This window comes from Salmo salar, chromosome ssa05 (assembly GCF_905237065.1).
Source record: "Salmo salar chromosome ssa05, Ssal_v3.1, whole genome shotgun sequence".
Lineage (NCBI taxonomy): Eukaryota > Metazoa > Chordata > Actinopteri > Salmoniformes > Salmonidae > Salmo > Salmo salar.
The window spans coordinates 85,503,963-85,557,795 of NC_059446.1; the positions used below are offsets into that span (position 1 = coordinate 85,503,963).

At 42.6% G+C, this 53,833-nt stretch overlaps 1 pseudogene; it reads left to right on the forward strand.

Moving 5' to 3' along the window:
• Positions 1–14,744: 14,744 nt before the first annotated feature.
• On the forward strand, positions 14,745–27,165 carry LOC123743060 (RNA-binding protein 12B-like; annotated as a pseudogene).
• Positions 27,166–53,833: the final 26,668 nt, after the last annotated feature.

The window sequence follows — 53,833 nt, forward strand, 5'->3', positions numbered from 1 at the left end:
GAACCTATTTTTTTAAACTAGTGTGGTATTACATTTCCTGTGTAAAACTGACCATCTTTGCCCGCCCTTGTACTTCCGCAGTTGTTGATGTGTTGCAAAACAACGGAGTACTGGCCTTGTCAATGCGCAAGGTCCTTGGACATGGGGGGATCCAGCGAGTTCCCTTGACGCTAGACGGTGTGCAAATATCCACATCGAGCTCTTGACCCAAAAACATAGAGCTCGTTTGATTTTTCGCTGAAGTGATACATTTTCCATATCAGATTCAGAAGATCTTACAAACAGACATATTTGGCTCTTTCTTCTGAATGGTCGGTATTGCCAGCTCTAGCCTGTGAAAGTTCAGAACAGAATCTTCCAAACAATTCACCCCCCATCTCTTGTGCCAACAGAAAACAATAATTCTGTGGTATTTACCATCCAGCACTTAAGCGCACACACAGACACACACAGTATTGTTTAACATTCTCTGCTAGCAAATAAAACTAAATCAGATCATTTATTAGTTACAAATCTATGTGGCATACAGTGGATTGGGATTATATGCCCCCTGCCTCTCTGCAAGTGGTCCATCACACCCCTGGTGGCACCATCTGCCCTGGAAGGAGATGCAGCCTCTTCATCCATGACCCTCCAAACTCCTCTGGGCAAACAGCACAAAATGCGGCCTTGGTGGCATCCAAAAAACACCTCAATGGACAACACAAAAAAAACAATTACACAAAAGTATTTCTTAGAATTTAGTTTGTATCTCCATTATGAATAATGATTCATCTTTTACACAAAAATAAAGCCTATAAAGAGAAACAATTTACCAATGGCATGGGAGTGTTCCGAGGTCGGTTGTCCGACCAAATTTGACTAAAGGTTCTTTAGAAATTTAGTATGGTATGTTTATTTTCAGCTGTCTCTCTTCTCCTCCTCAGACAGCAGCACTTGCTTTATGGTGTCTCTGTCTTAACAGGTACAGATCTCTGCACTGGTTATTCCGCCGCGAGATGTTATGTTTCGCTGCGCTATATCTCTTTTCAGATGCGCGTTTCCTGACACGATGGACGAGTTGCCCGCCTGTTTCTGCCTTCTACAATATTTGCAGAACATGACATTGTTTTAACTCTAGCCATGGAAACATTTTTGAGCCAATTCGCATTGAATCTATATGTTCTTCCTCCGCCGGCTACGTGGACGTTGAAGTGACAGCGGGGGTCGAGGTGGCTTCGCTAACGTAATCCCTCGCCTGATTACTCTTTCTCCTCGTCTCTTTTTCGCTTAAAATAAAATTGAATGGGCTTCATTTTTAGCGATGTCTGCATGTTAACTTACAGCCTATACCGATACTTTTTCCAGTGTTGTTCACCTTTCTCTCACTCTGACTGGACTGCGTCATCACCGAAAACCCTACTGTGGTTGGCGCATGCCGCTTGTGGGGAAAAAATAGATTACGGTAGGTTGTAATCTTTACTCGCACACACTGTGCTCGTAAATATTTCTTCGGTTCGCACAAATCTATTTTTTGGGGGCAAATGCGAGTGAAATACTCGCACTGTCGAGATTCTATATCTTTTGTACAGAATGTTCTGAGTTGTTATGATACGCTATTTAAACCCACTAGGTTACAATGAACATTGGGGCGAGGGAGAGTAATAGTTTACTCCAGCAAACGATGGAGGTGAGGAGAATAGATTACTATGGTGGAATCGGGGTGCTACTTCACAACCTGAGTGAGGGCACAGGATCTGGTGGGTAAACATGGACCTATCCCAAATGACACCCAGTTCTCTATGAAGTGCCCTACCTTTGACTAGTGTTCATAGAGATATAGGGCTCTACTCAAAGAAGTGCACTTCATAGGGAAACATTTGAGATGCAGACATGGCTCAAGCATAATTTGGAAGGAATTTATTTATAAAGCACTTCTTACATCAGCTGATATCTCAAAGTGCTGTACAGAAACCCAGCCTAAAACCCCAAACAGCAAGCAATGCAGGTGTGAGAAGCACGGTGGCTAGGAAAAACTCCGTAGAAAGCGCCAGAACCTAGGAAGAAGCAGGTCCCAGCAGGTCTGGGACAGGTAGCACGTCTGGTGAACAGGTCAGGGTTCCATAGCCGCAGGCAGAACAGTTGAAACTGGAGCAGCAGCACGGCCAGTTGGACTGGGGACAGCAAGGAGTCATCAGGCCAGGTAGTCCTGAGGCATGGTCCTAGGGCTCATGTCCTCCTAGAGAGAGCGAGAGAAAGAGAGAGCATTCTTAAATTCACACAGTACACCGGATAAGACATGAGAAATACTCCAGATATAACAGACTGAGCCTAGCCCCGAAATATAAAACTACTGCAGCATAAATACTGGAGGCTGAGATGGGAGGGGTCGGGAGACACTGTGGCCCCATCCGACGACACCCCCGGACAGGGCCAAACGGGCAGGATATAACCCCACCCACTTTGCCAAAGCACAGCCCCTCTTGGGACTTAGAACAATCATCTCTGTTTTGTCCAAGTTTAAAAGTAGAACATTTGCAGCCATCCACTTCTTTATGTCTGAAACACTGGCTTCCAGTGAGGGGCAATTTGGGGCTTCACCACGTTTCACCGAAATGTACAGCTGTGTGTCATCCGATAGCAGTGAAAGTTAACATTACGTTTCTGAATGACATCACCAAGAGGTAAAACATATAGTGAAAACAATAGTGGTCCCAAAACGGAACCTTGAGGAACACTGACATTTACAGTAGATTTGTCAGAGGACAAACCATCCACAGAGACAAACTGATATCTTTCCGACAGATAAAATCTAAAACCAGAGCCAGAACTTGTCCGGTAGACCAATTAGGGGTTTCCAATCTCTCCAAAAGAATGTGGTGGTCGATGGTATCAGAAGCAGCACTAGGGTCTAGGAGCACGAGGACAGATGCAGAGCCTCGGTCTGACGTCATTAAAAGGTAATTTACCACCTTCACAAGTGCAGTCTCAGTGCTTGATGGGGTCTAAAACCAGACTGAAGCATTTCGGTATACATTGTTTGTCTTCAGGAAGGTAGTGAGTTGCTGCCAAACAGCTTTTTCTAACATTTTTCAGAGGAATGGGAGATTCAATATAGGCTGATAGTTTTTAAATATTTTCTGGTTCAAGGTTTGGCTTTTTCAAGAGAGGCTTTATTACTGCCACTTTTAGTGAGTTTGGTACACATCCGTGGATAGAGTGCCGTTATTATGTTTAACATAGGAGGGCCAAGCACAGGAAGCAGCTCTTTCAGTAGTTTAGTTGGAATAGGGTTCAGTATGCAGCTTGAAGTTTTAGCGGCTATGATTATTTTCATCATTGTGTCGAGATATAGTACTAAAACACTTTAGTGTCTCCCTTGATCCTAGGTCAGCCGGCAGAGTTGTGCAGTCTCAGGACAACTGAGCATTGGAGGAATACGAGATTTAAAAAGGAGTCTGTAATTTGCTTTCTAATGATCATGATCTTTCCTCAAAGAAGTTAACGAATTTATCACTGCTGAAGCGAAAGCCATCCTCTCTCGAGGGGAATGCTGGTTTTTAGTTAGCTTTCGCGACAGTATCAAAAAAGAAATGAGGATTGTTCTTATTTTCCTCCAATTGTTGGAAAAATAGGATGATCGAGCAACAGTGAGGGCTCTTCGATACTGCACGGTACTGTCTTTCCAAGCTAGTCGGAAGACTTCCAGTTTGGTGTGGCGCCATTTCCGTTCCAATTTTCTAGATGCTGGCTTCAGAGCTCAGGGTATTTTCTGTATACCAGCCCGAGAGCTAGTTTCTATGACAAATGTTTTTGTTTTTAGGGGTTTTAAACATCTGGTTGTTGAAGGTTAAATTGAGTTCCTCAGTTAGGTGGTTAACTGATTTTTGTACTCTGACGTCCTTGGGTAGGCGGACGGAGTCTGGAAGGCATCTAGGAATCTTTGGGTTGTCTGAGAATTTATAGCACAACTTTTGATGATCCTTGGTTGGGGTCTGAGCAGATTATTTGTTGCAATTGCAAACGTAATAAAATGGTGGTCCGATAGTCCGGGATTATGAGGAAAAACATTAAGATCCACAACATTTATTCCATGGGACAAAACTAGGTCCAGAGAATGACTGTGGCAGTGAGTAGGTCCGGAGACATGTTGGACAAAACCCACTGAGTCAATGATGGCTCCGAAAGCCTTTTTGGAGTGGGTCTGTGGACTTTTCCATGTGAATATTAAAGTCACCAAAAATTTGAATATTATCTGCTATGACTGCAAGATCCGATAGGAATTCAGGGAACTCAGTGAGGGAACGCTGTATATGGCGAGGAGGCCTGTAAGCAGTAGCTATAAAAAGTGATTGAGTAGGCTGCATAGATTTCATGACTAGAAGTTCAAAAGATTTAAACGTCAGGGTTTTTTTTGTAAATTGAAATTTGCTATCATAAATGTTAGCAACACAAGAGGTCAGTGAACAGTAATAAGGGCCAGTTTCGCAGACACAGATTAAGCCTAGTCCTGGACTAAACAACACCGTCCAATGGAGAATCTCTATTGAAATAGCTTTGTATTCCAGGACTAAACGTATTGTCTGGGAAACTGGCCCCTGATGGTGTGTAGTCGCGATCTTCAGAGAAATGTCCTTTATGCTGATAGGAAATGTCTAGTCATCTAGGCAGCAAACATAATTGACAATGATGAGTTTGCTGAATGTTTGTGCGTGACATTGTTCCAGGGCTCAGTTTCAAGCTGTGTGAGGAGATCCGTGACACGTTTCCCGCCGGTCACATTTGACTGTATCAGTGGCGCCGCACCAAAGTGAAGAGAGTCCCGGTTCAACACTACAACACACTGCTGAGTTTAGCCCTCACTGCAAAGGTCTTCTTTTGAGTCAAAAGTAGCCTTCATTGCCCAATAATACTAAACACAAAATCAATACCAAATGTCTAGTTTTGAGTCAGCCCTGGGCCTGTATTCATAAAGCTTTAGTAGGACTGCTGATCTAGGATTAGGTCCTCCCTGTCCATAATAATCTGATTCAACATCAAATTATATTTTTATTGGTCGCATACACATATTTAGTAGAGGTTATTGCGGGTGTAGGTAAATGCTTGTGTCCTAGCTCCAAAAGTTCAGTAATATCTAGCTATTCACATCAATACACACAAATCTAAAATAATGGTATTAAGAAATGTATAAATATTAGGACGAGCAACGAGTCCGGAGTATAAATGTATGATGGCATTTAAAGACATTATGGAGCAGTATGTGGATAGAATATTTAGTATATCGAGAACATGTAGGATAGAATAGTGACTGATCTAAAAGGCAAAACTGATCCTTGATCAGCACTTTGAGAAGTTTTATGAATACGGGCCCTGGTCCTCTCCTGCCTGCAGGTCTGCTGACAGTGTGCTCCTGTTTCATAATGACCCGGTCCTGACCCCGAGCCCAGGCCCTACAGAGGGCGCTCATGACCACATCATCCTCTCTCTCTCTCTCTGTTGTTCCACCAGCAGCAGAATCCCTCTCTGTGATGAATACACACATCGCCTCATGCATGGCTAGACTGCTGCTGCCTGTCCACAGCCTCACCACAGTCAGGTAGGTACCCATAGTCAGACACTAGGTTTTGTATCCCAAATGGCACCCTATTCCCTATATTATGCACTACTTTTGACCACAGCCCTTGACAAAAGTAGTGCACTATGTAGGGAATAGGGTTCCATTTGGGATGCACCCAAGGACAATGACTACATTATGATAGAAGGGCAATATGTTCTACTCTGCTGACCATAGCATTTTGTTGCTACTGCCTTGTATTAAATACATGTCAATTTTAATTGTCCTCATGTAAATTGCTGATGTTGGTGGTTTCTCCAGTGGCCTGAGTTTAGGAGTGGAGCCCTGGGAACTGATTAGGTCTGTGTGCCCTTTACCTGCAGCCAAACTCCTATACCTCAGGCTTGTTCCAGATGTGCCATTACAAACGCTTGTATGATGCTTCGATCTGATAGACTTATTGTAAAATCTCATGTCTTTATTACATTGTAATTGCATGTGTAAGTACAGTGTTTGGATGGATCAGTTGAATTGTTTAATACATAGGGAATTGCTGTCCTCTCAGCGAAAGTGTTTGTTTATGTCCGAATGGCACCCTTCTATTTATAGGTGGACTACTTTTGACTAGTGCCCCCACAGGTCTTTGGTCAAAAGTAGTGCACTACTGTCAGAATTTTCTATCCTAATGATAATAATTAACAATCAATAAGCTTTGACTAATCCCCAAGGTTTGTAAGACAATGGGTTAATATTAGGCAAGGACTCAGCTTTCTGCAAAAGGTTTGTACGGTTTATTCAGAGAACGTTCTGCCCAACATTAACAAAGAAGTTCATTTTATCCTCTCTCTCCGCTTTACGCACACACCTCCACACCAAAAGTAGATAACCTCCGCACACACAAACAGTAGGTGAACAGTATCCCTCCCCGGACTTCCCACCACTGTTAATCACTACCCAGCGCTGCCTGTTCCTTTCCCCCGAGATTAGGAGAACCTTGAAGGCTACTCCCGGTATCTCACACACACATGTCTACAGCTCCCTTAGGCCCACTGAACACACACGCACACACACATTTCTCTCCTTTCCGGGTCTCTACTAGACCTTTTGGAACTAACATTCAGTACTTTAATTATTCATTATCCATGCTACATAACTACTAATTAATAATGGATTATTGATTAATTTACCTTTATTAGATAATTCTCTTATCAACTACACAGGGAGTAGGGTGCCATTTGGGACTTAACCCTGTATGAATTGTGATGCCTCCCCCACTTCAGTGAGAAGACTCGCTGGGAATCCTTGGCCAGCTGCACCTCCAGGCCTGTTCTCAGCTTTCCCCCACAGGAAATCTGGATCCCTTTGTCAAGACTATTGTCCAGATTCAACTCCAATTGCCGTTTTAAGATCAATGGTGATTTTTTTTATGGCAAATTTGCCCTGAAATCACTAGGCCTGTGTTTGGAAATCTCTCACACCGAAGTCATAGACTGTTCTCTCTGCTACCTCATGGCAAAGTGGTACCAATGCACCAAGTCTGGAACCAACAGCACCCTGAACAGCTTCTACCCCCAAGCCATAAGACTGCTAAATAGCTAATCAAATGGCTCCCTGCAGCGACCCTATTTTGCACTGACTCTATGCACACATACTGGACTCTACCCACACACTCACATATCTTACACTGACACCCTAATGACACACACACACACACACATGCGCTGTTGCTACTGTCTTATCTATCCTGTTGCCTAGTAACGGTGACCCCAACCTATATGTACAGTACATAGTAGAGTTCGACCGATTAATCGGAATGGCCGATTAATTCGGCCGATTTCACGTTTTTTCATAACAATCGGAAATCGGGTATTTTTGGACACCCCGATTTGGCCGATTTATTTATTTTTATTTTTACACCTTTATTTAACTAGGCAAGTCAGTTAAAAACTCATTCTTATTTTCTACGACGGCCTAGGAACGGTGGGTTAACTGCCTTGTTCAGGGCAGAACAAAAGATTTTTACCTTGTCAGCTTAGGATTCAATCTTGCAACCTTACGGTTAACTAGTCCAACGCTCTAACCACCTGCTTTACATTGCACTCCACGAGAGCCTGCCTGTTACGCGAATGCAGTAAGAAGCCAAGGTAAGTTGCTAGCTAGCATTAAACTTATCTTATAAAAAACAATCAATCAATCATATAACTAGTTAACTACACATGGTTGATGATATTACTAGTTTATCTAGCCTGTCCTGCGTTGCATATAATCGCTTAGGTACACGTTGCTCCAACGTGTATCTAACCATAAACATCAATGCCTTTCTTAAAATCAATACTCAACTATATATTTTTGAAACCTGCATATTTAGTTAATATTGCCTGCTAACATGAATTTCTTTTAACTAGGGAAAATGTGTCACTTCTCTTGTAACAGAGTCAGGGTATATGCAGCAGTTTGGGCTGCCTGGCTCGTTGTGAACTGTGTGAAGACTATTTCTTCCTAACAAAGACAGCAGACTTTGCCAAACGGGGGATGATTTAACAAAAGCGCAGTTGCGAAAAAAGCACAATCGTGAACCGAATGTACCTAACCATAAACACCAATGCCCTTTCTTAAAATCAATACACAGAAGTATATATTTTTAAACCTGCATATTTAGCTAAAATAAATCCAGGTTAGCAGGCAATATTAACACTTGGGTGAAATTGTAATGTCACTTCTCTTGCGTTCATTGCACGTAGAGTCAGGGTATATGCAACAGTTTGGGCCACCTGGCTGTTCGAACTAATTTGCCAGAATTGTACGTATTATGACATAAACATTGAAGGTTGTGCAATGTAACAGGAATATTTGAACTTATGGATGCCACCCGTTAGATAAAATACCGAACGGTTCCAGTATTTCACTGAAAAGAATAAAGCGTGATAGTTTCCGGATTCGACCATATTAATGACCTAAGGCTCGTATTTCTGTGTGTTTATTATATTATAATTAAGTCTATGATTTGATACAGCAGTCTGACTCGAGCGATGGTAGGCACCAGCAGGCTCGTAAGCATTCATTCAAACAGCACTTTCGTGCGTTTTGCCAGCAGCTCTCGCCATGCTTCAAGCATTGCGCTGTTTATGACTTCGCCTATCAACTGCCTAGATCAGGCTGGTGTAAAACCGATGTGAAATGCTAGCTAAAGTTAGCGGGGTGCGTGCTAATAGCGTTTCAAACGTCACTTCGCTCTGAGACTTAGAGTAGTTGTTCCCCTTGCTCTGCCTGGGTAATGCTGCTTCCGAGGGTGGCTGTTGTCGATGTGTTTCTGTTTCGAGCCCAGGTAGGAGTGAGGAGAGACTGAAGCTATACTGTTACACTGGCAATACTAAAGTGCCTATAAAGACTTCCAAGTCAAATGTATATGAAATACAAATCGTATAGAGAAAAATAGGTCCTATAATTCCCTATAATAACTACAACCTAAAACTTCTTACCTGGGAATATTGAGCGACTCATGTTAAAAAGGAACCACCAGCTTTCCTATATGTTCTCGTGTTCTGAGCAAGGAACTTAAACGTTAGCTTTCTTACATGGCATATATTCACTTTTACTTTCTTCTCCAACACTTTGTTTTTGCATTATTTAAACCAAATTGAACATGTTTCATTATTTATTTGAGGCCAAATTGATTTTATTGATTTATTAGTTAGAATATGTTATTTCTACATCCTGTAAATAGCCATGTTATTTTCACTCCCTGTAAATAGCCATGTTATTTTCTACTCCCTGTATAATAGCCATGTTATTTTCTACTCTCTGTAAAGACGGTGTTATTTTCTACTCCCTGTAAATAGCCGTGTTATTATCTATCTCTGTAAATAGCCATGTTATTTTCTACTCCCTGTAAATAGCCATGTTATTATCTACTCTCTGTAAATAGGCATGTTATTTTCTACTCTCTGTTTATAGCCATGTTATTTTCTACTCTCTGTATATAGATAACATGGCTACCTTCACTGTGTATTTATTTAATCCTTGTGTCACTATTTTCTATTTATTTTTATTTGTTTTTATCTTTTAACTCTGCATTGTTGGAATGCAAGGACAATTAAGCATTTCACTGTTGTTTACAGAGCATGTAAAAATAATAAATGGATTAGATATCTTATCCCATCTTTATTTCCCTTAACTGTGCTCTCAGTATAGAAGCCTGGCAGTGTTGGCTGTGGCCAGAGGCAACAAGGATGGCTCTTTCCTCATGTCCAATGCACTTCAGAAGTTGAAAAAAGGGAAGCGATGTGTCTCTTGGAACCCTTTTCCCCTTTGACCACTGGACTGGTGAGCAATATGCCTGTCATGATACAAATGAGATATATGATTGGAAGATGCTATGTAAAACAAAAGAAGTACCATAGATTTGAGATGACACACGAGACCACGATAACATCAGAGTCCTGTTTTATGAAGTGGGATGTTTATTTAAGGCACCCGCTCTCAGTTGAATGCATTCAGTTGTACAACTGACTTGGTATCCCTTGGGGATATTAGATCAGAATAGAAAGTTCTGGATAATATGGGCCTTTGATTGAATTAACTGAGAGAAGAAATGTATTTGATTAAATAAAAATGTATATCCTAAAAGTAGTTGTCTAATTTAACCCTTATCAGTGGTAGTGGAGGTTTTTTTTTTTTCGTGTTTGATTCCAGACCCTTTGAACAAGGTGGGAGACAGCCCCTTCCTCTCGCCTCCTCAGTATTCTGCTCCAATCACAGCAGTGTTTCCTGCCTGCTCGGCCACGTTGTGCAGCTTGCTGTGGAGATGCTGAGAGCAAGGGCCTAACTCACTGGTACCAGCACTTAGTGGTGTGGAGGAGCAGGGACTTTCAGCAGGCTTTGGACCGCATGCTCAGCTGTCACAGGAATATAACACTCAGTGCATCCTGTTAGGGCTGCTAATAAAAAGTCAAGCAGCTGTCTGTCATATATGTCTGAAGAATGATGGCAGTGTTGGAATGTGGAAACCAGTCATAAGGTCAACTTTAACACTTTGTGTGAAGTGAACATGATGAAGCACTATGGACTTCAATTCCAAGAGCCATAAAGTAGGTTATGGCTTTGCTTCAATGGTCATTGTACGTCAAATATTCCCATTGTTGTTTTTTTAATAGTTTTTAAATCCTTTTCCTGTCTCAGGTGTTGGATGATAAAATATTTAATTTGTAATAAAATGTGTATTTCAGATGTCTCACAAATGAATAGCCCATGAAAGTAAACCATCTCCCCCAAGGACATGGGAAGGAACAATCTCCATATTTTGTTCTTCAGTCACTCTGAGAATGGCTGCTATGGCGGGCAGGCCGCAAGCAATGTTGGCAGTTGAGGAATGTTGGGACAGGGATACAGAAAGGTGGATTTCTGAGGAGGAATTTGAGGGAGATGGGCGATAAAAATGGAGATTGGGTGTTGAAGAAGGTTGGTGTCAAGTGTGAACAGAGTGAGCTGCGTTCTGGAGTGTAAGTTATTTCATAGTTGTGTGGCTTCCCTATTATTCTACAATGTAGAAAATAGTAAAAATAAAGAAAACCCCTTGAACGAGCAGGTGTGTCCAAATTTGGACTGGTACGTGTGTGTGTGTGTGTGTGTGTGTGTGTGTATATATATATAAAACACACTACCTAGCAAGTAGGTGGCGGCATGCACAAACAAAATGTGTGAACGCCATGATGCCGAAGAAGAAGAAGAAGAAGAAGAAGAAGAAGAAGAAGAAATGACATACGAGATCTGCTTACTTCACCCTCTAGGCTTCCGTATTTCTAAACGTGTTTGAAACTCGAAGGCCAAAATATATTCTTTCCTGCCATCCTTTAGTTTTTTTGTCAAATTTTATAAGAAATAACTTTTCTCTCGCTGCCTGTGTAAGTTCTCTCTTAGGTATGACTCTTGGGATGGAATTATCAGTGCTAGCGTAGCGTTATTTTACGAGTAGCCAGGCTGAAAGGGACCTGCTAGCTTGCGTTGTTAGCTACGCTAGCGCTGCCATGTAGCTAGCTAACGTTAAATTGCGACGTTTTTATAATAATTCAGTTTTTAGTGTTGTGATGGTGTATTTTGCTTGTGCATTTTCTTAGGTAAATAAAACGCTGACAATGTGGGTGTTAAGCTGTGAACTAACCGGCTAGCATACACAGTGGCTAGCTAGCTAACGTTAGGAACCCTGCTATGGTGGGCTGTGTGCTAGTTTCCTCAAGTAATGGCATAACTTTTTTGGTTTTTTTCTAGCTAGTTTCGCGTATCCTGATTGTTCTAGCCAGATGTGTGTCTTGCACTGGTTGCTTTGTGACGGTTCTCTTCTCTCCATTTAACTTGGCTTAAATGAAATGTCGCCGTCCAATTATGTTAATGGTCGATGATTATGAAACCCTGAATCACAGTGTGCGACTGGGAATGGACATTTTTATATCGCGCGCCGTAAAAGTCCTCTATCTAGTTTACGCAAATTATATTTTTTAAATGTGTCCAGTATATGTTTGCGTTAAATCGACCAATGGCCTGTGTGTGCTCGACATTAAATGTATTTTGTGGCATGACGTTGTTTTGACTAGTATCAGTCACAGTAGGGTACCAAGTTTAGCTCTGCTGGGTGCGGGCTGTTTCTTTTTGATTTGTGCAGCAGAACGACCAATCATGCTCAAGTATGCCAGCTATTACTCTTATGCCCCTATGGTGCATTTCCAATAGACTTTACCCCGGTGTTTGGACTGAAGTCATAAGACTTGTTTTTTCCACCTCTGAGGCCTGGCCCCAAAATCTAAAGGTCTTGGGCCGTGAACCTACTCAGACTTGGGACCAGACCTGGGAAAGTTTGACTTGTTTTTTCCGAACATGGTTAACACACCTCACGAAGTAACTGTTCCAAGTCCTTAGCCGTAGTGATGGAAACACGTTCCTTATTAGTAATACACCAGGGTGTATGGACTGGAGTAACAACACTGCCGTATGGAAAAGCCCATATCTGACTCTCTGTGGACTGATGCATATCCAAGAAAAAGGATTAAAGGCACGGACAGAAAAAGCTACCGGGTGGCACAATTCTATCCAGGCGGAGCGGTCGGGTGATTCTCGTGCACATGGAAGCCGCTCAGCCAGAGGAAAATAGGATTCTGCTCTTATTTTTTCAAGGGGTGCCGTTGTTCACCAATCACAGTAGAACATGTAGCCTGCGTGGTGATACATCAACACTTCGTCCAACAGCGGGATCAGCTAACTTGCCTGCTGGCAAACACTTGTCAGTTTAGAGTCACGTTTAATACCATTTCCCCCCTAATCCATTTTTTGGATTTATCGTTTTCTGTTGCGTGTAAATACTTTTTTATGAATGCTTATGGCGTTATAGCGTTTCTTCATTTCGTACGTCGATAATGTTTATTTCGTTGCAGTATGGTCACAGTCTTTGGAACAGCTGCCGGAGACACTAGCCGATTTGATTTCAGGGACAAGTGGTGTACTCAGAGGGGTACTAGGCCATATTCCGCTGTCCGAAAAGTGCTTAACTATGTCCATGGCTAATGTCATGCCCATCTTTATCAATGATGGTGTATGGTATGTCGAGATGTAGGCCTAATGATTGATGGGTTATTGCTAGATATTAAGTATCTACAGAAATTGGTTAATGCTGTGCCTTTCGGTTTTTTGTGGTTTGGGTATTCTGATGGTCTGAATACATGCCTGTTTCTGATATAGATTGGAGAGTTTCTGGCAAATACACGATTTCATTCCAGGGACGCAGAGAAGAAATACACTATATATACAAAAGTATGTGGATGCACCTTCAAATTAGTGGATAAAATCGAGCACATGGCCGAGCAGCCGCACAGAACCTAAGATCACCATGCGCAATGCCAAGTGTCGGCTGAGTGGCGTAAAGCTCGCGGCTATTGGACTCTGGAGCAGTGGAAATGCTTCTCTGGCGCGATGAATCACGCTTCACCATCTGGCAGTCCGGATGGACAAATCTGGGTTTGGCGGATGCCAGGAGAACCCTACCTGCCTCATTGCATAGTGCCAACTATAAAGTTTTGGGGGAGGAGGAATAATGGTCTGGGGCTGTTTTTCATGGTTCGGGCTAGGTCTCTTAGTTCCAGGGAAGGGAAATCTTAACACTATAGCATATAATTTCATTCTAGATTATTCTGTGTTTCCAACTTTGTGGAAACAATTTGGGAAGGCCCTTTCCTGTTTCAGCATGACAATGGGACCCCGTGCACAAAGTGAGGTCCATACAGAAATGGTTTGTCGTGGTGGAAGAACTTGACTGGTCTGCACAGAGCCCTGACCTCAACACCGTTGAACACCTTTGGGATGAATTGGAAGGCAGACTCTCGGCAATCCTAATTGCCCGACCTCACCAATGCTCTTGTGGCTGAATGCAAGCAATTCCCCGCAGAAATGTTCCAACATCTAGTGGAAATCCTTCCCAGAAGAGTGGAGGCTGTTATATCAGCAAAGGGGGGACCAACTCCATATTAATGCCTGTGGTTTTTGGAATGACATGTTCGATTGAGCAGAGCTCCAAGCATACCTTTGGTCATGTAGTGTATATGTGACTTAACGAAGGAGAATATTGCATGAAACTTGTGAACCTTTTAACACTTGATCCAATTGAATAGTTGTAAAGTGAAGCCTGGAATCGTAGATTGGAAGCCTGCCATTATACTATGGTGAAGGCTCATACCTGAATGCATTTAATGTATGCACAGCTGATTTGAGATGGAACAATCCGTGAAAGGGACATCCAGTTTAATGGTGGGAACTTTGTCACTCCTGGAGACGAGCATACTAATCTTTCAGATGTTAGAATCTCCGACCTACCGTTGTTGCCTGTAGGCCTGTACATTTTTTATGGTGTTTCCATTTTGTAGTGGCTAAGTGCTTTATTGGGACCTTCAGATTTGTGCACAGCGTAATCCTTTCAGAACGTTTTCAGTTGCTGTTTTTCATTCTCAAGGTGTCACCTGTTTTGGTGATGTTATAGTGGAATGGTCTGGAGAGCATTGGTGAGCTGGACACAGGACTGTTCTGCAATAATGCTATTATGTACCCCTCTGTCTACAGGTGCTGTTGTTTGTGCTGTTGTCGGAATGGCGGTGGTCATCCGTTTACAGGGGCTCAGAATCTACTGCAGGTTCTGAGGACGTTCGCAATTTCTTCACTGGCCTCAAAATCCCAGATGGTGGGGGTGCACATTGTTGGTGGGGTGCGTGAGGAGGCTTTCCCCCTAATCTTTGCTTCCGATGAAGACGCGAGGCGGGCGATGACCCGTTCGGAGGGATCCATCAAAGGTTCTCGGTTCGCTACGGCTGAGCAGCAAGTCAGAAATGCAGGCTGTTCTCAAGCAAAGTATAAAACCTGAGGTGACCAAAAAGAGGCCGTATAAGGAAGGTTTCAGAAGACCGGGGAAAGAAGGCAGGAATGAGGAACCTGGAAGAAAGAGCGCGTGGAGATGGGCAGTAGATCAGTGTCTTACAGTAACGTCCGTAGTCACGCCCGAAAGCCTTCCTCACAGCGCCAAGCTGTCAAGATGACTTGTATTTGCTTATGCAAGGCATGCCTTTTGCTACGACCGAAGAGAATGTGAGAAATTTCTTTGACGGATTAGTGTTGGAGGACATTATTATGATGAGAGAAATGACCGCGCCAACCAAATGGGAAAGGAATTGTCAAGTTCGAGTCCAGACTGGATGCTAGGGAGAGGGTCTGAAAAAGAGATCGGCATTACATTGGAGCGAGGTTTGTGGAACTCTATGCAAGCTCAGAAGAGCAGTGGTTTAAGGCAGGTGGTGGTGTGGAACCTGCTAAAGACAGCAGTGATAAGTTTAGAAGAGGGCCTTCGTCAGCTCACACTGAGAGGTATCCTCCAGACCGTGCTAGGTCTCGCTCACCAGTGGCCTACAGGTCTAAAGTCCATTCTCCTCCCAATGAGGAGTTCTGTCTTGGTGGAAAACCTTCCCTACTTAGGGTGGAGAAGAGGGACATAGAAGGAGATCTTCCATCATGCAGACCTCAAGTACGATCAGATCCTTCACCTTCTTGACAGGTATGGATCAGAGACAAGCTCTGTATTTGTGCTGTTCAGAAGCCTGAGGGACTACTGTGCTGCCTTGACTCTTCACAAGCAGAAATTTCTCAAACGAATTGTGTACATCTCTCCTATCTCGAAGAGAAAAATGGTCGCCATGATAGAATCTGGGGAAAATCCAATGGATGGTGCACCACCCTCTGAAAGGTCTTACAGCAGATCTCAGGAAAGGCTTCCAAGAGAGACCGAGAAGGATGCGTGTGAATCTGAGAAGATTTGCCTGTATGTGCGAAACCTGCCTTTCGACGTGCGCAAAGTTGAGATTGTGGACTTCTTCCTAGGCTTCAGGATCTCAGAGGAGGCTGTTGTTTTGCTGCTTGACCATGAGAGGAGGGCAATGGGCTTGAGAGGCTTTGGTGATCTTTCAGACTGAGGTGGAGGCTAAGTGAGGGCACAGTCTCTGAATGGGCAAGAGTTTCTTGGAACAAATGTCATCCTGAAATGCATTTCTCTGGCTCAGATGCGTGAATTTGGTGTTGGTGAACCTGCAGTGACAGAGCAACAGAGATGGAGAGAAGCTCAGAGAGGTACTTGGCCAGGAACAGTGAGGCGATGTCCCATCTGGTACACTGATTACAGGGTCAACCCTGATATAGGCCATCTTCCTATGAACGACCTGCAGGTTCATATTCATGGAGGCAGCAGTCTGGGTCTGAATTCTCACATGATGGAAAACCCTGTTCTGCTTGACAACACGGGCAATGGCTCTGCTCATAGACATGGAGGCTATGGACCTTCTGCACCGCAGCAGTTTGATGGTCCAACATGCCAGAAACTGGTTAATCTGCCTTGGACTATCAGAATTGAAGAAATCTATGATTTTTGCTTTGGATATCGGGTAATTCCTGGATCGGTCTCATTGCAGTATGACAACAAAGGGATTCCCAAAGGCTCAGCAACGGTTGTTTTTGAATCTCTATTGGAGGCGTTAATGGCAGTTGAGGAATTGAGTGGAAGACCAATAGGCAAGAAAAGTAAAACTAGTTTTGTGTGAAATTTGTCCTCCGTATAGAACATGAAAGAACCTTTTGGGCTTTAAATTGTGACGTTTTAGGAAGAACAACTCGGACTGTATTTGGTTAGTTTGGTGGTTCCAACAGATGGCGACTGAACAATTTTTGATTTTAAAAATACTGTGTGTGTGTGTGTGTATAGCCTTCTACTCCATGTGTAACGGACAAACCTTTTGTCTGTTTTTTCCCCCCTTAAAGAATAACAATTGTTTTTTGTATTTTGCCCTTCGCTTGCTTGCTATGTAGCCTGTTTCTGAAGCTTTTTCTTTTAGTGAAATTTGCCTGAAATTGTATTTTCTTTAACAGCTGGGTGAAGGTAGAACTTAATTTTGCAACTATTATTTGTTGAAATGTTTATTGCATTATATAGTGTAAAAGTTGTCCATTAAACTTAGTGGAAATTCTTTGATTAAAATGCATCATGTTATCGTCTTTGAAGATTGTCTAAGATGTTTTGTTGTATGATAAATACTGCATTGCCCACTGGTCCTATATATATATTTTCCTGTGGTCAATCTGGTGGTCTTTGGGCTCAGAATGGCCTTGAATGCCATGTTATTTTGCTTTAGCTGGACACACACACACTCAAATGGTTAAGTGTATCTATATATGTTAGGGTATTCCCCAACTCATACGTCAAGTTATGCAGGATTTAACACAAGCAAAGGGTGCAACTCTGTCTGCATTAACTCCCTTTTATTTTATTCTGATGCAGATGTATACATTTTGGTTGTCAGGAGCAGTGAGAATAAAATGTTTAGAATGCAGGGACTTTCATAACTGAGAATCGTAGTTACCTACATTATTCCAGCTACCCAATTTCCAGAAGTAACCAAGAGTTGGACTACGGTGCACCATGTTAACTATTCTCACAGAAATGGTTTTCCACTTTAAACCTTGAAGTAATAACTGGGTGGCCGGTAGCCTAGCGGTTTAAGAGCATTGGGCCAATGTTAATCAAAAAGGTCACTGGTTCGAATACCTTGGAGAAAGGGCCCTAGATTGTCAGAACTTCGGATTCATTCTGCTACCGCATGGCAAAGCTTAGCACTCCCAGTGGCGCAGCTGTCCTGGGAACTACATTTCAGTGCTTGGGGGCATCACTACAGACACCAAGGTTTTGAATCCAGGCTGTATCACACCCAGCCGTGATTGGAAGTCCCATGGGGCGGTAATTGGACCAGCATCGTCCGGGTTTGGCCGGTGTGGGGCCGTCATTGTAATCAAATATTTGTTCTTATGACTTGCCTGGTTAAAGGGTTAAATATATATATTTTTAAAAGCTGTACCCGGAGGGCGCCAAGAAGGGCACCAAAAGGCTCCTGAACAGCTTCTACCCCTAAGCCATAAGACTGCTGAGAAGCTACAAATGCGGACACTTTCTCACATAGCACATGCTGCTGTAACTTTATATCCTGATCGCCTAGTCTCTTTTACCCCTACCTACATGTACATATGACCTCAACTACACTAAGTACCCCTGCACAATGACTGAGGTTAACGATACTCGTTGTATATAATATATATATATAGCCTCATTATTTTATTGCATTACTATTTACTTTTTGTGCTAATCCCCTTATCTCTGCATTGTTGGGAAAAGGGATACGTAGTAAGCATTTCTACGATAAAGTCTACACCTGTTGTATTCGGCGCATGTGACAAATACAATTTAGATTTTGCAAACAAGATTGACGGTGTGCCCCTTGAGCAAGGCACTATACCTTAATTTGCTCCAGGGGCGCCGTATTACTGTAGGCTGACCCTCTAATACAACACATTTCACTGCAGCTATCCGGTATATGCGACCATTTGTTTTATTTTTTAAATCAAATGACTTGATATAAAATCACCAAAAACACTCACAAACTTTTACAGATGCACAATCGAGAGCATCCACCAGCCGGGCTGTATCACCGCCTAAGTAGGGCGCTGCTCAGCCCATAACCGGAAAGGCTCTCCAGAGGGTAGTGAGGTCTGCTGGCTGGCATCACCAGGTGCAAACTACTGCCCAGGCCACCTACAGCACCCGATGTCACAGGAAGGCCAAAAGATCCATCAAGGACATCAACCACCCAGGCCACTGCCTGTTCACCCCGCTATCATCCAGAAAGGCGAGGTCAGTACAGGTGCATCAAAGCTGGAACCGAGAGACTGAAAAACAGCTTCTATCTCAAGGCCATGGACTGTTAAACAGCCATCACTAGCATTGAGTGGTGCTGCCAACATACTGACTCAACTCCACCCACTTTATAATGGAAAAATTGATGTAATCAATTTTATCACTATCCATGATATCATATAATGTTCTCCCTACCCTACATTTGCTCATCTCTATGTATATACTGTACTCCTAAACCATCTACTGCATCTTTTCGGCATCACAGATGTAATGTATCACTAGCCACTTTATATCATATAATGTTTACTTACCCCTACATTACTCATCTCCTATGTATATACTGTACTCTAAACCATCTACTGCATCTTGCCATCCTGATGTAATGTATCACTAGCCACTTTATATCATATAATGTTTACTTACCCTACACATTACTCATCTCATATGTATATACCTTGTACTCTATACCATCTACTGCATCTTGCCATCCTGATGTAATGTATCACTAGCCACTTTATATCATATAATGTTTACTTACCCTACTTGCTCATCTCATATGTATATACTGTACTCTAAACCATCTACTGCATCTTTTGCCTATAGCGTTCGGCCATCTTGCTCATTTATTTATTTTGTATGTACATATTAGACGTATTCACATTCCTTTACACTTGTGTGTATAGGGTAGTTGTTGTGAAGTGTTAGGTTTGTATTACTTGTTAGATATTGCTGCATGGTCGGAACTTCAAGAAGCACAAGCATTTTACGCTAACTTGCATTAACACCTGCTAACCATGTGTATGTGACAAATAAAATTGATTTGAATATGATAGGGAATACATTTTAGGTGAATGGGAAAAGGGCATGCTGACAATGCATTGAATTCAGTGGTCATTTGTTAGGTAGTTAGTCATGTATTTAGTTACCATATTGTGGCTGATTTGTATTTAGGATCATTTTGGCAGTTTTTGTGTGTTTTATATTACAGTAAATGTAGGGTTACATTTAAGATATTAAACAAAAGTATAAATGAAATAAGGGCCCTTGTCATTAATATCAGGCATGATATGCCAATGCAAAACAATAAGGAAGAGTGTTTTTGTTTGGTAGAGAAGGATTCTACACTGGATTAAACTGTTTCATATGTCAACATAACACACAATAAAGGGGGGAGAAAACTATTTGTTAGCATTATGTCTTGACATTTCTCTGAAGTTGTTTCTCAGTGGAACTCTGTAAAAGTGATTGATTATCCAAAATAATTGATTCTCTTTTCTGTCTGAGTCCGACAATAGAATTAGCCAACACTTACAAGAAGCCATAGGCCTACTTCCTGTTCTCTGATGTCTGTTTTACCTCGAAATATTTGCTCTTGGGGATTCCTTAGTTGCGGAATGTATTCTATGTTCCAGTAGGGCCTACATTTCTATTATGGAATGGAAATGGATTCCTGCAGTTCCATTGGATCTTAGTAGATTCTGTGACATGTGGCAGCAGAGCTGTTTTGAGCAGTGGGCCGCCAGACAGCAGGCTGGGAGAGTGGTCGGCCCTGCAGCAATGGGCTGCTCCACACGCTGCTGGCCTTTGCAGCAGTTGGCTAATCGAAAAGATTGACAGTCTGCAGTCTTCTTTGGACAGAAGCTCTTTTCTCTAGCTCTCTGATGCTGCTGTACCTTAGTGAAGTCAGGGCTACTAGGACCTAATACAGTAGGGTGATAGTTAAACAGTAGACTCATTTTGGTGTTGGTGTTGAGGTAGAGACTTTGTGTGTGCCATATGGAGCCCTGATCCAGGCCGAGTAGGGTGCCATTTTGAATTTGGACACAGCCTGTCTCTTCCTAAATCCTTCCGTCACTATTGAAGTGTTGACTTCCTCGAAATATGTGTGAAGTTAAAACACTATTAAGATAGGTAGCATCTATCCTTTAGCTAATGCCCATTAAGCTTACTGTTATCAGATCATGATAGAATTCGTGAAAGTAGCGCTCCAGTTCAACAGAAATTCCTTGATCAGTTATGGCGACGCTCCGGCAAGGATTTTTATTATTTTACCTTTATTTAACCAGGCAAGTCAGTTGAACAAACTCTTTTTTACAATGACAGCCTAGGAACCGGTGCGTTTAACTTCCTTGTTCGGGGCAGAGCGACAGATATTTAGCTTGTCGGCTTGGGGATTCGATCTAGCAACCTTTCAGGTGACTAGGTCCAGCGCTCCTAACCACTGGGCATACCTGCAGCCCCAACCACTACCCACTAGGCTACCTGCTCCCAACCACTACCCACTAGGCTACCTGCCTGACACTTTAATGCTGTCGGTGTGAAGCAAGCCTGTATGAATGTTCTGTGTGAAGCCGCTCTGGCTCGGGACAAGAATTTAACACTGTCAGTGTGTGAAGCAAGCCTGTATGAATGTTCTGCTGTATGGGCCGGCTCTGGCTAGGACAAGGCTGTAATTCTGTCAGTGTGAAGCAAGCCTGTGTATGAATGTTCTGTTTGGGCGCTCTGGCTCAGGACAAGGCTATAATTCTGTCCTAGTGTGGAAAAGCAAGCCTGTGGAATGTTGCTGTATGGGCCGCTCTGGCTCGGAAAAGAGGATTTAATACTGTCAGTGTGAAGCAAGCCTGTTGATGATCTTTATTCCACGGTTAAACAGCAACAATGACAATGTTGTCTCCTATAGTTTACCATTATAAGTGACTTTAGGTTGTGTCCTAAAGTGGGGCCCTGTTCCTATAGTTCTTTGCTGTTTGCACTATAGAGAATAGTGTGCTTTAAATAGCACTATATAGAGGATAAGGGTGCTAAAGCACTATATATAGAATAGGGTGCTAAAGCACTATATATAGAAATAGGGTGCTAAAGCACACATGTAAGAGAAATAGTGTGCTAAATAGCACTATATAGAGAATAGTTAGTGCTAAATAGCACTATATAGAGGATAAATTGCTAAAGCACTATGTAGAGTAATTAATCGGAATGGACGTTTGATTGGGGGCCCATTCAAGTTTTCATAACAGTGGTAATCAGTATTTTCCGCCACCCGATTTGCGAATAAAAAAAAATACAAAATTTACACCTTTATAACTAGGCAAGTCATATTAAGAACATATTCTTATTTACAATGACGGCCTAGAAAGCCGGGTTAACTGCTGTTCAGGATTCGTTTTTGCAACCTTCGGTTGCAGTCCAACGCTCTAACCACCTGCCTTACGGCACTCCACAGAAGATTAACGGCATTAAACGTAGATTGCTAGCTACCATTAGACTTTATAATAAACTATCAATCTTAACATAATCACTAGTTAACTACACATGGTTGGTGATATTACTAGATTTATCTAACGCGTGTCCTGCGTTGCATATGATCGATCGCGGTGCCTGTTAATTTTTCATTAATCACAGTCTGCCCGACAAGCGGGTGTTGATTTAACAAGCGCATTTGCGAAAAAAAAGTACTGTCGTTGCACCAATGTACCTAACCATAAACATCAATGCCTAACAGGAATATTTAGACTTAGTCACCCTTTAGATAAAATACGGAGCAGTTTCCAGTGTTATGTCACTGAAAAAGAAAAAAAACTTTTGTTTTCGAGATGATAGTTTCCAGATTCAACCATATTAATGACCTGAAGGCAACTATTTCTGTGTGTTTTGTTATGTTATAATTAGGTCTATGATTTGATAAGAGCAGTCTGACTTTAGCGGTGGTAGGCGGCAGCAGGCTCGTAATGCATTCATTCAAGCAGCCCTTTGCTGTGCTTCGGCACGTGCGCTGTTTATGACTTCAACCTGGGTGAAGGTATAATTTGTGGGACGTTCCAGACGAATCTGTTCCAAAAACTTTGTAAATAACAAGTTTCCAAAAAAAAACGCATACAAAGTTGTATAGCGGCGGCGCGTAAGATACCGGTTGGGGAGTGGTCTATTTCATTCGTTTTCACTCATCATGTTTTATTCTCGAAAAATGTCTGTCCCTCACATGTCTGTTTGCCTGCTGGTTCAAACATTAAGAATAAGCTACGTGGTGAGTTTGATGCCTGTTGACGAGCTAGTTAGCTAAGGTTTGTATGTGTTTGCTGCTTTGTATGCGTTGTTGGTTGGCAACTTTTTACTTTTACGTTTTGGAGACAGATTCCCTGTTGTAGTTCCACCCCTTCAAGCCTATCAACTCCCCTAGGTTAGGCTGGTGCTTCGATGTGAAATGGCTAGCTAGTTAGCGGGGTGGCGTATAGCGTTTCAAACGTCACTCACTCTGGGGCTTGGAGTAGTTGTTCCCCTTGCTCTGCATGGGTAATGCTGCTTCGAGTGTGGCTGTTGTCGTGTGTTCTTGGTTGACCCATGGTAGGGGCGAGAGAGGGAAGGAGCTTAATGCTGTTACACTGGCAATACTAAAAGTGCCTATAAGAACATCCAATAGTCAAATGTATATGAAGTACAAATGACGTATAGAGAGAAATAGTCCTATAATTCCTATAATAATATAATAACTACAACCTAAAACTTCTTACCTGGAATATTGAAGACTCATGTTAAAAGAAAGGAACCACTAGCTTTCACTTATGTTTCCCATGTTCTGAAACAGAGCACATAACCCTTAGCTTTCTTACATAGCACCTATTGCACTTTTTACTTTCTTCTCCAACACTTTGTTTTGCATTATTTAAACCAAATTGAACATGTTTCATTGTTTGAGGCTAAAGTGATTTTGATGTATTATATTAAGTTAAAATAAGTGTTCTTTCGGTGTTGTTGATATTGTCATTATAAAAAATAATAAATAAATCGGCGATTAATCGGCACCGGCCTTTTGGTCCTCAGCCAATAATCGCTATCGGGCGTTGAAAAATCATAATCGATTAGGCCTCTAATATAGAATGGCTTATCCATTACTGTAATATAAACACACAAAAAGCTTGCCACAAATGATCCTAAGTAATATCAGCCAGGATTTTGGTAACAAATACGCGACTAACTATTGTGGCTCAACAAATGACCACTAAATTCAATGCATTGTCAGCATGCCCCTTTCATCCACCTTAAATTGATTCTCTATCCCATTCAAATCAAATCAAATGTATTTATCACACCTTACGTGGTTAGGAGGTGTTAATGCAAGTGTACAAAGTACCTGTGCTTCTAGTTCCGACCATGCAGTAATATCTAACAAGTAATATAACCTAACAATTTCACAACAACTACCTTATACACACAAGTGTAAAGAATGAATACAATTAATAGCATACACAATATATAAATGAGTGATGGCCGAGCTAGCATAGGCAAGATCTACAGTAGATGGTTTTAAAGTACAGTATATACATATAGGATGAGCAAAAAAATGGAAGGGTATGAGAACGTTATATAAAAGTGGCGTTGTTTAAATGGCTAGTGATACATTACATCAAGATGGCAAGATGCAATAGATGGTATAGCGTACCCAGTATATACATAAAAGATGGGTAATGTAGGGTAAGTAAACATTTATATGATATAAAGTGGCTAAGTAATAAATTGATTACTATAATTTTTCCATTATTAAAGTGGGTGGAGTTGAGTCAGTATGTTGGCGGCAGCCAATCCAATGTTAGTGATGGCTGTTGTAGCAGTCTGATGGCCTTGAGATAGAAGCTGTTTTTCAGTCTCTGGTTCCAGCTTTGATGCACCTGTACTGACCTCGCCTTCTGGATGGTAGCGGGGTGAACAGGCGGTGGCTCAGGTGGTTGATGTCCTTGATGAGTCTTTTTGGCCTTCCTGGGATCGTAGTGCTGCTAAGGTGGCCTGGGCAGGTGGTTTGCACCTGGTGATGCGTTGTTGAGTGACTTCCCTCTGGAGAGCCTTCTCGGTTATTGGCGGAGCCGGCACCGCCGTACCAAGCGGTGATACAGCCCGACAGGATGCTCTCGATTGTGCATCTGTAAAAGGTTGTGAGTGTTTTTTGGTGACTTTATATCAAGTCATTTGATTTAAAAAATAAAATAAGTGGTCACATATACCGGATAGCTGCAGTGGAAATGTGTTGTATTAGAGGGTCAGCCATAGTAGTCCGGCGCCCTATGGAGCAAATTAAGGTGTAGTGCCTTGCTCAAGGGCACGCCGACACCTTGTCAAAAATCTAAGTTGTATTTATCACATGCGCCGAATACAATAGGTGTAGACTTTGTCGTGAAATGCTTAACTTACGATCCCTTTCCCAACAATGCAGAGTTTAAAAAATAAGGGGATTAGCACAAAAAAGTAAATAGTAATGCAATAAAATAATGAGGCTATATATATATATATTATACTATAAAAGTATCGTTACCGAGTCAATGTGCAGGGGTGCGAGGTGGTTGAGAGTAATATGTACATGTAGGTAGGGGTAAAAAGAGACGTGTTCAGGATATAATTTACAGCAGCATGTGCTATGTGAGAGAAAGTGTTGGTCACAGTTTCTCAGCAGTCTTATGGCTTGGGGGTAGAAGCTGTTCAGGAGCCTTTTGGTGCCCTTCTTGGCGCTCGGTACAGCTTTTAAAAATATATATATTTAACCTTTAACTTCAAAGGCAAGTCGGTTAAGAACAAATATTTATTTACAATAGCTGCCTACACCCGGCCAACCGGACGATGCTGGTCCAATTATACACGCCTCATGGGACTTCCAATCACGGCTGGGTGTGATGCAGCCTGGGTTCAAACCTTGAGTGTCTGTAGTGATGCCTCAAGCACTGGAAAATGTAGTTCCTTAAACAGCTGCGCCACTCAGGGAGGCCCGGCTTGCCACATGCGGTAGCGGTGAACGAAGTTCTTGACAGGATTGCTAGGGCCCTTCTCCAAGGTGTTCGGGACCAGTGACCTTTTGATTACTGACCCAATGCTCTAACACGCTAGGCTACGGCCACCCAGTTATTACTTCAAGGTTTAGAGTGGAAAACCATTTCTGAGATAGTTAACATTGGTACCGTGGTCCAACTCTTGGTTACTTGTTGGGAATTGGGTAGCTGGAAGTAATGTAGGTGCAATTCCACAGATTCTCAGTTAAGTGTGAAAGTCTCACTGCATTCTAAACATTTTATTCTCACTGCTCCTGACAACCAAAATGTAATACACATCTGCATCAGAATAAAATAAAGAGGGAGTTAATGCAGACAGAGTTGCACCAACTTTGCTTGTGTTAAATCTGCATAACTTGGCGTGTGAGTTGGGGAATACCTAACATATATAGATACTTAACCATTTGAGGTGTGTGTGTCCAGCTAAAGCAAGAAATAACATGGCATTCAAGGCCATTCTCAGACCCAAAGACCACCAAATTGACCACAGGAAAATATATATATAGGCATAAGCAAACGTACGGTATTTATCATACAACAAAACATCTTAGACAATCTTCAAAGACGATAACATGATGCATTTTAATCAAAATTTCCACCTAAGTTTAATGAACCCAACTTTTTTACACTATATAATACAGTAAACATTTCAACAAATAATAGTTGCAAAATTAAGTTCTACCTTCACCCAGCTGTTAAAGAAAATACAATTTTCAGGCAAATTTCACCTAAAAAAAAAGTTCAGAAACAGGCTACATAGCAAGCAAAGCGTTGGGCAAAATACAAAAACAATTGTTATTCTTTAAGGGAAAAAACAGACAAAAGTTTATCCGTTACACACATGGAAGTAAGAAGGCTATACACACACACACACACACAGTATTTTTAAAATCAAAAATTGTTTCAGTCGCCATCTGTTGGAACCACCAAACTAACCAAATACAGTCGAGAGTTGTTCTTCCTAAGGTCACCAATTTAAAAGCCCAAAAGGTTCTTTCATGTTCTGCTCACGGAGGACAAAATTTCACACAAAAAACTAGTTTTGCACTTCTGTTGCCTATTGGTCTTCCACTCAATTCCTCAACTACCATTAACGCCTCCAAGCGAGATTCAGAAACAACCGTTGCTGAGCCTTTTAGGAATCCCTTTGTTGTCATACCGAATGGGACCGATCCAGAAATTACGATATCCAAAGCAAAAATCATAGATTTCTTCAATTCTGATAGTCCAAGGTAGATTAACCAGTTTCGGGCATGTTGGACCATCAAGCTGCTGCTGTGCAGAAGGTCCATAGCCTCCATGTCTATGAGGAGAGCCATTGCCCCTGTTGTCAGGAGAACAGGGTTTTCCATCATGTTCGAGAATTCAGACCCAGACTGCTGCACTCCATGAATATGAACCCTTGAGTCGTTTCATAGGAAGATGGCACCATATCGGGGGTTGACCCTGTAATCAGTGTACAGATGGGACGTCGCCTCACTGTTCCTGGTTAAGTACCTCTCACAGAGCTTCTCTCCATCTGTTGCTCTGTCACTGCAGGTTCACCAACTCCTAATTCACGCATCTGAGCCAGAGAAATGCATTTCAGGATGACATTTGTTCCAAGAACTCTTGCCCATTTCAGAGACTGTGCCCTCACTAGCCTCCACCTCAGTCTGAAAAGATCAGCAAAGCCTCTCCAAGCCCATTGGCCTCTTGGTCAAGCAGCAAAACAACAGCCTCCTCTGAGATCCTGAAGCCTAGGAAGAAGTCCACAATCTCAACTTTGCGCACGTCGAAAGGCAGGTTTCGCACATACAGGCAAATCTTCTCCAGATTCACACAGCATCCTTCTCGGTCTCTCTTGAAGCCTTTCCTGAGATCTGCTGTGAACCTTTCAAGAGGGTGGTGCACCCATCCATTGGATTTTCCCCAGATTCTAGCATGGCGACCATTTTTCTGCGAGATAGGAGAGATGTACACAATTCGTTTTGAGAAATTTCTGCTTGTGAGGGGAGTCAAGGCAGCACAGTAGTCCCTCAGGCTTCTGGACAGCACAAATACAGAGCTTGTCTCTGATCCATACCTGTCCAAGAAGGTGAAGGATCTGATCGTACTTGGGGTCTGCATGATGGAAGATCTCCTTTCTGTCCACTCTTCTCCACTAAGTAGGAAGGTTTTCCACCAAGACACAGAGACTCCTCATTGGGAGGAGGAATTGGACTTTGTAGACCTGCTAGGGCACTGGTGGCCGAGACCTAGCACGGTCTGGGAGGATGCACCTCTCAGTGTTGAGCTGGCGAAGGCCCTCTTCTTAAACTTATCACTGCTGTCTTTAGCTGGTTCCACACCACCACCTGCTGCTTCAAACCCTTGCTCTTCTGAAGCTTGCATAGGACTCCCAAGCCTCGCTCCAATGCAATGCCGATCTCCTTTTCAGACCCTCTCTAGCATCCAGTCTGGATTCGAACATTGGCAATTCCTTTCCCCCCATTTGGTTGTGCGGTCATTTCTCATCATAATAATGTCCTCCAACACTAATCCGTCAAAGAAATTTCTCACATTCTCTTGAGGTGGTAGCAAAGAAGCATGCCTTGCAATAAGCAAATGCAAAGTCATCTTGACAGCTTGGCTGTGAGGAAGGCTTTCGGGCGTATTCAAATGCGTTACTGTAAACACTGATCTACTGCCCATCTCCCGCAGCTCTTTTCTTCCAAGGTTCCTCATTCCTGCCTTCTTTTTCGGTCTTCTGAAACCTTCCTTGCCCCGGCCTCTTTTGGTCACCTCAGGTTTTATACTTTGCTTGAGAACAGCCTGCATTTCTGGCTTGCTGCTCAGCCGTGAGCAACCGGGAGGGAACCACAGTGTGGTGGATCCCTCGAGCGGGTCATCGCCCGCCTCGCGTCTTCGTCGAATAAAAGGTGGAGCTCTCACGCTTTCCCCACCAATAATGTGCACCCCACCATCCCGGGATTTTGAGGCCCGATGAAGAAAGTGGAGCGTCCGCCAGAACCTGCAGTGATTCTGAGCCCCTGTAAGCGGATGACCACCGCCATTCCGACAACAGCACAAACAACAGCACCTGTAGACAGAGGTACTGTAATAGCGTTGTTGCAAGAACAGTCCACACTTGTCCAGCTCACCAATGCTCTCCAGACCATTCCACTATAACATCACCAAAACAGGTGACACCTTGAGAATGAAAACAGCAACTGAAAGCGTTCTGAAAGGATTCGCTGTGCACAAATCTAGAAGGTCCCAATACAAAACACTTAGGCCACTACAAAGTAGAAACACCATAAAAAAAATGTGGCAAGCCTACAGGCAACAACTGGTGGAGTCGGGAGATTCTAACATCTGAAAGGTCAGATGTGCAAGTCTCCAGGAGTGACAAAGTTTCACCATTAAACTGGATTGTTCCTTTCACGGATTGTTTCACATCTCCAAATCAAAGCTGTGCATACATTAAATGCATCGAGTGAGCCTTCACCATAGTATATATGGAGGCTTCCAGTCTACGATTCCAGGCTTCACTTTACAACTATTCAATTGGATCAAGTGTTAAAAAGGTTTCTGAAGTTTCTTGGAATCTTCTCCTTCGTTAAGTCACCTTAACTACATGACCAAAGGTATGTGGAGTCTGCTGCGTCGGGCATGTCATTCCAAAACCACAGGCATTAATGTAGAGTTGGTCCCCCCTTTGCTGATATAACAGCCTCCGCATCTTCTGGGAAGAGATTTCCACTAGATGTTGGAACATTTCTGCGGGGAGGTGCTTGCATTCAGCCACAAGAGCATTGGTGAGGTCGGGCAATTAGGATTGCTTCGCGGTCTGCTAACTTCAATTCATCCCAAAGGTGTTCCAGCGGTGTTGAGGTCAGGGCTCTGTGCAGACCAGTCAAGTTCTTCCACCTGCGACAAACCATTTCTTATGGACCTCACTTTGTGCCGGGGTCACATTGTCATGCTGAAACAGGAAAGAGCCTTCCCAAATTGTTTCCACAAAGTTGGAAACTCAGACCAATCTAGAATGAGAATTATATGCTATAGTGTTAAGATTTCCCTTCCCCGGAACTAAGAGACCCTAGCCGAACCGCGAAAAGCAGCCCCAGACCATTATTCCTCCTCCCCAAAACTTTATAGTTGGCACTATGCAATGAGGCGGGTAGGGTTCTCCTGGCATAGCCAAACCCAGATTTGTCATCGGACTGCCAGATGGTGAAGCGTGATTCTCGCGCCAGGAAAGCATTTCCACTGCTCCAAGAGTCCAGCTAGCCCGCGAGCTTTCACGCCACTCCAGCCGACACACTTGGCATTGCGCATGAAGTGATGCTTGGGTTGTGTGGCTGCTCAAGGCCATGTGCTCGATTTTATCCCCTAATTTGAGGTGCATCCCGCATACTTTTGTATATATCGTGTATTTCTTCTCGTGCCCCTGAATGAAATCGTGTATTTGCCAGAAACTCTCCAATCTATATATCAGAAACAGGCATGTATTCAGACCATCAGAATACCCAAACCATAAAAAACCGAAAGGCACAGCATTAACCAATTTCTGTAGATACTTAATATCTAGCAATAACCCATCCAATCATTAGGCCTACATCTCGACATACCATACACCATCATTGATAAAGATGGGCATGACATTAGCCATGGACATGGTTAAGCACTTTTCGGACAGCGGAATGGCGCGTACCCCTCTGGAGTACACCACTTGTCCCTGAAATCAAAGCGGATAGTGTCTCCGGCAGCTGTTCCAAAGACTGTGACCATAACTAGCAGAAATAAACATTATCGAGTCGAATGCAGTGAAAACGCTATAGCAGCCATAAGCATTCATAAAAAAGTATTTACGCAACAGAAACGATAAATCCAAAAATGGATTAGGGGGGAATGGTATTGTTAAACGTGATTTCCTAAGCTGACAAGTGTTTGCCCAGCAGGCAAAGTTAGCTGATCCACGCTGTTGGGGCGTGGTGTTGATGTATCACCACGCAGGCTACATGTTCTACTGTGATTGGTGAACAACGGCACCCCTTGAAAAATAGAGAGCAGAATCCTATTTTCTCTGGCTGAGCGGCTTCCATGTTGCTACGAAACCACCGACCGCTCCGCCTGGATAGGGTGTGCCACCCGTGCTTTCTGTCCGTGCCTTTAATCCTTTTCTTTGATATGCATCGGTCCCCAGAAGTCAGATATGGGCTTTTCCGTCCGGCAGTGTTATTACTCCATTCCATACACCCCTGGTGTATTACTAATAAGAAACGTGTTTCCATCACTACGGCTAAGGACTTGGAGCAGTTACTTCGTGAGGATGTGTTAACCATGTTCCGGAAAAAACAAGTCCAAACTTTCCCAGGTCTGGTCCCAAGTCTGAGTAGGTTCCACGGCCCCAAGACCTTTAGATTTTTTGGGGGCCAGGCCTCAGTGGAAACAAGTCTTATGACTTCGGTCCAAACACCGGGGTAAAGTCTATTGGAAATGCACCGTAGGCATAAGAGTATTAGCTGGCATGCTTGAGCATGGTTGGTCGTTCTGCTGCACAAATCAAAAAAACAGCCCACACCCAGCAGAGCTAAACTTGGTACCCTACTGTTGACTGATACTAGTCAAAACAACGTCATGCCACAAAATACATTTAATGTCGAGCACACACAGGCCATTGGTCGGTTTAACATGCAAACATCTGCTGACACATTTAAAAAAATATAATTTGCGTAAAAACTAAGATGGAGGGGACTTTTTGCGGCGCGCGATATAAAAATGTCCATTCCCGAGCCGTCACACACTGTGATTCGGGTTTCGTAATCATCGACCATTAACATAATTGGACGGCGACATTTCATTTTTAAGCCAAAGTTAAATGAAGAGAAGAGCAACCGTCACAAAAGCAACCAGTGCAAGACACGTCACATCTGGCTAGAACAATCAGGATACGCTTGAAACTAGCTAGAAAAACCAAAAAAGTTATACCATTACTTGAGGAAACTAGCACACAGCCCCACCATAGCGGTTCCCTAACGTTAGCTAGCTAGCCACCGTGTATGCTAGCCGGTTGGTTCTACAGCTTAACACCCACATTGTCAGCGTTTTATTTACCTAAGAAAATGACAAGCAAAAATACACCAACACAACACTAAAAACTGAATTATTATAAAAAACGTCGCAGATTTAACGTTAGCTAGCTACATGGCAGCTAGCGGCAATAGCTAGCGGGGGCCTTGCAGCCTGGCTGCTCGTAAAAATAACGCTACGCTAGCATGATAATTCCATCCTAAGAAAACGAACTTACACGAGCGGCAGCGAGAAAAAAAGTTATTTCTTATAAAATTTGACAAAAAAAAACTAAAAGGATGGCAGGAAAAGAAGAGATTTTGCCCTTGGTTTCAAACACGTTTAGAAATACGGAAGCCTAGAGAGGTGAAATAAGCAGATCTCGCATGTCATTTCTTCTTCTTCTTCTTCTCCTGTGGCATTGGCGTTCACACATTTTGTTTGTGCATGCCGCCACCTGCTACGGTAGTGTGTGTTTTATATATTTACACACACACACACACACACACACACACACACACACACACACGAGTACCAGTCAAATTTGGACCACCTGCTCATTCAAGGGGTTTTCTTTATTTTTACTACTTTCCATTGTAGAATATTAGGGAAGCCATCACAACTATGAAATAACACACTCCAGAGCTAACTCACTCTATTCTCCTCTTGACACCAGCCTTCTTCAACACCCAATCTCCATTTTTATATCGCCATCTCCTCAAATTCCTCCTCCAGAAATCCACCTTTCTGTATCCCTGTCCCAACATTCCTCCAACTGCCAACATTGCTTGTGCGGCCTGCCCCCACAGCTACATTCTCGAGTGACTGAAGACCAAAATATGGAGATTGTTCCGCCCATGTCCTTTGGGGAGATGGTTTACTTTATGGGCTATTCATTTTGTGAGACATCTGAAATACACATTTTATTACAAATTAAATATTTAATATCATCCAACACCTGAAACAGGAAAAAAGGATTTAAAAAACTATTTTAAAAAAACAATTGGAATATTTGACTGTTACAATGACCATTGAAGCAAAGCCATAACCTACTTCTATAGCTCTGAATTGGGGAAGTCCATAGTGCTTATCATGTTCCCACTTCACACAAGTGTTAAGTTGACCTTATGACTGGTTTCCACATTCCAACACTGCCATCATTCTTCAGACATATATGACAGACAGCTGCTTGACTTTTGTATTAGCTAGCTAACAGGATGTCACTGGGTGTTATATTCCCTGCATGACGGCATGAGCGTGCGTCCAAAAGCCTGCTGAAAGTCCACTGCTCCTCCACACCATAGTGCTGTGGTACCCGGTGCAGGTAGGCCCTTGCTTTCAGCATCTCCACGGCGCGCTGCACTAGCGTAGCCGAGCAGGCAGGAAACACTGCTGTGATTGGAGCAGACACTGAGAGGCGAGAGGAAGGGGCGTCTCCCAGCTTTTCAAAGGGTCTGGATCCAAACACGAAGAAAAAAAAACCTCACCTAATTGATAAGGGTTAAGTCAGACAACTATTTTAGGTATACATTTTTTTTAATCAAATACATTTCTTCTCTCAGTTAATTCAATCAAAGCTCATATTATCCCAAACCTTCTATTCTGATGCATTATCCCAAAAAGGGATACCAAGTCAGTTTTACTTCTGAATGCATTCAACTGAGAGCGGGTGCCTTAAATAAACATCCCACTTATAAAACAGGACTCTGATATTATCATGGAACGTGGCCATCTCAAATCTAGGGTACTTCTTTATGTTACATAGCATCTTCCAATCCATATATCTCATTTGTATCCGTATGACAGGCATATTGCTCACCCAGTCCAGTGGTCAAGGGAAGGGTTCCAGGGGCACATCGCCTCCCCTTTTTCCAACTTCCCTGAAGTGCATTGGACATGAGGAAAAGAGCCATCCTTGTTGCCTCTGGCCACAGCCAACACTGCCAGGCTTCTATACTGAGAGCACATGGTTAAGGGAAATAAAAGATGGGATAAGATATCTAATCCATTTATTATTTTACATGCTCCTGTAAACAACAGTGAAATGCTTTACTTGTCCCTTTTCCAACAATGCAGAGTTAAAAAGATAAAAACAAATAAAAAATAAATATAAATAGTGACACAAGGATTAAATAAATACACAGTGAAGATAGCCATGTCATCTATACGGGGTAGAAAATAACATGGCTATTTCACGCTTTCGGTTAAAGAGGACATAACGCAGCAGGCATGGGGTTGTTCATTTTGAACATTTAATTAAATCAAAAGCTGACAAAACAACAAACAAGAGAACAGCAGCGATCAGCTGACAGTCTGCAAGGCACACGAAGCTAACTACAGAACAATCTCCCACAAATAACAAACACACCCCTAATATATGGGACCTCAGTCAAAGGCAAATAGACAACACCTGCCTTCAACTGAGAGTCCCAACTAATTAACCAAACATAGAAACAGACATACTAGACTAAACATAGAATACATGAAAAACCAAACAGGTGCCCAAAAACCGGGAATACTTCAAATCCCAAATACCCTGCAACAAACACACCACCCCGAACCACATAAAACGAATACCACTCTGCATCCTTGACCAAACTACAATACCAATTAACCTTATACTGGCCCGGGACGTGAGGTATATTCAGAGAGTAGAAAAATAACATGGCTCTTTACCAGAGAGTAGAAAATAACATGGCTATTTACAGGAGTAGAAAATAACATGGCTATATACAGGGAGTAGAAAATATCATGGCTATATACAAAGAGTACCAGTACTGAGTTGATGTGCAAAATGCGAGGTAGCTATGTGCTAGTGTCGACCGTTTATGATTTTTCAGCAGGATCGATCGGCGATTTGTTATGTACACAGACCAGACCCCCCGAAGAGCCAGAACCCATAAGGCCAACCCCGAAGACCAGAACTCCCAGAAGACCAGACCCCAAGACCAGAACCCAAAGACCAGACCACAGAAACAAATTATAAACTTTTTTCACTTGTTTTCAACATGGATGTGAAGCCAATCAACAAGCGGGCGTGGCCCGAAGCCTTTGAGGTGATTCTGAAGGCCCCCCTCCCCGGTGTATGGGCCTTACAGCACCTTCCACCCCAAGGGGAGGTGTACCTAGAGGACATCCAGAAGAGATTGGAGGCAGCTGAGGACCGGAGGAGGGGTGAGTAGTAGAACTATAGAACTAGAATGATAAAAAACTGCGGTACACTAAGAAATAAGATCCCAAAAGTGTTCTTGGTTGTCCCCTTAGTAGAACCCTTTTTGGTTCCGGGGTTCTACCCGCAGCAAAATGTCTGCTGTCTGATAGCACCTTTTTTTCCTTAGAGTGTATAATTCTAGATCTTTGAGTAGGCAACCCCCATGGCCCTGCATGTTGATATAATAATTAATATCCTAATTAAATCCAGAAACAGCTGTCCATTCAAGTTCATACCGTGGTGGATGGGTCGGTAATTGGTATGCGCGTAAGTGCTGTGGTCTGGGTTGCTTTAACTATTTTATATGGCGACTATGTCCTGTGGTCAGTCCCAGGGGCCCAGGTGCTGGGGCCTGGCAGAGAGGGGAGAGAGGGGATGTGCTGCAGCCTGAAAGCACAACAATTCACAAAATGGCGGGGAAGCTCACCATGAAGATGGAGACAAATCAAACCGGGAGGCCCACCTTGCAGCCATAATGGAGGAGATCAGGGAAGGTGGGAGAAGACTGGCAAACAGGTACTGTAGTTGGTAATGTGAGTATTGGTAGTAGTAGTAGCGGTGGCAGTGGTATTAGAGTAGTAGTGGTGCGGTAGTGTTGAATTGGTGGTAGTAGGAATTTAGTAGTAGTTAACAAACAGCTCCAGCTCTCGTCTTGGCTGAAAAACATCAAGCACTGCGACGTCAAATCCACACGGGGTGTTCGGGTTCGAAAATTCTACCTAGCTAGCTAACTGCAAGTACCTAGCCTAGTAATCAGAAAAGCGGTGCAAAGTTGTGATTACTACTCAATTTGGTGAGAGTATTCTAAAAAAAAATAAATAGCCAGCTAGTTAAGCATGTCATTTCTGGCTGGGTTGCACATTTTTGTTGGCTAACGTTATATTTTTCTTTTGACAATGGCTACCTAAGCTAGAAAGTGCTAGAAATGCCGTGCTAGCACGCACTCCTCTCTCGACATTCCATCATGATGATAAAATATAAGTTTTTAAATGTATTTTTAGCTTTCCCACTGTTTCCCACCAACTATCTAGCTTGGTAATAACGTCCAGACTGGCAACGTCAAGTTTCTGGAACTTCTGCTTGTGGAGCAAGCTAATGTTTATCACCTGGCGCTCGGATTGTTTGTAAATGTAGCAGGTTGTCATCGGGGAATGGAGGACCAAAGCGCAGCTTAGAATGTGGATGATCATCTTGATATTTTTTTAAATCAAGAGAACACCAAAATAACAAACAAAAGACCCCGCACAAACAACAAAACAGTCTTGTCAGTCTCACACATGCCAAAAACAAGAACAATCTCCCACAACACTACACCAAACAATTACCCATATATAGGACTCCCAATCAGAGGCAGCGAAAACACCTGCCTCCAATTGAAGTCCAGCGCTAAACCTAAACATTGAAAACCTAAACTAGACAGAATACAGAAATACAACCTAGAACATACTAACTTTAGAACATACACCCAAAACCCAGGAACACATAAATCAAACACCTCTACAACTTACACACAAAACTCCCCCACCATACAAAACAAACATCCTCTGCTGATTTAGGGCGTGACAGTAACAAACACCCCCACAGTTTCTTTTTATTTTTTACTTTAAATTTTTAATTAGAAATTAAATTTTATTTTAACAGTAACATGCAAAACATAAACATAACAGCCAGAGGGATTCCAAAGATTACAAAAAATAAAATAAAACTATTCCTACAATATCAAATCAAATACAGACATATAACGAATACATGTCTTTAATTTTGTTATGTATACGTTTAAAGATCTCAATAGATTTTCCAAATCAAATCCAAAATATATTTTTCTTCATAAATCTGATTTGTGCAGAAATATTTTCCTAATAAAATAAAGAGATTTATGACATACTCCACGTTCAGTTGTGGAATCGAGTGTGGTAAAATAATATTCCAAACTTTGTATGCAATTTGAGGCCAAGATATATTTTTACATCAGTCCAGAACACTTCACTATATAAACAATTACAGAATAAGTGTTCCAATAGATTCAGTTTCAAGTTCACAGAAACTGCATTCACTCCTAACGTCAAGTATATATTTAGAAATCAAGCTATTCGGATAGAATCTATGGATTATCTTAAAAAAAAAAAAAAAAAAAAAAAAAAAAAAGGAGAAATCTCCTTTGCTTTATTGGTCACCATAAATTTGTGTGGAGTGGAGCCAAGCACGGCGCCAGTTTACATCAAGCTGATGAAAGCCCAACAAAATATCGCAGAGAATAGACTTCCTGTAGAAAATATCCCTTAATAAACGATTAAGTTGAATTTCGTATGTGGTAGACCAATACCATTCACCTGAATATCGCTTTGCACAATCGGAAATATTCCAAAATATGTATTATTCACAAGAGTAAAGTTTTTATCCCACTGGTATAGCTTTAATAACAGTGTCATATTCCTTGCTTGAAACCCCTCTAAGTTGTATCTTTCCATAAATTCTCTCCATGTAAATAGATTCCCACTAATATTAATTAATTGGCTGACAAGGACAATGTTTTTCGAGAACCATTTATGGATTCCGTGGCATCTTATTTCTATGCAATATCGACCCATTGTTCCATATAAAACATTTATGAGGAGAAAAGTGGTGTTTATACAACAAAGCCCAGCACATTAAAGCCTGCTTGTGAAAAATCTGCCTTGAGTTTCACAGGAAGTTTTCCCACAATATATGGACAATTGTAGTAAGAAAATGAAGCCCTCCGAACTTCTGAAAAACAAAGTATGAGCTATAATATTCCAGAAACTATGAGGATTTTTTTGTGTATCTTTTAATCCAGTTGACCTTTGATATCTGATTAAAAAGTGAAATCTAAGACATTTAGACCCTCATCACGAACCCTGTTGGTGATAACATCTCTTTTTATCTTATGTGGCTTGTTCTTCCATAGCAAAGAGGTTGTACAAAAGCCTACTCTAAGAGTACCAATTGGATTTAGGAATGGCAATAGATGAAAAAAAGATAGGATGCCGCGACGATGCGAGATAGCCCCTCAGCTTTGGATAAAAGCATCCTTCCTTGAAGACTTAAATCCCTCCCTAACCATGAAGACAATTTTTAGTTGTTGACCAGATTCAGTTACAGGGTTCAAAATTAAGATCATTCATAGCCTTAAGGGTTTGGCGATCTTTACACCGAGGTGGAGGTTTCGGTATCTTTTTCAGAAATGTTACAATCTGCTGGATTGACAGCTCCTTTCAAAACAAACATCTCACATTTGGAAAGATTTAATGCCGAACTGGATTTTGGGCAACTGCCTCCACGATATCAATGCTAATCTGGCTTGAGGCACATTTTTCAAAAAAGTGGAGGTGTCACTTTCGCCAGTTGAGATATCTTGATCTCTCTGGCCTGGAATGTAATGCCTTCAAATGGACTTTTATGAACTATTGAGGCATAACATTTTGCAGATATAACAAAAAATAAAAGGTGAAATTGGACAACCTTTTTGGTATTCCTTTGTAAATATAATAAACCTTGAGGATGTTCCATGACAGAGTTTGATACAGCCTATTGCCACCATTATGCAAGTTCTAATAGCATCAATAAAACGACAAAAGTTCAAATGCTTAAGACAATCAAAGATAAAATTGTGACTTTACTGTATCTCAAATGCTTTCTGAAAAATCCCAAAAAAGATAACAGGAAGTCTGTAATAGTCACAATACTCAACCAAAGTCTAACACCAGCCTCAGATTATTAGATATGTAAGAACCCTTTCATAAACCCACAATTGCGACATTCATCAATCCAGATCATTTAAAGCAAGACTTTTAACCTTTTTGCAAAGATTAAGGCTATAATTTTGTAGTCGTTATTAAGGAGTGTGATTGGGTACGCCAACTATCAATATTTAAGAGATCCTTGTGTGGTTTTTAGGTATGAGTAGTAACCCCTTGTTTCAGACAGGTTTGGTCCCTTCTTTAGCCTCCTTGAAGTTTCAAGTAAAAAAAGGTGCTATTTCTTCAAAAAAGGGTTTGTTAAATTCAGAGGTTAATCCATCTGCAACCTGGATTGATGTTCTTTTTAACTGAGCAACCCAGTACAGATGTCCATAGTGGAAAATCTTGGCAACAAGACTGATTGAATTCTTCACTAACCCAATTAACATTTCTCTATAGAATCAGGAGATCCTTAGAGTCACTCAAATTGTTATCTAAGGAGTAAAGATTCTCATAAAACTTAGTGGTAAGAGTCTGATAACAACTATCTATCCTAGACAGTGGTAACCCCATTAATCTTAAATTTCCGAAGTGTGTTGGGTTCCCCTCTCCTCTTTTCCAAATTAAAAAGTATCTACTGTTCTTTTCCCTTTTTCAAGCCATTGTTTTCTAGGATCTTGTGAAAGCTCCCTCTAGCCTTTTCCTCAGGCTGATGTATCTAGTTGTAATGTTTGGGCATCGTGGAATGTGTGGAGTCAGGCGCAGGAAGCAGAAGCGTTCAGTACAGTGCTCTTTGTCCGCACCACAAAATGTCGCCCAAAACAACCAGGGCATACCAAAACACAAGGTCCCCAAAATACAAATCCACAACACAAGGTCCCAAAATACAATCCACTACACAGCACACAGTGGAAAAAGAACCAACAAGCCCGCACACAGAACAGGCGGGAAGGCGAGGCTTAATAGCCCAGCTAATCAACCTAATAGACAACAGATTTTGTGCAGCAAATTAAGGCAAAACCAACATAAAAGAAAGGGGGATGGGGTGGCAGCTGGTAGGCCGGTGGCGGCTGACCGCCGAGCACCACCGAACAGGGAGAGGAGCCACCCTCGGTTGGAGTCGTGACACTAGTTGATTCTGTAAATCATTCAATTTAAGCTTTCTCATTAAGATCAAGATGCTCAATTTCTGTGATATCAAGGCAATTTTCTTAGAAGGATTCAGCTACCTCACATCTCCTTCTTAAAGCAAGCCGTTTTCCATAAGTAATACAGGCTGAGCGGATTTTAAATTTCAGGAGTTGCCAATATTCCCCATATTCTGCATTGAGATGTAAGTAAACTCCAGTGAACAGAAATTAGATTCTTAATCACATTTTTTAAATCATGATGCAATAACAATAGGTTCTTCTAATTTCCAACCAATAATGACCAATATTTCTTACACCATCATTACTGCACATGCCCACAGTCAACCGCTATGACTTTATGATCCGTCAGGACTGCGGGCGGTAGTTTAACCTCTCTTGAGCCCAGAACTGGGGATAATCACCCTCAAATCAATTCTTGATTGTAAAAAGCGATCTCTATTACTCCATGTGTGTTGTATCTCTCCAGGGTTTTTACTCTCCATATGTCAATTAAGTCCAGGTTTTGGAGAAATTCACTAACTTATTCACACCAATGTTAGGCCTATGAGGCAATCTATCAGTCTCATTAGAATAGAAACCATATTAAAATCTCCACCAACTATAATCTGACTGGATGGACATTTTCTCAGAAGACTTTTTAAAATTTCTTCAATTTCTCTAGAAGTAAGTTATTTGGAGGACTAGAACAGTATCCATATACATTACACAACACAAATAATCTGTCCATGTGGTTGATGGCCGTTTACTAGCCAATGTCCATTGAGCCCTTTGAGTAAACAAAATGTCCCTTTTTAAATTGTGCTAAGAATTACAGCCCCAGCTGAATCATTAGTCCCGTGGGCCCAAAAAATTAAATTCCCCACTGATTTTTCCAATAATTATAGTCCTCTTTGCCAGAATATCTTTCTTGAATGAATACAAGATCTGCGTTCCAGATCCTTACAAAACAAAAAAAAGCTTTTCTCTTCAACGGGTTTCAGTATCCCCTGGCGTTGATTGACTTAAAATTCAAAGACCATATCTATAGAATAGAGAAAGAAAAAAATCCTATGCAATCTCAACTTTACCCTCTATAAAAGTTGCTTCATATATGTTGATTAACAGAAGTCTTAACTTGTAAAACAGTAACACCATATTTCAAAACTAGAACGTTCAGTTTGCAGTGGGGAAGGAGCTACCTTGTAAACCTATCGACAGAACAAATCACCCCGGTCGTATTTCTTTTCCGTTGGCGAAAAAAAGGCTCTGATTCTCCTGTAGTATCCACCTTCCCCTTGATTTCGGGCCTGTTGTACAAGAGGCCACAATTTTCTCATTTGCTGCCTTGTCTGCTGCAGTCAAAGTCCTCACCGAAATTTAAGTTCTCTCTTTCAGAAGGGTGCTTTCCTTTGCTTTCTTCCAAACTGCATCTCTCGCTGTGCGAAAAGCAAACTGGATGATGGTCGAGCGGCTGACGATGTCATCTTGTTTCTTCCCAAATCCGATGGGCTGACATCCACAGCCATTATCCTATATCCATCAGGGAAGTCCGGTGCCACCACGGTTACAGATGCTCTCTTACTAACGCTTCACATTCTCATCCCTGGTCCTCCCGGGACTCCCGTAAGCCATAGCCCCCTCCTTCTCCGGTGTCGCTCTCCTTCAGATCGCCTCTCCTTCAGATAAGCGATCTTGCATGTCTGCATGGTCTTCTCCCAAGCAGTGCATTTTCTCAGACGTAGCAGTGTTTGCAAGTTTAAGCTCTTCGATACTCTTGATGCATGATTCAGAGAGGTCTCGAGGTCAACTATTTTGTGTGTTTTCACGTATCATTTTTCTCCAGACCATAGGCTCTTTCGTTTATCTTTGCAGAGACAGCATCGATTATAGTTGACCTGTAGTTAGCGCAAAGACAATTATTTCTGTGTCTTTTTGGGTACAGGACTATTGACTGCATTTTCCAGAATCAGCAGAGATGCTCCAGAATCCTCCACATTTCTTCTCCCGAGGAGTCAGGTGGCGGTTTTCTTCTCCATATGAGTGCTCAGCTAGCAACTGCCTTCTCCTCCCTTTGCTCTTTCGCGCATTTTTTGCTTCCATTTCTCAAAGTTTCAGATCAAATTACCGGTCAATTAACTTTATTCTCTATTGTGTTTACTATAAGCCAAGTTCCGTTACATTTAGAAGTAAGTTTGAGAGGGATAAAAGAAGTTAAGGTTGCTCGAGCAAGCTGAAATCTCGTCTGCTATCGCCGCCATCCTTTCAGCCCCCCCACTGTTTGGCAGGTAGCCTACGTTCATGTTTAGCTAGCTATGTGTGATACAAGTCTAATGTGATAGATATTCAGTTGACTTAATAGGGTTACCATACAAACTCAATGTTTTATGTAGAGAAAAAAGAGATGTTCCTCGTGATTTGACTAGCTGGGGTTTTTGTTTATCGGAGCACAGGTGTGTTAGCTTGATCACAGCAAGACCACTTAGTGATTGATGTCTGCAGTTGTGATTCAGGTTGGCCAGTGTGGAAACCAGCTGGGCTTGGAGATGGAGGCTCATTACCAAGTGGTGCAGGCCAGAGCAAGCAGAATGACGGTGTGATCAATTTAGAAAAAGTAGCATTATGCATGTATTTTCCAGTACCATAGTGACTGTGCACACTTGAACAGGGTACTTGACCAAATCCTAAATAGCTTGTAGAGTGGTACCAGGGCTACTATGCTAACTTTTTCCCCAAAATGAAAAAATTTTTAGAAGCACACAAATTTAGGAGCACAATAGAAAAATATTCAAGTAACACAGAGTTTATTAACCAACAATTTAGTCATACATATTTATACTAGCGTGAGTGTACTAAAGGACACACATCTGTGCAACAGCACATACCACCAAAATCACACATTGACCATAGCTACTAGACACAAAGGATATAAGTTGTCCAGCTGTCTTCTGTATGTTGGCCGTCTGGCATGCATAGAGGTCAGCCAGCGGTCCACGGCAGAAGTGGGTTCCAACTCCTCGACAGGCTGATCCTCATTAGGGTCTTGCTGATGTTGGAAACCCAAGGCAGCTTCTTGTCGGGTTTTAATCCAGTTCTGCACAGAGAAGCCTCGCTCACACTGGGTGGCTGTAATAGGCAGCTTCCAGCATTTACTTAACTCCCGTATGTTCTAGGAAAATATGATTTCTTTCAATTTCGAATTTAAATCTTACCATTAACTTATCCAAAACCAACCATAGAAGGATACCATACATAACCACTCAGGACTGTTAAGTCTGCCTTGCAACAATCGTGCCCCTGTAATAACCGATGTGAAATGGCTAGCTAGTGATTAACGGCTTACTAATAAAGCGTTTCAATCAGTGAATCACTCGCTCTGAGACCTTGAAGTAGTGGTTCCCCTTGCTCTGCAAGGGCCCGAGATGGTGTGGTCGCGATGGGTAGCGATGCTCAGTGGGTGTCAGTTGTTGGCGTATCTTGCAGAGGGTCACTGGTTCAACCCAGGTTGGGCTGAGGAGGGGCGGAAGCTGCGCTGTTACATTGGTGCCGTGACCGGATCACTGGTTGCTGTGGAAAAGGAGGAGGCCAAAAGGGGGTGAAGTGTAACCCGATGCGAAATGGCTAGTGGTGGTGTGCGCTGGCAATAGCTGGGGGACTGGGGACAGCAAGGTGTCAAGCCAGGTAGTCCTGAGGCATGGTCCTAGGGCTCAAGTCCTCCTAGAGAGAGAGTGAGTGAGAGAGAGAGAATTAGAGAGAGCATACTTAAATTCACACAGGACACTGGATAAGACAGGAGAAATACTCCAGAATGTGAGACCCCTAGCCCCGACACATTAAATACCGGAGTCGGGAGACACTGTGGCCCCGTCCGGCGATACCCCCGGACAGGAGCCAAAAGCGGGCAGGATATAGCCCCACCCACTTTGCCAAACAAGCTGGCCCCCACACCACTAGAGGGATGTCTCCAACCACCAACTTACCATCCTGAGACAAGGCCGAGTATAGCCCACGAAGATCTCCGCCATCGGCACAAGCGCAGAGGGGCGCCAACCCAACAGGAAGATCACGTCAGTGACTCAACCCCACTCAAGTGATGCACCCCTCCCAGGGGACAGCATGGAAGAACACCAGTAAGCCAGTGACTCAGCCCCCGTAATAGGGTTGAAGGCGAGAAGGGATCCCAGTGGAGAGAGAGAACCCGGCCAGGTAAGAGACAGCAAGGGCGGTTACGTTGCTCCGAGTGCCCCTTTCCGGTCACCTTCACACTCCTGGGCCCAGACTACACTCCAATCATAGGGACCTACTGAAGAGATGCGTCTTCGACTAAGACTTAAAGGTTGAGGGCGACGGAGTCTGCGTCTCTCACATGGGTAGGCGGACCATTCCCATAAAAATGGAGCTCTATAGGAGAAAGCCCCTGCCTCCAGCTGTTTGCTTAGAAATTCTAGGGACAATATTGAGGGCCTCGTCTTGTGACCGTGAGGCGTACGTGCACAGGTATTACGGGCCGGGACCAGTCGTAAAAGATAGGTGGGAGCAAGAGCCCATGTAATGCTTTGTGGGTTAGCAGTAGGAGTGAAATCAGCCCTTGCCTTAACAGGAAGGCAGTGTAGAGAGAGAGACTAGCACTGGGTAATATGATGTTTTTTTGGGGTTCTAGTCAAGATTCTAGCGAGCGTGTTTACCACTAACTGAAGTTTATTTAGTGGCTTTATCCGGGTGGCGGACAGGTAAAGCATTGCAGTAGTCTAGCCTGTAACTAATAGCATGGGGTTGTTTTCTGCATAATTTTTGGACAGAAAGTTTCCAGATTTTTTTGCAATGTTACGTAGATGGAAAAAAGCTGTAGAAACAGCCTTGATATGTTGCGTCAAAGAGATCAGGGTCCAAGTAACTTGCCGAGGTCCTTCACAGTTTTATTTTACTTGAGACGACTGTACAACCATCAAGATTAATTGTCAGATTTAACAGAATATCTCTTTTTTTTTCTTGGGACTTAGAGCAAATCTCTGTTTTTGTCCGAGTTTAAAAGTAGAATATTTGCAGCCATCCACTTCTTATATCTGAAACACAGACTTACAGCGAGCAATTTTTGGCTTTTTCAAAGAGGCTTTATTACTGCCACTTTGGTAGTGAGTTTGGTACACATCCTGTGGATAGAAGCAGTTATTATGTTCAGCATAGTGGCCTTGCACAGGAGGAGCTCTTTCAGTGGGGTTTAGTTGGAATAGGGTCCGGTATTCAGCTTGAAGGTTTAGAGGCCATGATTATTTTTCATCATTGTGTCAAGAGATATAGTACTAAAACACTTTAGTGTCTCCCTTGATCCTAGGTCCTGGCAGAGTTTGTGGACTCAGGAGATAGCAACTGAGCTTTGGAGGGGAATACGCATGGTTTAAAAGAAGTCTGCAATTTGCTTTCTATTGATCATGATCTTTTCCTCAAAGGAGTTCGCACGAATTTATTACTGCTGAAGTGAAAGCCATCCTCTCTTTAGGGAATGCTGCTTTTTAGTTAGCTTTGCGACAGTATCATTTATTAATTTTTTTCCTCAATTAAGTTGGAAAAATCGGAGGATCGAGCAGCAGTGAGGGCTCTTCGATACTGCACGGTACTGTCTTTTTCAAGCTAGTCGGAAGACTTCCAGTTTGGTGTGTGGCGCCATTTCCGCTCCATATTTTCTAGATGCTGGCTTCAGAGCTTCGGTATTTTCTGTATACCAGCGAGCTAGTTTCTTACGACAAATTGTTTTTGTTGTTAGGGGTGCGACTGCATCTGGGATTATTCTTTGCAGGTTCAAATTGGTTCCCCTCAGTTAGGTGGTTAATAACCTAGGTGGGGCGTGACCGTCCCACTCTATTCCAACAGCCAGTGGAACAGCGTGGGCTTGAAATACAAAAACTTCAAAAATGCAATAATTTCAATTTTCTCAAACATCACGTCTTTTTTACACAATTTTAAAGATAAGACTCTCGTTTAATCTAACCACATTGTCCAATTTCAAAAAGGCTTTAGCCCGAAAGTGTCCTACTCTGACCAGCAGGGTGTAATTGTATTAGTTTTGGTCAGGGACGTGGCAGAAGTCATATTTGTTGTTATGTGTTAGTTAATTTGGGGTTGGACTCCCCAATTGAAAGCAGGTGTGTTGAGTTGCCTTTGATTGGGAGTCCTATATAGTAGTGTGTGTTTTTCCTTGGGGGTTTGTGGTTGTTTTTTGTTTAGTGTTTTTGCACTGCGTTTAGTATAGCCTGCAAGACTGTTCTGTCGTGTTTCTGGTTTTTTCCCGTGTATGCTTTATTCTAAAGTAATTTAAAGATGAGCATCCACATTCCCGCTGCGTATTGGTCCTCCCTTCAACAAAACAACATTTTCTGTGACAGAAAGCAAAACATTAGATTATGTTAGGAGAGTACATAGACCAAAATAATCACACAGCCATTTTTCCAAGCAAGCATATATGTCACAAAAACCCAAAACACAGCTACGTGAAGCACTAACCTTTGATCTTCGTCAGATGACACTCCTAGGACATTATATTTATACAACGCGTATGTTTTGTTCCAATCACGTTCATATTTTATCCAAAAACAGCTTTTCTTCTTGGTGTGATGTATAAGTGTATTTCCCAAAAACTTCCGGATTGAATTACAAAATTGCTCATCATAAGCGTTGACAAAACACATAACAATTATTTTAAGAATTATAGATACAGAACTCCTTTCTGCCAATCGCTATGTCAGATTTTAAAATAGCTTTTCGGTAGCGAAAGCACATTATTCAATATTCTGAGTACATAGCTCAGCCATCATGGCTAGCTATTTTATTTTGACACCACGGCCAAATTCGGGGCAAGCTAAACTCTTCAGAAGTAGTATGTTAGAAATATTGTGTGATACCTTTGCAAAGTCTTAATCAGAATGCACTCCCCAGGACACTACTACTTCCACAAGAAATGTTGCTTTTTTTGTTCCAAATAATCCATAGTTGATGTCCAAATACCTCCGTTTTGTTAGATGCGTTCAGGTCACTATCCAAAAGGTAGCATACGAGCGCATTTTCGAGACAAAAGTCAAAATGTTCCATTACCCGTACTTAGAAGCCATGTCAACGCTGTTTAAAATCAATTTCTATAGTATTTTTCTCGTAAAATAAGCGATAATATTCCAACCGGACAATAGTGTATTCATTCAAAAGGAAAAGAAAAAACAGCGTGCGCATGCGAAAGCGGCATATCCAATCTCTTTGATCCCAGGCAGACCACTGAGAAACTGAGCATACTATACTCTGCCCCAGAGACGGAAACGGCTCAATCCGCTTTCTGAAGGCTTTAAACAGCCAATGGAAGCCTTAGAAAGTGCAGCGTAACCCTACCGATACTGCAGTTTCGATAGAATCAAAAGAAGAACTACAAATTATCAGACGGGCCACTTCCTGCTCGGAATTTTCTCAGGTTTTTGCCTGCCATATGAGTGCTTTATTATACACACAGACACCATTCAAACAGTTTTAGAAACTTCAGTGTTTTTCTATCCAAATCTACTAATAATATGCATATTCTCGTTTCTGGGCAGGTAGTAGCCGGTTTAAATCCCGGTGCGTTTCTTAACCCGGCCGTGAAAATACTGCCCCCCTAGCCCAGACAGGGGTTAACTGATTTTTTGTACTCTGACGTCCTTGGGTAGGCAGAGGGAGTCTGGAAGGGCATCTAGGAATCTTTGGGTTGTCAGAGAATTTATACTACGACTTTTTGATGATCCTTGGTTGGGGTCTGAGCAGATTATTTGTTGCGATTGCAAGCGTATAAAATGGTGGTCCGATAGTCCAGGATTATGAGGAAAAACATTAAGATCCACAACATTTATTCCGCACGGGACAAAACTAGGTCCAGATATGACTGTGGCAGTGAGTAGGTCCGGAGACATGTTGGACACAAACCCACTGAGTCGATGATGGCTCCGAAAGCCTTTTGGAGTGGGTCTGTGGACTTTTCCATGTGAATATTAAAGTCACCAAAAATGTGAATATTATCTGCCATGACTACAAGGTCCGATAGGAATTCAGGAGACTCAGTGAGGAACGCTGTATATGGCGCGGGAGGCCTGTAAACAGTAGCTATAAAAAGTGATTGTAGGCTGCATAGATTTCATGACTAGAAGTTCAAAAGCCCAAACGTTGTGGGTTTTTTTTTGTAAATAGAAATTTGCTATCATAAATGTTAGCAACACAGAGGTCAGTGAACAGTAATAAGGGCCAGTTTCGCAGACACAGATTAAGCCTAGTCCTGGACTAAACAACACAGTCAATGGAGAATCTCTATTGAAATAGCTTTTGTGTTCCAGGACTAAGCGTGGTGTCTGGGGTGGGCCTGAGGTGTGTGTCGCGATCTTCAGAGAAATGTCCTTTATGCTGATAGGAAATGTCCCTAGTCATCTAGGCAGCATAACATAATTAACCAATGATGGGTTTGCTGAATGTTTGTGCTGACATTGTTCCAGGGCTCAGTTTCAAGCGGTGTGGGGAAATCCGTGACACGTTTCCCGCCGGTCACATTTTGACTGTATCAGTGGCGCCGCACCAAAGTGAAGAGAGTCCCGTTCAACACTACAACACACTGCTGAGTTTAGCCTCCCTGCAAAGGTCTTCTTTGAGTCAAAGAAATCTAAATTTACATTTTAGGCCTTTAACAGACCCCCCTATTCAAGGCGACCCAAGTAGGAGCTCATTTCATACATTTTTTTCTGTGGGCCCCCGGGTAACACCCACAACCCTGGCGTTGCAAAACTCTACAAGATGCCCAATAATACTAACAGCCAAATGTCTAGTTTTGAGTCAGCTCTGGGCCTGTATTCATAAAACTTTAGTAGGACTGCTGATCTAGGATTAGGTCACTCCCTGTCCATAATAATCTGATTCAACATCACATTATATTTTATTGGTCGCATACACATATTTAGTAGAGGTTATTGCGGGTGTAGGTAGTGCTTGTGTTCCTAGCTCCAAAAGTTCAGTAATATCTAGCTATTCACATCCGTACACACAAATCTAAAATAATGGAATTAATAAAAGTATAAATGTGTGATGGGATATAAAGACATTATGGACAGTATGTGGATAGAATATTTAGTATATCGAGAACATGTAGGATAGAATAGTGACTATGAACTAAAAAGCCAAAACCGATCCTTGATCAGCACTTTGAGAAGTTTTATGAATAAGGGCCCTGGTCCTCTCCTGCCTGCAGGTCTGCTGACAGTGTGCTCCTGTTTCATAATGACCCGGTCCTGACCCCGAGCCCAGGCCCTACAGAGGGGGCGCTCACGAGCACATCATCCTCTCTTTCTCTGTTGTTCCACCAACAGCAGAATCCCCTCTCTGTGTTAAATGAGGCCTCACCCCCTGGTTACACTAGTGACCATATCCCCCGTGCATCCCGCAAAGGCGGAGGTGTTGCTAACATTCACGATAGCAAATTTCAATTTACAAAAAACAAAACAACGACGTTTTCGTCTTTTCATCTTCTAGTCATGAAATCTATGCAGCCTACTCAATCACTTTTTATAGCTACTGTTTACAGGCCTCCTGGGCCATATGCAGCGTTCCTCACTGAGTTCCCTGAATTTCTATCAGACCTTGTAGTCATAGCAGATAATATTCTAATTTTGGTGACTTTATTATTCACATGGAAAAGTTCACAGACCCACTCCAAAAGGCTTTCGGAGCCATCATCGACTCAGTGGGTTTTGTCTACCACATGTCTCTGGACATACTCACTGCCACAGTCATACTCTGGACCTAGTTTTGTCCCATGGAATAAATGTTGTGGATCTTAATGTTTTCCTCATAATCCTGGATTATCGGACCACCATTTTATTGCGTTTGCAATCGCAACAAATAATCTGCTCAGACCCCAACCAAGGAGCATTAAAAGTTGTGCTATAAATTCTCAGACAACCCAAAGATTCCTTGATGCCCTTCAAGACTCCCTCTGCCTACCCAAGGACGTCAGAGGACAAAAATCAGTTAACCACCTAACTGAGGAACTCCAATTTAACCTTGCGCAATACCCTAGATGCAGTTGCACCCCTAAAAACTAAAAACATCTGTCATAAGAAACTAGCTCCCTGGTATACAGAAAATACACAAGCTATGAGGCAAACTTCCAGAAAATTGGAACGGAAATGGGCGCCACACCAAACTGGAAGTCTTCCGACTAGCTTGGAAAGACAGTACCGTGCAGTATCGAAGAGACCTCACTGCTGCTCTCGATCATCCTATTTTTCAACTTAATTGAGGAAAATAAGAACAATCCTACATTTATTTTTGATACTGTCGTAAAGCTAACTAAAAATCAGCATTCCCCAAGAGAGGATGGCTTTCACTTCAGCAGTAATAAATTCATGAACTTCTTTGAGGAAAAGATCATGATCATTAGAAAGCAAATTACAGACTCCTTTTTAAATCTGCGTATTTGTCCTGAGTCTGCACAACTCTGCCAGGACCTAGGATCAAGGGAGACACTAAAGTGTTTTAGTACTATATCTCTTGACACAATGATGAAAATAATCATGGCCGCTAAACCTTCAAGGTGCATACTGGACCCTGTTCCAACTAAACTACTGAAAGAGCTCCTTCCTGTGCTTGGCCCTCCTATGTTGAACATAATAAACGGCTCTCTATCCACAGGATGTGTACCAAACTCACTAAAAGTGGCAGTAATAAAGCCTCTCTTGAAAAAGCCAAATCTTGACCCAGAAATTATAAAAAACTATCAGCCTTTATCGAATCTTCTATTACTCTCAATTTTTTTGAAAAAGCTGTTGCGCAGCAACTCACTGCCTTCCTGAAGACAAACAATGTATACGAAATGCTTCAGTCTGGTTTTAGACCCCATCATAGCACTGAGACTGCACTTGTGAAGGTGGTAAATAACCTTTTAATGACGTCAGACCGAGGCTCTGCATCTGTCCTCGTGCTCCTAGATCTTAGTGCTGCTTTTGATACCATCGATCACCACATTCTTTTCGAGAGATTGGAAACCCAAATTGGTCTACATGGACAAGTTCTGGCACGGTTTAGATCTTATCTGTTGGAAAGATATCAGTTTGTCTCTGTGAATGGTTTGTCCTCTGACAAATCAACTGTAAATTTCGGTGTTCCTCAAGGTTCCGTTTTAGGACCGCTATTGTTTTCACTATATATTTTACCTCTTGGGGATGTCATTCGAAAATGTTAAATTTCCCTGCTATGCGGATGACACACAGCTGTACATTTCAATGAAACATGGTGAAGCCCCAAAATTGCCCTCGCTAGAAGCCTGTGTTTCAGACATAAGGAAGTAGATGGCTGCAAATGTTCTACTTTTTAAACTCGGACAAAACAGAGATGCTTGTTCTAGGTCCCAAGAAACAAAGAGATCTTCTGTTGAATCTGACAATTAATCTGGATGGTTGTACAGTCGTCTCAAATAAAACTGTGAAGGACCTCGGTGTTACTCTGGACCCTGATCTCTCTTTTGAAGAACATATCAAGACTGTTTCAAGGACAGCTTTTTTCCATCTACGTAACATTGCAAAAATCTGAAACTTTCTGTCCAAAAATGATGCAGAAAATTAATCCATGCTTTTGTTACTTCTAGGTTGGACTACTGCAATGCTCTACTTTCCGGCTACCGGATAAAGCACTAAATAAACTTCAGTTAGTGCTAAATACGGCTTCTAGAATCCTGACTAGAACCAAAAAATGTGATCATATTACTCCAGTGCTAGCCTCCCTACACTGGCTTCCTGTTAAGGCAAGGGCTGATTACAAGGTTTTACTGCTAACCTACAAAAGCATTACATGGGCTTGCTCCTACCTACCTTTCCGATTTGGTCCTGCCGTACATACCTGCACGTACGCTACGGTCACAAGACGCAGGCCTCCCTAATTGTCCCCTATAATTTCTAAGCAAACAGCTGGAGGCAGGGCTTTCTCCTATAGAGCTCCATTTTTATGGAATGGTCTGCCTACCCATGTGAGAGACGCAGACTGTCTCAACCTTTAAGTCTTTACTGAACACTCATCTCTTCAGTAGGTCCTATGATTAAGTGTAGTCTGGTCCAGGAGTGTGAAGGTGAACGGAAAGGCTCTGGAGCAACGAACTGCCCTTGCTGTCTCTGCCTGGCCGGTTCCCCTCTCTCCACTGGGATTCGCTGCCTCTAACCCTATTACGGGGGGCTGAGTCACTGGCTTACTGGTGTTCTTCCATGCCGTCCATGGGAGGGGTGCGTCACTTGAGTGGGTTGAGTCACTGACGTGGTCTTCCTGTCTGGGTTGGCGCCCCCCCTTGGGTTGTGCCGTGGCGGAGATCTTTGTGGGCTATACTCAGCCTTGTCTCAGGATGGTAATTTGGTGGTTGGAGATATCCCTCTAGTGGTGTAGGGGCTGTGATTTGGCAAAGTGGGTGGGGTTATATCCTGCCTGTTTGGCCCTGTCCGGGGTATCATCGGATGGGGACACAGTGTCTCCTGACCCCTCCTGTCTCAGCCTCCAGTATTTTTGCTGCAGTAGTTTGTGTCGGGGGCTAGGGTCAGTCTGTTACATCTGGAGTATTTCTCTTGTCTTATCCGGTGTCCTGTGTGAATTTAAATATGCTCTCTCTAATTCTCTCTCTTTCTCTCTTTCTTTCTTTCTCTCTCTCGGAGGACCTGAGCCTTAGGACCATGCCTCAGGACTACCTGGCATGATGACTACTTGCTGTCCCCAGTCCACCTAGCTGTGCTGCAGCTCCAGTTTCAACTGTTCTGCCTGCGGCTATGGAACCCTGACCTGTTCACCAGACGTGCTACCTGTCCCAGACCTGCTGTTTTCAACTCTCTAGAGACAGTAGGAGCGGTAGAGATACTCTCAAAGATCGGCTATGAAAAAGCCAACTGACACTTACTCCTGAGTTGCTGACTTGTTGCACCCTCGACAACTACAATGATTATTATTATTTGACCATGCTGGTCATTTATGAACATTTGAACATCTTGGCCATGTTCTGTTATAATCTCCACCCGGCACAGCCAGAAGAGGACTGGCCACCCCTCATTGCCTGGTTCCTCTCTAGGTTTCTTCCTAGATTTTGGCCTTTCTAGGGAGTTTTTCCTAGCCACCGTGCTTCTACACCTGCATTGCTTGCTGTTTGGGGTTTTAGGCTGTGTTTCTGTACAGCACTTTGAGATATCAGCTGATGTAAGAAGGGCTATATACCCTGCTCAAAAAATAAAGGGAACACTAAAATAACACATCCTAGATCTGAATGAATGAAATAATCTTATTAAATACTTTTTTCTTTACATAGTTGAATGTGCTGACAACAAAATCACACAAAAATAATCAATGGAAATCCAATTTATCAACCCATGGAGGTCTGGATTTGGAGTCACACTCAAAATTAAAGTGGAAAACCACACTACAGGCTGATCCAACTTTGATGTAATGTCCTTAAAACAAGTCAAAATGAGGCTCAGTAGTGTGTGTGGCCTCCACGTGCCTGTATGACCTCCCTACAACGCCTGGGCATGCTCCTGATGAGGTGGCGGATGGTCTCCTGAGGGATCTCCTCCCAGACCTGGACTAAAGCATCCGCCAACTCCTGGACAGTCTGTGGTGCAACGTGGCGTTGGTGGATGGAGCGAGACATGATGTCCCAGATGTGCTCAATTGGATTCAGGTCTGGGGAACGGGCGGGCCAGTCCATAGCATCAATGCCTTCCTCTTGCAGGAACTGCTGACACACTCCAGCCACATGAGGTCTAGCATTGTCTTGCATTAGGAGGAACCCAGGGCCAACCGCACCAGCATATGGTCTCACAAGGAGTCTGAGGATCTCATCTCGGTACCTAATGGCAGTCAGGCTACCTCTGGCGAGCACATGGAGGGCTGTGCGGCCCCCAAAGAAATGCCACCCCATGACTGACCCACCGCCAAACCGGTCATGCTGGAGGATGTTGCAGGCAGCAGAACGTTCTCCACGGCGTCTCCAGACTCTGTCACGTCTGTCACATGTGCTCAGTGTGAACCTGCTTTCATCTGTGAAGAGCACAGGGCGCCAGTGGCGAATTTGCCAATCTTGGTGTTTTCTGGCAAATGCCAAACGTCCTGCACGGTGTTGGGCTGTAAGCACAACCCCCACCTGTGG